Below are 60948 nucleotides of genomic sequence, written 5' to 3'. Positions count from 1 at the left end.
TTCCATTCCTGACCCGGTCGAATGACTGGAATAGGCTGTGGATTTTCATTTTCACTAGATCAACAATGGTCTTCTTTCTTTCAAAAACGTCTGAACATTCATTGATACCTTTTCTGAACTTTCAAAAATCTGTCAGCATTTCTATTTCTACTGAACATGTGTTTTCTTAAAGACAACCATGTTTTTATGTAGACCTTTTCCATGACTGTGAAATAATTCTTTATACATGCTCAAAGGAAAGTATTTGTTTTTACAAGTTGTTTTACGTCGCACCGACACAGATAGGCCTTATGGCGACGATGGGTCAGGAAAGGGCTAGGAGTAGGAAAGAAGCAGCCATGGCCTTAATTCTCAATGGAAAGGAAGTGTTTGTTGACAAAGTCGGTGAAAGGAATGCGTCTGGAAAAATTTAACTTCAAGGATTATGTTATGTAAGGAGTTTTACAACTACTGCAAGAAAGCAATAATTCAACAATTCAATAATTTCTAAAGTAGGTTCTGTTGACAAATACAGTTTCAAAGAAAAGAGTTGCAGCAATGGTTGAAAATTGTAAACAAGTTTCGTATTACATATAATCTTTGATTTTAATATAGATTTAAATTGTTAGGCCTTTTTTAAGGTCCTGCTTTTTGCAAAGCAATGTCCAACATTTGAAAATTTCAGTTGGCAACCCTGTACTTACTGACAGAGAATATTAATGTCAGAGAACATATAGACTACAAATTAGGAGAGGGTTGACAAGAGGGCTCCTGGTTATCTGTATATATGAATAAACATGTATACGAGTAATAAGCTAACCGTTTCTCAATTTTTTCCTTTTTTGCTATTTGTTTTAAGTTGCATCAACACAGATAGGTATTAAGGTGATGATGGGATAGGAAAAGGATAGGATTGGGAATGAAGCAACTGTAGCCTTAATATTAAGGTACAGCCTGGTGTGAAAATGTGAAACCACAGACAACCATCTTCAAGGATGCCAACATTGGAGTTCAAACCTACCATTGCCCGAATGCAAGCTCACAACTACGTGATGCAAACCGTGTAGCCAACTCCATTATATGTATCCATATGACTCAGGGAATACAAATGTAAACTGTTTCAGGGTTTTATATGTTTAGACAATTTGAAAATTGTTTTTTCATTTTTATGGTTGTACACATCTCCCAGTTATTTTGCTTCCTTTTCTTTGTATATTTCTGGGTGTACTTTACGTCTAAGTGTATAATCTCTGCAGTTGCTACAAAAATAGACTTTACGTCTAAGTGTATAATCTCTGCAGTTGCTACAAAAATAAAAATACACTTGTCAGGCTGAGTAGCTCAGATGTTATACTGCTGGCCTTCTGAGCCCCAGTTGGCAGGTTCGATCCCAGCTTAGTCTGGTGGTATTTGAAGGTAGTCAAATATGTCTGCCTCATGTCAGTAGATTCACTGGTACACAAAAGAACTCCTACAGGGCAAATTCCAGCACTTCAGCTTCTCCAAAAATTGTAAAAGTGGTTAGTGGTATGTAAAATCAATAACATTATTATACAAGTCCACTTTAAAAAAAGGTAGCTATGTTCAGTCACATAACATTTTAAATTAGAGGAATAAGTACTCCAAATTAGTCTATTACTGTGGCAGTAACAGCAAACTGTTGAACTATTTGTAGGCTACTCTGGCAGCTTGCATTTGAATGAAAATCCACAGCCTATTTCCAGTCATTCAACTGGGTCAGGAATAGAAGGAACGAATGAAGCCCCCATCTAGCGGCAATGATACTAATTGAGCTAGCTGCCGACGCCTATCGCACTTCCGTTTCCCGTGTATAAATGTTACTCAAGAGTTCAACATGTATGGTCGTTTGCAATTACATGTCCAGTGAATGTCCGTGTCCATGTTTTGAGTAACATGTACTCTTCGGATATATGAAAAGTGTTACGTCAGACCTTGCCATTTGCCGGCAGTTCCATCTGCTGGACACTTAAGAAAAAAAAAACAATTGAATGTAGTAATGGTTGCTATGTTTTGTAAAGTATGAAGCGAAGGTATGAAGTTATGTTAGCTGTATAAAGAGGTGTTTTTACATTAAATTCAGAGCAGACCAATTGTAAGACTTCCTTAAAATATGTCCCTGCATGCAATGGTATTACATAACAGATAGCATGTACCTGTGAACCCAAAAAGCAGTTCACACCCTGAGCCCTTGTTGACAAGCTAAGAGCAACTCTTTCAGTATGTCACATTCAATTCTGTTTCTCCAGAATGTATAGAAGTCATCCTACTGACATTCAGTTTTAACAACAATAGTAATATAAACCTAATACTCAAAGAATGCTACAGTATTAAAAATCAACCTGTTTCTTCATATGGGCACAGACAAACTGAGCAGCTACTAGTGACTTTCTCCTTTGATATGATATAGTCTTACTTGTATGATCTTAACAACCAGATGTTTACTTGAAATCAAAACATTTTGATGAAACATTCACATATGAAAGAAATAAAATACAAGCTCATTGCCTAATCCTGAGAGTACCCTCTGAAGTTCATTAGTAGCTCATAGGAAGTAAAACTATGAGGCAAATATGTAGAACACCACAGAATGTTTCAACAAAAGAGAAAATACTCTCTTTCACATGGAATAATTTTATTATCATTATACTTTGAATACAAACCACAAATATTCCAATCATTTTATTGCTAGATTTCTTACAAATGACATCTTTCTATACTTGGAAGATATATTTTTATGAGCACATGTTTACAATTATTTATGTAGGGAACTCTTTTGGAGCAATACATATAGCTTCTAATTCTGCCTATAAAGCAAGAGAAAAGAGAAAGTATTTAGTATGAAACAAAAACAGTAATAATAGCAATATATTACACATGCAATAAACATTCACTTCTTGAAGAAATCAATCAATCAATCAATCAATCAATCAATCAATCAATCAATCAATCAATCAATCAATTCAAAGGCTACTGTAAAATGCAAGCAGTGCTTAAAGTGGGCCGGTATGAGCCAGGTACCCATACAAAAGTTAGGTAAACTAGCTGGTATGCTATGAAAATCCACAGCCCGTTTCCAGTCATTTGACTGGGTCAGGAATGGAATGAATGAAGCCCCCTTCTAACGGCAAGGATGGGAATTGTGCCAGCTGCCGAAGCCTGTCGCACTCCTCTGGGGCAATGATTAATGAAATAAAAATGAAATGATATTGGAGACTGCTGCTGGAATGAAAGATGACAGGGAAAACCAGAGTACCCAAAGAAAAACCTGTCCCGGCTTTGCTTTGTCCAGCACAAATCTCACATAGAGTGACTGAGATTTGAACCACGGAACCCAATGGTGAGAGGCCGGCGCGCTGCCACCTGAGCCACGGAGGCTCTACCTGGTATGCTATACCAGTTAATTATAAAACATTTAAATGGTTAATATTAATATTGCATTCTATAATTTACCAGCATCATCACTTTCTTCCAGATTCTTCAGGATAGTGCACTAATGTCACTTCAATCAGTCCTTCCACCATTCCTCTTTGAACACTCTGTCACCATTGATTCCTCTGTACTTAATGCATTCCTTCACTGTATCCTTGCATTTAGTCCTGGGCTGGCCTTTAGCCCCCATCCCTGTCATCATTTCCCTGAATACCTGCTCTGGTATTCTCATCATATGGCCAAATAATTTTCAGTTTCTCTGAATAAATCCTGTCCTGCAATCTCCCAACACCAGCTCTGTCTAGTCACTCCTTTGCATACCTTGCTTCATCTCGTTTCTCCAGTGATCCTTCTCAGGAACCTCATTTCAGTTTCATGGATCCTATGTGATCATATTTTTGGAGATATATACTGACCCGCAGCACATACAGTACATTATGGAGAGCGAGAATGCCTTGACCATAATCACATATTCACCTTAGATGACAGAACCTTACCGGTCAAAGTTCTAAGCTAAAATATTTCACATAGGAGGTTTTGTCCTGGCAGCAACGATATGTCAGTATCAGTATAGAATATGTCTTGGAGAGAACCTCCTTGCATTTCACCAGCACATCCTTGTCTCACATTCTGGTAGAACTTTGTGGCTTGTTAATTTAATGTGATTACCTAATTTTCTATCAATATACTACCTAAATATTTAAAGCTGTCAAGAATGTCCAAGAGTTTATTCCTGATCCTTATGTCACCTCTTCTCAATCTATTTTCCATTGTCACTACCATTGTCTTAGTTTTAGCTATGCTTATCTTCATTCCAATTTCCTGACTCAACAGCTTAACTTCCTCTTCCGTATCAACCCATGTAATGATGTCATCTGCATACAGCATTATTTTCATTTGACCTGTCATAACCTTATCCACTCCACTCAGGGTTCTTTCCATAATTAAATTATGATAAATAGGCAATGATACATTTTTTTGTCTCGAACCTGTCTTCACTTTCAACCACCTTGTTTGACCTAACTTAGTTCCCACACAACTTCCACAATTTTGGAACATAGCTCTGATTATTTAGTCAAAGTACTGGGATTGGTGAGAAGAGAGCAAATCTGTCTGTAGATGGCAGTTTATGAAGATTGTCCTAGTCCTTCTGTGTTTTCTTTCTATTTCTCCCTCTTCTTACACTGACATGTCATTGTGTTTTTCCTGTTATGGGTTCCTTTCATTGTTTCTGTCTTTCTGTAATGACTTGAATTGCACTTGCTTGTCCCTTTCCATTGCCTGCTACTAACTTTGATCATCTGCATTATTACCTCATTAATCTGCTGTTCTTCCACACCAGTTATCTTGGATCACTGTCTCAAACTGCTGTTCTTCAAAACTGTCTTCTTTTTTTTTTTCCCCCCTACTTCTTTTGTCAAAGATTCTCTCAAATATTTTAGCTGTATATGGGAGAAGGGTGATACCTCTGTAATTCTCACATTTCTTCCCATGTCCCTTTTTGAAATAGGCATTATGATCCCTTTTCCCAAATCTTTTGGGACACTTCAAAGTACTCTCTCCATCTTTGGATGATACTATTTTGGTCTGTCAGCACTCCATCCTTTTAATTTTTAATAAAGTTACCTTTTTATGCTGGTTTTTTCTTGGTCTTTATCTATTGGTATAACACTTTTTGTGTCCTTGAATACTTTCTTGTAGCATGTCTGTAAAGTCGAGCCAATACTTCTTTTTCTCTTCATGTACCACTCTCCTGCAGTACTTTTTCATGATCTTTGACTCATTCTCAGCTGTCCTAATTTTTCTAAACTTTTTCCATCCACCTTCTTAGCTTCTAATGCAGCTTTAACCTTATCATTCTGCCATGACATTTCTTTGACTTTCTTCCACACAGATGTTCTTCCATACATTTCGCTGTAGCTGTTTTGAAACATGTCCATTTTTCTTCTACACTCCTTTCTGCCTCATTTGGCATTCTTTGTTTCAACCTATTCTAAGAATTCTTCCTCTCACTTCTGCATGGTTTCCATGTCCTTAGCAGTACACTCTGTTGATCTGTCAGCACTTCATTCTTTTCATTTTTAATGTAGTGTTTATGCTGGGGTTTCTCTTGCTCTTTATTCATCGGTATAAAACCTTCTTCTTTCTTGCGCATCTTCTTGTAGCATATAGCTACCAACCATCCTTTAATCTTCAGGATTTAGTTTATGTGTAAAAAAGTCTTTTCCTTTCTCAACAATGGGTACTATTATTACATCTAACACAGAGATTTGTTTTTTGTAAGTGTAACAAGCCACTTCCATTCCTCTTCTCGAGAATGCATGCTATGTCCTCGTCTCTTTCCAGCTTAATTACTTGCTAACGTGCAATAATGCTGTCTTTCTTATTTTGTCACCCTTTTCCAGCAAACTTCTGGGTCAGGCAGTGGCTCCACTTCTCGCACCTCCCTGGAGATTTATAACGGTTAGGTTCTTTAGTCTGCCGAAACCAGGAAACGCAAGAGATGTGTTCGAATCTGGGGTACTCCTTAACTCTTGTCCTGATCCACTTTCATGGTTCACATAGGTGGAATTACTACCCCCAAAGGTATTTTATATCTAACTGCCAGGTTTCAACGAGACCACCCTAACCTGGAGACCAACGCCTTTATCAGCCGCTGCTATCCTGGAGAACAGACGCTGCTTGCTGGATTTCAGTGGCATTTCCTCCACTGGGGGACCAGCATCCAACTAAAGGGGCTCCTCTGCTCAAAGCTGTTGGCCCCCCTCGAGAGTTGGCACTGAGTCACTGGCCGAATGGTGTACTTCATCCCACAACAGGTAACCCTGACTAGTTAATCAATAATTCATTCACTCGAGAATAAGCAGGAAATCAGATCTAAGCTGATAGAGTACCAAAACTGTTTCTGTGATGGCCATGGCAAGCATGTTCTCGATGGTCTTCTTCCAATTCAATCTATTTTGGACTGCTTTTTCATTGCTGACTTCAGATGTTTGACCTCTGCTTCTACTTGGCTGATCCAGTTTTCTTCGGAGCACTGCATACAATTTTCCAACCAGGAGGATGACAGCGATCCAATAGTTATTTTGGAAGTTGGGTTTCTTCCATGCTGCTGATGTGTCTAAACCAACAAAGTCACAACTCTCTAATGTTATCCTTGGTGACTGGTTGATTACAACATGCTTTTCTAATCTACAAGTTCCACCAACCATCTAAAAGCAAGATACCAGGAACTCTACATAAACATCACATTTGTAAAACCTCCAGCTTATGCAGGTATGCAGCTAACAAGGCCCAAATTTTGGAACCATACAGAATTGGTAGAACAGAACCAATACAGACTCTCATTTTGATCTTCAGGCTGATGATTTTCCTTTTCCGCAAGTACGACTTTAACCTGGTAAATGGTCACTACCAACCCTGGCACTGATAATACTCAAGACTGCTACCTTTGGGGCTAAGATCAGGAACCCACATGCTCAAAACCCTGGACAATAGTGTCTAGAATACATTAATAATATTAGTCATTTTATAGTTAATACTAAAATCAAACTCTGATTTGAAGTGGGTTTTTTTTGTGTGCATATAAATAGGTTTTTTTCCAAGTTGTAACATTATATCTACTAGTGTTTTTGTAAAATTCAGGATTATTTTGGTCACACACAGTAACTCCTTAACTCTTCTGCTGCAGCAATGAACAATTGATATTTGTAATTCAGTGTGTATACTTAAATCAATTTTCAAAGTTTTGCAAACTACTTAGAACTTTAAAATTTCAGATAACATGAACACACAGTATTGTTTTAATGCTTCTGGCACATATTTCCCATACCTAGCACTGACAAGGAACTTTGAAGTCTCGCTTAGTATGGTCTGTATCAAAACATCAGACAGGACATACTGCAGACTTTTCTGGACAGTGAACACATATCAAAAACACTATCATCTTCACTTTCATTAATATTGACAGACATATCCGAGACAGAATCCACCACAAAAAGCCGATATATGTGATTTTCATCCTTAGTAACGTCGCTGCATACAGCCATGTTTGATTACTACCTGTCAAGCCTGAGAGTATACACTTACTCTCATCATGGACGAATAATATTCTCTGCTACATACTCTTTGATTTTTTGACCTTACCCAGCTTCAAAATATACTCAACAGAAGGCAGAATGTTCCTAATAAATTTAATGCTGTTACAAGAAAAATATCGACGCACACAGCAGCAAGAAAGTATCAAGTCAACTTTAGTCGACTTCCGTAGTGAACGACAAATTGCTGTGACTCGACTTAAAAGTCGACTGCCGTGGCAAAAGAGTTAATAGAATGTCTCATTTGATAATCAAATCTGATTTCTATTTATTTAGCATATGGATTTTAGTGCCAGAAGTATCTAGGATAAATTTGGGTAGCCTGGTCTAGGTCTTTCTATTTGAAGCCCTTGGGAAACCTGCACATCTCTGTATGAGATGATTATGATGGTGATGGTAATGAGGCTAGGAGAAGGTGAAACCTGGTGTCGCCACAAAGCCTATTTCTGTTGAATAATACCAAGGAGTCTGCTAAAGGCTTAACATCCCCATCCAATGGATGAATCACCATCAGGAGTGTCATATATCCTTGCTTCATACGAACACCATCGAGATGTTTGGAATTGAACCCAGGCTTTAGATTCGCAATCTAGATAATTAGAAGTTGTACACTACCACCTCTCTTACCCTTCTGTCCAACATTCTGATGGTAAATTTTTTTTCCACCAACAGGACTCGAACTGGCCAGTCCCAGTGTCAGACCATAGAGACTTGACACCCGATCATGGCCACCAGGCAGGCTTCTGATTTCTATTAAAATTGTTTAAAGAAAAATGTAACAATGACATACAAAACCATAATACCCGGTGCTGATTGCAGGCCAGTTCAGATGAGGTAGTTCAGTAGAATGAAAAGAATGTTTGAGATTAGGCTGTCGTCTCTCTGTATTATGAAGAATTTTCTGTTAGTACAATCTGTAAAGTTGTATATTAAATTGTTAACTGTAGTTATTTTAAAATATGCTACATTCTATTGTGTTTTGAAATTTAAAAGAATGACAACCATTCTTGAAATTGTTGCATACATTTACAGTAGTTCAAATTTTAGTTCCATACTGTCACCACCTTTAAATCCTTTAAGCACTGGATGCACATACCTCATCATTAGAGACAAGACTTTCATACAAATGCATGTTCTTATAGGAATTTTGGACATAACTCAAACTGAGTAATTACCCATTTCATTACTTTTCCAGATAAGTGTTCTGTTTCCATGCATGGTTGCATGTTTTGGCCTTTTTGGGAGAAAAATAATGTATAATGCATATTTAAGGAATTTTTAGCTTAATTACACATATAAAAAACACTGTAGGTATTCAGTTTAATGAATGTTTCAATGTTTTCTTAAAAATTGAATATCTTGGCATAATTTCCCCATCACTGATTTTCACTTTCCATTTTTATGCATTGAGCTTCTCTTTCACTAGTCCCATAATTCACTGTAATTAAACCAGTATGAAATGAAATTGATAATTAGTTAACATACGTAATTGTAATGATTAAAACTGATACTGTATTTCTCTTATTTCATTCTAAAGTAAATACTTTTTTTGTTTTAGAAGCCACATGTCTGCCACTGGTAGACTCATTGTCACTTGTTGAGGAATTCCATAGATCCTTCAATTATGCCTGTGGGGAAGTAGGTGTAGTGGTGAAGCACAAAGTGGATAGGGTCATAAATCCAAACCCAGACTACGGATTCCTTTGTTCAGTGAAGAAGGGTCTTTGTGGCAAAAACATGAATGAAGAATTTGACCTGACACTGTCACAAATATGTTCATCTAAGTTTGCACCCAGTCTGGCCCCGTGGTGTAGGGGGCAATGCGTCCACCTGTCACCCAGCGGCCCTGGGTTCGATTCCCGGCTGGGTCAGGGTTTTTAAATTGTAAACGATTAATATCCAATTTCCAATTTCTTTGAAATCATTTAGGAAAAGGCTAGGAAACCAACAAATAGGGAATCTGCCACCTGGGCGACTGCCCTAAATGCAGATCAGTATTGATTGATTGATTGATTGACTGATTGGGTGTTTGTGTAATCCTTAACGTTCCTTTCCTCACATTAAACACTTTACACTTCCTCCATTCCAATTAAACGCAGGTTCATATCACACGGTGCACATCTCTGTAGGTCGACACCCCGAACAAATAGCATTAAAAAAAAAAAAGTTTGCACCCATGATTTCTTGTGATGTACAGACATTATTCTATGCCTACAAAATCATATTTACTGACCTCACCAAAATCAGTTTAGAATTTACAAATAATGTTGGTTGTTAACTGTGCCAAATAAAGTGAAGTGAAATAAGGAATTTGCAAGAAAAATTAAAATGCATATTTTAGTGTATTTTTTTGCTTGATTGTGCATGTTTCATAGTTTGATAGTGCATGAAAGTCTCATCTTTATACATCAGAGTAAATAAAAAATATATAGGAATATTTAAAAATTACCAATAAGAGACATGAAATATTTACCCTGAGTAATTTTAGCCTCTCAGTTTTTGCACTCAAAATGGCAGCTCTACTCTCTATCTTCTCAAGTGTCTGCATGATCCTCTCGTTACGTTCATGTCTCCGTTTGTCATCCTCTAGGAACTTCTCATATCTTTCTCTCAAAGCACGAATCCTCGCTTCTTCACTAAAACATTATAATGAGTCATCTGTGAGTGTAAAACTAAGCACAATATACTGTCAGTGAAAGCAGCAACTTAAAAGGTTCTATTATAGCCAACAGCGTTGCGAACTTAATACTTCAGAGACAAGATCTGACAACAAAGACGTGTTCACCTATGTTTTCAAATATATGCTTTCAAATTACTTAACACCAAATAATTCTTCATTTGGAAATAATACCTAGAAGTACTGTAGTATTAAATAAATGTAAGATGAGGATTCAGCATATACTGATGGTAGGAACAGAGTCAATGGGCCAACCATAGAATATAAAACATTCTGGAAGAATTTTGCAGACAGATTGTGAAGTTTATATATTAGATTGACGCAAATTTTAAAATACTGATTTGAAACACTGATTATTCAAACATACCATAATAATCAATGAAGCAAGTATTTGAAACCAGTGCTCACTGAAAGTGTCATTTGTTTCATCCACTACATTGTTTTGATTTGCACATCTGGTTCATTTATTGGGTTAAATAATAAATTAATTAGCAATTCTTATACGTAAGTGGTATGTTCCGAGCTGTCAGTGGAGAGATGGCGTGGAATGACATTAGAAGATGAATAATTACAGAACTGACCTGGGTGAGATAAACTGTAGTAGGGCCATTCAAAAAAACCTGAGACTCAAATAAACATCAGTAGTTCAAACTGTGAGCAGATAAAACAATCTTAATACCTAGTGACAACCAAAGAATAGATGAGAAAGTTTTTCAAAATATAGGACTGTTAGTATAGGACCAACTAAAACAAGGAATTGATTGAAGTGTACCTACTCACATGAAATGTGGATGTGGAGAAGAATGACCATAACAAGCTGGGTACAAAGAAAAAATGAAACCGAAGGGGTCAAAAGAGTCCCTCAATGTAGTCCCCAGCACAGTGCAGAAATTATGATGAGGATGATATAAGATGTTCAGTCAGTAGACAACAACGTGTTGTACATCTTTGAGTAGCTACCTGCGTAATGAAAACCGAAGCATAAATCCAATACACAGAGCTGGCTTACCCAGACTGAGAACTCATAGAAAGACGAGGGAGATGCTAGATAAGGCGATGGAAATCATGCCAGCCAAAATCTCTCAGAATGACAACCTTCAAGTGTAGCTACTCACATCTAGTTGTGACTAATGATCTCCTTGCCCCGCATTATTATCCTAAATAACTTTGATTCGACAACCTTGTTATCTGGTGTAGGTCACTAAACCTAGCAGTCTGAACTTACTACACAGAGTGTGCAGTACTGCATTCTCTAGGTTTGCTTTTTTTTTTTTTTTTTTTTTTTTTTTTTTTTTTTTTTTTTTAATGTGGGGACATTACATCACGTTCCCTCTCCTTCAGGGTATTCAGTGTATAAACCTGTATGCAGTTCGCTAATGAGTGTTGTATTGCTTTTGACGCACTGGTGATAGTGACATGAGATCGGGCTGTAGGCTCGAGTGGACAGTCAATAAACCTATGGGTAGGTATGTTTTTTTAACAATAGATAAGTGAGACCTAGGCCTTAAAGTAATTTTCCTGATAGGGAAATGTTAATTCAAAGGCTGTTTTCTACTATGTACCTTGTTATTTCAAAGCTTTGTGCTTCATGAGGTTCATTGCATTTTGGTGACATTTCAAGAGAACTTCTCTCAAAATCCTCTTTTTATTCTTTAACTGTAACTTTTCAGAATTCCTTTTTCCTCCTGATTTTATCTTTCTCACCTATTCTCTGCCACTATGTAGTAAGGGTTTTTCCCCCCCTTTGTTTGGGCAGTTGTGCACCATCAGAATGTTTCTCATGTAGAGTTGTTTTGAGAGATTTTCTATGCTTTCACTAGGAATTCATTACTTTTTGATTGATCAAGACATTTTCTAAATTTATTGGGTTTAGACATTCACTTTCTGCTTGATCAGAGTTTGCACAGGATTAGTCCTTGAATTACAGGACGGCTAAGCTACCTTAGGTTTTGTTGGACTGTTTACCTATGAGGACTGTTTCTTCATTAGCGGCAATTCCTAATTACTATCGATAGAAATGAGATACCTCTATGAAACATCAGAAGAGTCCCTCAATGTAGTCTGCAGATGAAGCATATAAATCAGCCATCAGTTGTATGACATGCGACCGTGCACTGTTCTGTGAAATGATAGATGTCTGCAGAAACTGTCATTGCTTCTTGTACAATGCTGGTCGCAGGAGATGTTCCAAAAATGAACAGGACTGGTCTATCCTTGGGGTACGGTATGTATTAAGGTAATGCCATCACAGTTGTACACCAGAATCACCATTTCACACTACTGGGGTTCTCACACACTTTTGACTTTTGTGGAGAGCGGTAATGATGCCATTTGTTTGACTATTGTTTCAGTTTTAGCTCGTACAATTGGGCTCATGTCTCATCCATCATTATAGTACAGCGTAGGAAAATCTCCTCTTCACACTCGTGTTCCAAGTGCCATTTCTGCATTTCTTCAATTCCATCAAATGATGTGGAACCCATTCTGATGCAGTTTTTCCTACTGCCAAAGTGGTGCTTCAGGATATGAAAAAAAGCTGTAAGATCTATGCCTGTCTCTTGGGCTAAATCATGAACCATCTGGGTTCTATCTGTTCCCAGCAACTCACCAACAAGTTGCATGTTCTCATCACTGACATCAGGAAAACCTGGTCAAGGCATGTCAGCCACATGCTGTCATCTGTCACTGAAGGCTTTGACCCACCATACCACAGTTCTGTAAGGCAACCAAAATCCCCACACACCTCATGAAGACCTTCAAGACACTTTCATGCTGTATGACCATGGGCACGTTCAGTTTCAATCCAGCAGTGTTGTTCCTGTTTTGAGAACATCTTGGATAGATACTAACCATTTGACCAGTCTCTCTGAAAAGATGCTATTCATTGCAGCAAAGCACATGTGTGGAGCATTGGACAGATGACTCCATGTACTGTGAAGTAGGTTGGGTACCACCCTAACCTGTGTATATGTGAAAAACACTAGTTCCATTTCCTGGTGTACATACTGTACAACAATGTTGCCACCAATGAAGAAACGGACCTCATAGTTTAAGTTTAAGATTTCAGTGTGCTTCACTCTCAAAATAATCTTCCTTTGGAAAATATGAAAATTATGATGCTGTGAAGGATTAGTGACAGTTGCTATGGTTATCATAAACAAGTCTTTTATATTCTTTGAAGATTGAAGTTTCCTTATATGGTGAATATTTTAAAATTATGATATTTTATACACTTTATATGTAGTTTATCTACACCATGAAGAACTTGGCATATTAACCTATTTGTTATTGTTCTGTATATTATCCAAAATGAACTTTATGTGGAATACATAACGTCTCCTGGCAATGAAAAGGACAGTGAAATGGACAAAGATTGGAAGAAGAAAAATACTTCTAGATGTGCTACCTGGAATGTACAAGGTATCTCACACAAAGATGACCAGCTGGACGACATTCTCGCAAAAAAAAGACATTTTAATTGCAGCAATTTCAGAAACAAGAAGAAAGCTTCAGGGATCAAAAGGGACAGTAAATTATTTACAGTTTTACAGTGGGGTTGAAAGAGATACTAGAGCACAAGCGGGTGTACTGCTCATGGTACACAAAAGATTAAGATCAACAATTGATAGCTACACTTTTTGGAATGAAAGGATTATCCAATTAAGACTAAAACTATTCAGGGGTTATCTTACAGTTATAGGGGTATACGCTCCAGTGGAGGACAATTCAAATGAAAGTGATGGGTTCTATAATGATCTGCAAAAGATAGTCAATAAAATTAACAAACAAGATATGCTATTATTACTGGGAGACTTCAATGCCAGAGTTGGTAATGAAAAAATTCAGAATCACATCGGAATCCATGGAGAAACAACCCGTAATAACAATGGAACGAAATTAATAGATTTCACTGTCTTCAATCAGTTAAAGATTATGAATACAATGTTCCCACACAAGGACACCCACAAGTATATGTGGTCTGCATGAAATCAGAAATCGATTATAGATTATATAATTTGTAATGGTAAATTGGCAGATTTAGTCTTGGATACAAGAGTCTATCGAGGCCCTGAATTGGAAACTGATCACTATCTATTAGTAGCACCTATTCGTCTGAGGCCTAGATGGTATAAAAGAAACAAACAAACAACACAAGAAATTAAAACTTCTTACAAGGTTAACCTATTAAGAGACCCCAGTATAAAATGGCTGTACCAGAACAGACTTAACAAACTTACACAGATGACACCAGTTAGTGACAACGTGGAAATGGAGTGGTCTAATTTGTGTTCAATTTTAAAGCAGTCTGCTTCTGAGAGTTTGGGAGTTAAGAAAAAATGGCAGAGGAAAAAGGGTTTAAGAATCTGGGATGAAGAGATTGAAAAAGTAATTTCAGACAAAAGAAATGCTTATAAAAATTTTTGTCAACTGGCAAATAAGATAAAATAGAGTATCACCACAAGAGAGCAATAGCAAAAAGGAAAGTGCGGAGAAAGCACAGAAAGAGTTGGGAAAACTTTGTTTCACAACTGGAGACTGATATAACAAGACCACAACCACAGACCTATAAAATACTCAAGAAACTAAATAATGATGTAAAAGAAGACATACGCATTAATGCAATACCTCTAACGGAGTGGCTCATTTATTTTTGGAACCTTTGGAGAGGTTCAAATATTGAGCCATTTCTTCTGCCAACATCTCTTAACAAGTCTTCGGAAACCATTACACTTGAAGAACTGGAGCTAATACTCAGAAAACTTAGAAATGGAAAAGCATCTGGAGAAGATTCAATAAATGCAGAATTATTCAGGTATTCCAGTGACATCTTCAAGCAAAGATTTCTCAAATTCATCAATTTAATTTGGAATGGCAACAGACCACCACAGAATTGGCAAAAAGCTATAGTTATTCCTCTTCATAACAAGGGCAGTGTGAGATTGTGGAAATTACAGAGAGATAAGTATACTCAACTCAGGTTACAAAATTTACTCTAATATTGTTAGAGAAAAATTATTCAGGTATTATGAAAATGTGATTGGAAATGAACAACATGGATTTCGAAAGGGGCGCTCATGTGCTGATGCTTACTTTACCTTGAAAATCTTAGTCGAAAAACGCAGGGAATTTAACTTGGAAACTCACATAGCATTTGTTGATTTTAGGAAAGCCTTTGACCTAGTTAACAGGAACAGACTTCTTAATATCTTAGCAGAAGATAATGTCCCACAACAGTTAATAGATAACATATACAACATGTACAGTGACAACCTTATTGCAATAAAGTTAGGTAATCATCAGACTGAATGGAAACCGGTCAGCAGAGGTGTGAGATAAGGTTGTGGACTTTCTCCTTTGTTGTTCATAATCTATATGAACAACATAATACAGGAATGGAGGCATGAAAGGCATGGATCAATCCCAGTCAGCAGATATCTCACACATCTTGATGCCATACTCTTTGCTGATGATGTTGCATTGGTAGCATCATCAGAAGATGATCTTCAGTGGTCAGTATTTAATCTCCAGAAAGTCTCTTCAAAATTCGACATGATAATTTCATCACAAAAGAGCAAAAGAATGGCCTTTAAGGGGAAGGACCCTATCCCGAGTAAAATCTGTTTAGATAATAAAATTTTGGAAAGAGTCAACGAATTCAATTATCTGGGATACAATTTATCTTACCAACGGGAAATTGATCTCTCTGCAAAAATAACCAAATTTACCAGAACAACAGGAATCATAAATCATATCATGAAGCCATCTCTTGTCCAAAAACACACTCGCTTACGTCTTTATAACACTTTAGCCAGACCAACCCTTTGCTACGGCAGTGAGGCATGGACAATAAGAACTCAAGACATTTCCAGAATTACAGCACGTGAAATGGCGTTCATGCGCAGAACAGCAGGCTATACGAAATGGGATCGTATAAGAAATGAAGATGTGCTTAAAGGACTGAATGTGAAATCAGTAATCAATTACATCTATGATTACCAAGAAAACTGGAAACGTCATGTTCAAAGGATGGAATCTGGAAGACTACCAAAGGGAGATCCTACGCTATCAACCAAAAGGACAGAGATCTATAGGACGTCCAATGAAGCGATGGAAAGAAAATGCAAGACCGTAACGGGCCACATGGCCCAGTACTTGGAAGGATGATGATGATGATGATGATTATGACATAACCTCTCCTGCCCAAAGGCCAACCTCACCTTCCTGAGATGAAGAAACCTGTTCCCACAGATGAGGGTTCTCTGTTCATGATTCTGAGCACAGTGTAGGAGCAGAGGCTATCAGTGGGAATGAGGATTCCAAATGAATGAAATGATTTTCAAGGATGTATCTATCCAAGGAAATGTCAGCGTGATTAAAGTTTGACCCATGGTGAAAATAGGTGTTCTGAATAAGGCGTTGTGGAACTTCTACCTATTTTTTCTTTCACAATTTGTTTTACGTTGCACCGACACAGATAGGTCTTATGGCAATGATGGGACAGGAAAGGCCTAGGAGTGGGAAGGAAACAGACGTGGCTTTAATTAAGGTACAACCCCAGCATTTGCCTGGTGTGAAAATGGGAAACTACAGAAAACCATCTTCAGGGCTGCTTACAGTGCGGCTCGAACCCACTATCTCCCGGATGTAAACAGTAAATAGAAAAGAGAACATGCAATAGCATGTGGGAAAATACACTGAACATATCAACACAAGTAACTTACTGTGGTATAATTGCCCAATTTCACATGGGCAAGCCCCATACTACCACGTCACAGAAAACCTAGAATTTTTAGCAAAACAGAATTACAGCATGTCACTATCAGTCCATCATCATCATCATCTTCCTTCCAAGTATTGGTCCATGTGACCCATTACAGTCTTGCATTTTACTTTTTGCAAGACTTGAAAGCAATTCAAATGGGAGAGAAGATTTGAAGCAAAGACAGACAAGCTGCAGGTAGAAACTGGGCAGCTTATATAGCTTAGAACAGGGGATCCAAGTGGAAGAACTGTACGAAGATGTGAAGAGATTCTGAAAAAATGTCAGTGAAATCCTTGAGATTAAAGCAGAAGTTCTCTGCATATGCATACTGAATATGGAGATACAGAGAAAGTCACCAGAGGCGTTGAGAGAACAGCACATATGAAACAAACCAGAGGCACTTCTACACAGGACTGAACAACAGTACGCCAACAATTCTGACACCTCTCAGTCACTGACACCTGGCACAGGGAATAGTTTCTGGAATGGACTCTGGTCCATTCAACTGGACCACGTGTGAGAGCTGCATGGATTAAGCAGAAAAGAAGAGAATGAGCCAGCTGCCTAATATGGTAGGTCATGAAGTGATGTGGAAGACATCCAACAAGCTGTAAATAAGACCAACAGCTGAGTTGTATGTGCCACAACTTTTTATTTACAAGGTATGATGAAGAGAGTTCCTAGCGATCACTTTAAGCCATTCTGCTTTCTCTCTTTTCTTTACTGAACAATCAAAGCTCTGAAACCATGAAGAGAATTATGAATAACTATATATTTAACACAACCTGATAGCTGTGATACTCCCACAAACTTCTTTCACTCTCTAACAAGGGCACATCTTTCTTTGAAGAAATATAATAATGTGTTCACGTTTTCCCATAATAATCCCATCCACAAAGTAAGCCTAAATCTAGGAAGTGACAGGGGAGTTCCAAGATGTAGCTTTTTGTTAACTTATTCAGGATAAAGAATGGACCTCTTAATGGCTCACATAGTGACATATCCACATTGAAATTTGGGAGTAAATACTGATGACTGCATATGAAGTTTGTGCTGGAAAAGCACAGACAGAGTAGATTTTGTCTGGGATCTCCACTTAATTTAAATTTAAATCCAGCCCAGTCCATTGGTATTGTTCCATAGGTGTGCAATATGTCTTGTCAGCCAGTATGCTCCTATAATACAGAGAAAATTTAAACATCATCCCTCTGACTAAAAATGTTGTTAGAATAATGTTTATTAGATTTAGGCTCATAAATCTTGCTCCATCTGATGAAAACTATCCAGACAACCCTCTGTACATGTAAACTAGAGACTAGATGTAACTATGATCGCTGCTGCTGCCATAAAAGGTGACTGACATCTTTATGTTCAGTGTGACGAGATACCTGCAGGTAGGAGGAGAAAGGGAGCTAAGTGACTTTGAATGGTTATTGCCGTATCAGTGAGCAATCAAAGCCATTTCTGCTCTTCTCAAGCTACCCAAATTGATCTTCAGGGATGTGATGGTGAAGTGGAAATGGGAAGACACACCCAGAAAAGAACACGGCCAGATAGGCCACATGTGTTGATGAACAGGGATCACTGGGCATTGAAGGAGGAGGTATGGGAAAATAGCAAGACATTTTGTGATATTCTCACTGTAAAAAAAAAACAGACACACACCAAGAAGGAACTGTTGGTTTGCTGCAAACTTTGGTAAACAGGCAGACAGTCAAATGATTAATGGAATAGCATGATTAGTTGAACCAGAGTGATGTGACATTCAGAGTCAACTGCAAGACCTACAAAATCCAAATACCATCTTCAAGAGATTCAAATAATATGACAAATGGTGGGGCACGTGGCACTATATCTTAACACATCGATGACACGTGGAAGTGTTTCCAGCTACCTTTCGAGGACCTTCAGAAAATAATTATGATAGCTCTCTGAGGTTCCATTAGGCTCCTGAGGCATCACATATTCAGTGCATAATTTGTTACTGTCAAAACATTATAGTATCCTATTTCAATGTATGATACACTTTCAAAATTATGCAATTTCTTTGTTTATTCCTCTGTAACATCACCATTGTGATCTTGTCCTTTACGGCAGGAGTTTTTTAAAAAATAAACCTGTTATATATGGATGCATGCAAGAATTGAAAACAGAACTGAAGGATATGAAAAGGAAATGGGAAAATGTGGCAAATATATGAAAGCTGATAAGAATAGAAAACATTTAAATAGACCTCTGTGCTAATATGAGACAACCAGATGCCAATTCATTCTTCAGATATAAGGCAATTCACTGCTACATACAAGAGCATATAACAACTTATTTGAAATCAGGAAATATGTTGGGAATGGGTATTGCATGGCTTTTCAGTGATAGAGACCATTATTTGAAATGGTGAAATACAGTGGGAAGACAGTGATAAAATACACTGGCAGAAAAAATATCCAAACACCAAGAAAGGGTTGTACTAGATGAACGAATGTTGGTAGGGTTGTTTATACATCTGAAAGATGACGTTGATTCAAATTTCCTGCAAATCACATTAGTGTGGCGCTAGTAGCGACCCCATGACGTTGCACAACAGGTTTGCTTTAAATACAGGCTGTACTGTGCGAGAGCATTAGTTACCTGTGAGATTGGACGGAGTGACTGTGAGTGGGTCAAGAATGCCTTTATGACGATGAAGAGGGCACAATCAACAGCTCACTGCGATTGAATAAGGCCGTATAATAGGGTTATGTGAAGGTGGATTTTCCTTCCACGCTATTGCAGAATGACTTGGCAGGAATGACTCCACTGTGCATGCATGCTGGCAACAGTGGTCACAAGAAAGTATGCTCGTAAGAAGACTGGGCTCCAGATGCCCCCGTGGCACCACCGAGAGGGAGGACCATCATGGCGCAGTGGACTGCGTCTGTAACAGCAATTCGAGCAGCAGTTGGCACCACAGTGATGCAATGAACTGTTCGAAATCAGTTACCTGAAGGATAGATCCGAGCCAGATGCCCTGCGGCATGCATTCCGCTTACCCCAAACCACCGCAGTCTGCGACTACAGTGGTGTCAAGCGAGAGCATATTGGAGGAAGGAGTCTGTCTGTGGCGTCAACACACTGGACCTACACCGGGAGTTCTGGTCTGGGGAGCAATTTCCTATGACAGCAGGAGCACTCTCGTGGTTATCCCATACACCCTGACTGCAGATGTGTACGTCCGTCTGGTGACTTGACCTGTTCTGCTGCCATTCATGAATAGAATTATGTATGGCCTCGCGCTGCTGTTACAATCCAATGTGCTCTACGAGTGTCGGCATGTTGCCTTGGCCTGCTCAATCTCCTGATCTGTCCCCAATCGAGCACGTATGGGACATCATTGGACGACAACTCCAGCATTATCCACAACCGGCATTAACCGTCCCTGTATTGACAGACCAAGTGCAACAGGCATGGAACTCCATCCCACAAGCTGACATCCAGCACCTGAACAACACAGTGCATGCGCATTTGCATGCCTGAATTCAACAGTCAGGCAATTACACTGGTTATTAATGGACCAGCATGGCACATTTGCAATGGCTTTTCTCGTGTGGATATTAACCTGTAGTATTGTACCTTTAATCAATTAATTATGTTACCTTGACAAATATATTGCCAAAATTTCCGTCTTCTACATTCCTTTTGGCGATGATGGGATAGGAAAGGCCTAGGAATAGGATGGAATTAGAGAATGGTGTCTTCTGATTCAGCAAAAGCAGTAACTTCACCAAAGAACAAGGAAGGTAACAGAAAGGATTGGAACTACTATCAAGGTATTTCTTTGATCACTACACCAGGCAAAATGTTCATAGGAATTCCAGAAAAGAGGGTGAGATCAATGATGAAGAATTATAAGACGAAAACAAGTGCAGTTGTACACAGCAGAGGGGTTGCCCGACCAGATATTCAGCATGTGCCAAGTAGTTAAAAAATTCATCAAGAGGACTACACAGTTATGCTTGTTTAGCAGATCTAGTGAAGGTATGACAGTACCAAGAGAATAGATGTTAGCCACACTGAAGGATTATGGGATCAAGGACAGGTTATTAAAGACATTCATGATAAGCTGCTATGGTAAAAATAAATAGCAAACTGTCTGGGAATTTCAAGATCCAGAAAGATGTCTGGCAAAGCTGTATACTTTCGCCAGTGCTCTTCAATATCTATGGCGAGTACATCATGAGAGCTGCACTTGAGGAATGGGATGGTGGATTTTCTGTTGGCAGTAAGGAAATATTCAATCTATGTTATTCAGATGATACTACACGCATTGCCATTGATGTGATAAAAATGGTTGAGTTCATTTCTCGTGTCAAGAAAGTCAGTGCTCGAATGGGTCAACAAATTAACAGGAACACGACCAAAATAATTATTGTTGATAGAGCCGAGAAATTATCCAGCACAGACATCTTCAATGAATTGGAGAACTCTCAGAAATTCTATACCTTGGTTCAGTAATTTTCAGTTCAGGAAGCTGTGCTCCTGAGATTAAGAGAAGAATGGTTATGGCCAAAAGTGTAATGATGAATTTGTCCCATTTATGGAAGGATTACTCTATCTTGTTATCACAGAAAATGAGAGTAGTATCCAGTCTGGTATGTTCAGTTTTCATCTAAGGAGCCAAGACGTGGACTTTTTGATTCTTTTGAAATATGGTGCTGGCAAAGAATGTTACGCACACCTTGGGCAACATTTCGCACCAATGATTCCATTATTAGCCAGTTCAACTTTAGAATCAGATTATCGTCAATATGTTGCAAAGAGTTTTACAATTGTTTGGACACACTATGCGAGGTGGGAATGACAGCAAAGAAAACGTATCATTCTTGGAAATGTTTCTGACAAGAGAGATCGTGGATAAGTTCCAAATCAATTATTGAATATTATCAAGAATATAACTGGGTTGATCCTCTTTGGTGCAGCACGCCAGACCGAGGACCGCAAGAGATGGAGACAACTGAACAACAGCATCCTCAGAGATGGTGATCCTCGGAATCGAGGGAATGATACGAGAGAGCTGATAAGCTGCAGTGATATATGATAGTAAAATACGTTCTTGGTTGAAAAGTGTTACAGGAGTTAGTCTACTCTTACTGTTCATCTTTTACATGGTTCATTTTCCACAAGAAATGAATTTCACAGTTATTCCGTATTGCTGTCTGTACCGGAGGTACACCCGCCCCATACATTTAAATTAAGCACCTTGCAGAATGCCCTCTGAAATATAAAGTTTACAAAAACTAGTGCAAGAAGTTTGAACATTTCTCAACAAATGTCGCTACTATAAACTTATGTAGTGTCCTCTGGTGTGGAGATAAACTATTAAAATTCTAGAGTAATTTTCTATGTTAAGGTTTCCTAAACAGAAATGTTTATTTGTTTTCGGTGTGCTAACGTTTTCAACACTTCTGTCTCTTCCCGCCAACTTAAGATGTTGGCCAATGAAAAATTTTGTACATTTATTTATTCACCAATGACAAAATTGTGATATTTATTTGATTATCCAATGAGAATTGGGGGTGTGTCGAGCCTTAGCCCAGAGTTTTCTGGAACTTTCCCCTCGGCTATAAAAGCTGACACATTTTTGGACCAGATTGTCTTTGTGATCACTCCAGTCTACATCTAGTGTGTGTTCATAAGGGAGCGCCTCATCCATCTTTGGGAGGTTCACCAGCTCAAGGTAATGGCAGACCCAGTGTAAAATCCGATAGTCTTTCAAAGCTAGATCAAGGGGAATGTTTCAAATCTTTGGTAACGTAACTTCATTTTCTAAAATGTATATTTCGAACAAACCGAAAGAACGTATCCAAAATCAGGGAATAGAGAGTGATGTACCCTCTTGTGTTCCCTCTCAACTTGATTGTGAGGTGACTATGATATTGTAACGTTTTCTGTCTTGTAATTTCTGTAACTTTATTTTTCTCCATCTAGTCACCTCAGTAGTATAGGCTTAAGCCTCTGTAACGTCGGGCCATAAGCCCAAATAGGGTTTCATGCACTTATGTAAATTTTAAGGAGCGCAAGTGTGCACCTCCTCACCATTTTGGTTTTTGGGCTAGTAATTGTAACCTTTTGTTTTTACCAAAGGCCTTGTAGTATGGGTACTTGTTAACCCTGTCAAATTCCATTTCATTCATTTAATCTTTAATGTATCAGACTGTTGAGCATTTGTGAATACTGTTTAATTCTGTTACATGTAGGTTGTGCCTAGATAGGCATGGAACGTATGAATATTTAAAAACTGATTCTTACGTGTAAATTCATAGAGCAAGGGCGCTCTTCCTATTAATGTAAAGGTTGAATGGTGCCTTTGGAAGGCTGGAATGGTATAATGTTTGGAGAGTAGCGTACTCGATAATTTTGTGGACCAAAGGTGCTCTTGTAATATTGCATATTTTGGATACTCTGTCTCCTAGGGGGTGTAAAAGAAACTGGGAGATCTGTCTCCTTGACTGTTGGTTAAAAGTGAGTAGTAGTGCTCATGTGAAGTCTGTAAATTGGGAGCTTGAAGCTCATGTTGTAAATAATTGTTGTTTATTTATTTTGTCACACAAGATTTTAATGGTTGGGTAATTTCTACCTTTACAATACTATACAATTTTTATTCCTTTTTTCTATTTAAAAAAGGACATTTTTTGTCTATTTTATATGAGACAGCATCACCCTTGAAACAATTATAGTAAAAAAAAACACACAATATTCCTGATAACAATCCAAAACAATGACTTATCCAATATGATTCAGTCAAATCATGCATAAAAATACCTGAAAGCAATTCATATTGTTAAAATATCTTGTGATGAAAATATTATGTCATGAAATAGAAAATAGCAGAGAATTAGTGTAGGTGAAGCTTTATCTCTCCCTGTAATCATTAAGAGGGGAATCCTCAAGGCAGTATTATTGGACCTTTATGTTTTCTTATATATATACATGATATGAGTAAAGAGATGGAATCAGAGATAAGGCTTTTTGCAGATGATGTTATTCTGTACAGAGTAATAAATAAGTTACAAGATTGTGAGCAACTGCAAAATGACCTCGATAATGTTGTGAGATTGACAGTACGCAATGGCACGATGATAAACAGAGTTAAAAGTCAGGTTATTTCACAAACAAGAAAAGTCCTCTCAGTTTTAATTACTGCGTTGATGGGGTGAAAGTTTTTTTTTACAACATGCTTTACGTCACGTCGACACAGATAGTTCTTATGGCAACGATGGGATAGGAAAGGGCTAGGAGTGGGAAGGAATCGGCTGTGGCCTTAATTAAGGTACAGCCTTATGTACAGCGGTATGTTCCGAGCTGTCAGTGGAGAGATGGCGTGGAATGACATTAGTAAATGAATACATTTGAGTGGTGTCTTTAAAATGTTGCCTGATGTGAAAATGGAAACCACGGAAAACCATCTTCAGGGCTGTCGACAGTGGGGCTCGAACCCACTATCTCCCGGATGCAAACTCACAGCTGCGCGACCCTAACCGCACGGCCAACTCGCCAGGTGAAAGGTCCTTATGGGAATGATTGTAAGTACCTACGTGTTAATACAAGGAAAGATCTTCACTGGGGTAATAACATAAATGGGATTGTAAATAAAGGGTACAGATCTCTGCACATGGTTATGAGGCTGTTTAGGGGTTGAAGTAAGGATGTAAAGGAGAGGGCATATAAGTCTCTGGTAAGATCTCAACTAGAGTATGGTTCCAGTGTATGGGACCCTCACCAGGATTACTTGATTCGAGAACTGGAAAAAATCCAAAGAAAAGCAGCTTGATTTGTTCTGGGTGATTTCCGACAAAAGAGTAGCGTTACAAAAATGTAGCAAAGTTTGGGCTGGGAAGACTCAGGAGAAAGGAGACGAGCTGCTCGACTAAGCGGTATGTACATTGAATTAATAACAGCAAATTTCCACCTTTTTAATATTTATATTTGCCTAAAGCAAATAAGATTTGATATGGGAAATGAAGCTGATTTCTTGCAATAAGCAGTATGTCTCGAGCTGTCAGTGCAGAGATGGCGTGGAATGACATTAGTAGACGAATAAGTTTGAGTGGTGTCATTAAAAGTAGTAAGGATCACAATATGAAGATAAAGTTGAATTCAAGAGGACAAATTGGGGCAATATTTGTTTATAGGAAGGGGAGTTAGGGATTAGCATAACTTACCAAGGGAGATGTTCAATAACTTCTTTGCAATAATTTAAGAAAAGGCTAGGAAAACAACAGATAGGGAATCTGCCACCTGGGTGACTGCCCTAAATGCAGATCAGCAGTGACTGATTGACTGATTGAAGTAGACTGAAGTAGATTGAAGTAGATTGATTTATTATTCGGAAACTAAAAAGTTCAATATTAGAGTAACAATAATCTGAATACAAAAATACTGTAGTATTATGCGACTAATCAAATTCATCACAGGCTTACTGATGTTCTGTAGTACATATGTTTGTAGTGGAATGGGGCTTATTTCATCCAGGTGGAATTTCCTCAATGTATTAGTTGTGTTGCTAGACAAACCGTGTGATTCCATATATTTACTGCAAAGTATAAAGTGGCAGAGAGGGACTGAGTTGGGTAGACATTTAGTAAAGGTTTTGACTGATGCCAATGACTTTTCTTAACGCAAACTGTGCTGAAAGCCAGCAATGTAATATTTTGGAGCTTGTGAAAGAGATGCAGTAAGTATGATTTATGAAAATTAGCATTTCAAGAAAAATGTTATGTTATTTGGGAAAACCATGAGATCTAGTGGAATATAGTGAAGGAAATGCAGTGAGCTGGCAGTTGTGAACATGTTATTTAAGCAAAAACCTTTGGCTACATCTGTTTACTGATGCAAGTGTTATAGACTAATATAACTTGGAAACAATTCTCTAACCCATGGGTAAAGAATGAAAATATCAAGCTTGATTATTATTATGGTTTATTGTTATTATTATTTATGTAGTTATGTATGAACTTAATTTGGTATAAATCGTTGTTGTAACATAACATGTGAGGTTATGTCACGACACATCTGCTGTATGTATTTTAATATGTGTTTATTTAATGTCAGAATACGTAATTAATAGTATATAATTTATTACTACCTGTAAATATGATGTATAAATCCAGTGTAATGTTGTGCAACACACGGTAATAGTCCAGAACAATGCATCTTGCCACTAGAAAGTTACAGAACATTCGATCTATTTGTAAATAGGTTATTGGAAACTTTAGAAATTACGAGAAAACATGTTGTGTCATACTCTTCTAGAAGCCTGGCCAGGCACAGTATATAAAGAGGCAGTCTTGGGAGTTGGAGCTTTAGTTGTTAGTGACACTTGCTAGTAAAGTCGTCAGTCAAGTATGTGAACTTGCATTGTGATCTTGTTGTGTTGGTAGTTGGATGACATGCGGATGTTGCAGTCGTCTTCTTCGTCGTCGTTGTAGCAGTGTTTTATCAAGATGGCAGTTTATTAGTGTGTATAATGTGTATATAGTTTGTAAATAAAATAGTGTACACAACTGACAGCATTTCATGTGTGTGTCTTTGTGGTAACAACAATACTCACAAGCTAACATTGTTGAACAGGAGTGAAAGCTCGACTGAAAAGATATGTTATTCATAAACTAGAAGAAACAGATATGAAAGTACAGATATATTTAGCACAAGTAGGGGAACAACTGTAGGAAGGCACTTGCAATGGCTACATTGGAAATAAACAGGATGGATGAAGCTCCTTGTATGAACCAGGTTCAGTGGGGTGGGGATAGGGTCTTGATAGGTGGATGGAGGAGGATACGTTACTTAAGGGAATAATGGACTTTGTTACAGAGGGTAAGAGAAATAGAGGCAAACTAAGGAAACAATGGTTAGACTCAGCAATTAATGATTTCAAGCTAAGTGGTGGACAGTGTTTGTTGCAAACTGAGGACTGGGGAGGTGCTGTATTCATTCACAGATACTTGCAGGCTGAACGTTAAACGGTAATAAGTCTACAATTAGGATAATGTATGCATACAGTTAAAAACTGGTCAACACCTAGCCTATTTGGAAGCCATTCTGTAGTCCCTGAAAACCAAACTCCAAAATCCAGCTAAATCTTATACTCAAAACTGATAAAAGAGTTTCCAAAGTCTGAATTCAAGTGACCATACTTCCTACCGGTTTTTAGACGGAGCGTGAAAATACAAAGCTTGCTGATATTCTGGGAAGACTTATTTCACAACTGCAAACTCTTGTCTCAATAAATAAATCCTGTAACAGAGAGATTTATTTATCTATCATATGGCATATACTGTATATACAGAAACAGGCCTACACGTGACCCCTGGGTGGTGCTAAGGAAGCAACAACATTGGCTGCTGGACTATCTTCTAAAGATCTCCCACAAATATGATGAAGCAAATGGATGATGGATGAAAACCAACACAAATTCATGCCAAAGGATGCTTTAAAATGTTTACAATCAAACAAGTGTGTCACTGATTAAAACAATCATCACTTAGAGTAAGTGACGACAGTATTGTAAAACCTTCCAAGAAATGCAGCGTAAGTAATGCAATTTAGTAAAATTATTGTACTGAGTTCAGAATCAACCACTGTTTCCAAGATTTCAGGATCTGATTGTTTGATAACATTTTATTCAATAATCACTCACCGTGTAATTCTTAATCTCAGCCCAATTATTTGTAATTCATTAAACATTTGTGAAATTTACTATGATTCATTGTCAACAATCAGTGGAAGTGAATTTTGAAGAATGATACTACCAGAATGGTACCCATTGCAGTAAAAGTGGACACGCATCTATTTTTTCACAAGCACCTTGATCTGCAAGATTGTATTTTCTTTACTGAAGAATGGAAAATCTAAGATTAGCAACAGACTTTCTGAACTGTGCTATCACCTATTCTTTGACTAGCTATCTACAAATTTTATTCCACCGATTGCCCCATTCTTGCACTACTGGGAAGCTTGTTGAGGGCTGACAGTAAATGGATGTTGAATACGGTAATTGGGACTGATGAGGAGAGAGCCTATCTCTTTCAAGATTTCAGTGTATAAAGACGTGGAGATTGTTCTTGTCTGCATTTTCATGTTTGTTCTTATATCCTTTCCTATTGCTCGCTCTTACAATACTGACTTGTCATTGTGTTTATCCTGTATGTGTTCCTCTTCTATATCAGAATTATTCAACTGACTAGGTGATGGAAAGAATAAACAAGTGCAATTCAAGTCATGTCATTAAACAGAGTGTGTACCATATGGTTTAGAATGATTTAAAAGAATTATATAAACTCTGTTTCACATAATTCCTTCTGTAAGACTGTGGTTATGGATTTGAGTAATGATGAATTCTCTGATAACTAGTGCTTGTTAATATATTTGTTCATAATTTTATGAGCAGATATCCATTAATAAAAAGTTGTAAATAAATAAATGTACCAATAGCTGACACCCTTGCCTGGCAACACCAATAGGTGACATTCAGTCTAAACATTGTAACACTAAGGAATTTCTGCATCCCCAGGGGTTAGTGCAAGTACTGGCAACATTGGTGGCCTTTACTTGACTACCTGAACTGATCCCTAGGATCACAGAGCTCGATAGCTGCAGTTGCTTAAGTGCGGCCAGTATCCAGTAATCGGGAGATAGTGTGTTCGAACCCCACTGTTAGCAGCCCTGAAGATGGTTTTCTGTGGTTTCCCATTTTTACACCAGGCAAATGCTGGGGCTGTACCTTAATTAAGGCCACAGCCACTTCCTTCCCATTCCTAGGCCTCTCCTTTCCCATCGTCGCCATAAGACATATCTGTGTCGGGGCGACGTAAAACAAATAGCAATGATCCGTTGGATCAATGGTGTGTGTGTTTTCATGTGAAACAGATCTTTGAAAGACTTGTGAATGAATGACTCAAAACTTTCCTTCTTCTAGACACATTCCTTAAGAGGTAAATTGGAAGTTTACTGTATTGTCTTAAATAAACAACTTGTTTTATGTAGAAAAGTGAAGTTTCTTACTGTATCATGGGTTGCAGGGTTCTAGGCTCTATTTATTTGCTTTAGTTGAAAACATTAATCTTAAATTACATATGTTATTATGGGTGCCATCTATTGGTCTTACTGAACCCCATTGGCCCAATGGTTGACAGGGATGTCAGGCATTGGGATTTTGTTCTACAAGGGAGTTGGCTATGTTAAAAGACTTATTTTTTAACATACATGGTAAACCATGTTAATTTCATTATAATTTCACTTCCAGAACCAGTAGTTGACAGGGGGTGTCAGCCAATTTCTTTCCTCCTTTTTTATACCTTGATTCAAAATGTAAAAAATAAAAATAAAAATTAAATTATTCACAAAAGACCATGGCTGATGTCATAGAGGAAGTGATAATGAGTTTTGTATGTTGGCAGCAACCAAGGGAGTTCCAGATGATGTTTATTGTTTAAAGGGGCCTAACAGCTAGGTCACTGGCCCAGGGATTTCCTAGGGTGACACTAATGTATAAAGTCGTTAAAAATATGGCATCTATTGGGCCAAAACGTATGTCATCTACTGGGAATCTTAACTTGAGCGGTGTCACCTATAGGGACTGATGCTTACGTGAAGTAGTCGAATGAAGAAAATGGAAAACTAAACCCATATCATTAGATATAAACTTCATGGTTTTGATCCGTATTGATTTGTGATCACAATAACAATTAAACTTATGTCATAATGGTCCACCTTTTCAATACAACTGTTAGTACAAGGCACACAACAACAGGCCACGCACCACATGCCGCAACAAAAGGTTCATTTCATGGACACCGCATTGAATTGAGAATGTATACCAGCTACAAATTAAGAACACCAAGCTCGATAGCTGCAGTCGCTTAAGTGTGGCCAGTATCCAGTATTCAGGAGATAGTGGGTTCGAACCCCACTGTCGGCAGCCCTGAAGATGGTTTTCCGTGGTTTCCCATTTTCACACCAAGCAAATGCTGGGGCTGTACCTTAATTAAGGCCATGGACGCTTCCTTCACATTCCTAGCCCTTTCCTGTCCCATTGTCGCCATAAGACCTATCTGTGTCGGTGTGACATAATGCAACTTGCAAAAAAAAAAAAAAAAAAAAAAAAAAAAGAATGTGTCACTTATTTAACCATAACTTCGTGTGCCATCCTTGATTCAACCACTGACAATGTCCAACAAGGGAACTTTTCAGCATTTTCATGATATTTAAACAACAAGCATTAATGGAACATTTTAACATGATGCAACACATCTAAGAATTTTAGAGCCTGATTTTAATTTTGTCACATTTTACATGTTGTGCACATACAGTAGTTCATGACATTTTTGTGTATCTGTACATTTGTTTTAGTTATTGGATGTGTTTATACAGTTTTGCACTAAGGCTGATAATGGCCAGCCAAGGCCGAAACTAGTTCCTAGATTAGAGATGTAATGTAAAAATTGCATAATATAGTACTGAAAAAGTATTATAGTGTAGTAGCGGCCTATATTAATTAACTTAATTGTCGTGTGATCTTTGTGAACTATCCTAGATAATATATCTTTCCTTTCATTTTTATATTGCACAGAATAAATTATCTTATTTTTCCTTTTTCCTTTTCTTTTCAATATTCAGTAAAGAATGGCTGAGGAGTGAAAGTGTATTAACTGCGGGTGTGGCCAGGCATTAAGGAGTATGAAGGAGGAGTTGGAGAGCTTGACGGAGATAATCACGATTCTTTCAGAGGACAGGAAGGAAAGTAGGCCTCCCTCAAACAATGTACAGGATACAGTAGGTGTAAAAGGGATGGGAAGGAAAGGAGGGAATTGTAGAAGACAGGTGGACTAATATTTTAAGGGGAAGGAGATTGCAGGCTAAGGGCTCCATTCAGGATCAGGTGTCTGTGAGAAATCAGTACGAGTCACTGCAGGTAGAACAACCGAGGGAAGATGAGGAACAGGGAACTGTTGCTGAGAAGTGTGGAAGTAGGAGAAAGGAAAAGGTAGGAAAGGGAAATGTAAAGTAGTGGATAGGAAAAGACAGGTGGAACAGGGTCATGGGATGGAGAAAAGGGAGGAGGAAGTGTCAGGAAAAATAGGACAGACCAGGAGGGGATGGGATCAAATGAGGTGGGTAGGTTTGAGGCTCTGGTCATGGGGGATTCAATCGTTAGACATGTCAGGAAAGTGTGTGGAGGAAAGGGTACCAGGGTAGAATGTTATCCAGGAATTAGGTTAAGGCAGATGTTGAGGAAAGTAGCAGAGAAGGAGGAGGGAAAGGAGAAGGTGGTAGTGTTCCACATTGGTACTGACAATGTTAGACAAGCAGGTATAAGTACCAACATAGTTGGGGATGTGTGGGATCTGATAAATGCAGCAGGGTAAAGTTTAACAAAGCGGAGATTGTTATCAGTGGAATACTGTATAGGAGGAATACTGACTGGAAGGTGATTGAGGATTTAAATGAGACTATGGAGTGGGTATGTGGGAAACTGGGAGTGAGATTTCTAGATCCTAATGGGTGGGTAGGAGATAGGGATCTGTGCTCAGATGGCCTTCACTTAAACCACAATGGTACGTATAAGTTAGGAAATGTGTTTAGAAGGGTTATAGGGAGGTACATTCAGGGAAACGGCGTGGCCTAGGAAGCGGTGTTAAGGGAACAGGGAACTGGAAATCAAGTAGGGATGACATAAAAATGTTAGTGCTCAACTGTACAAGTATTGTAAAGAAAGGAATAGAATTAATTTAATAGATTCAGTATATATACTTTCCAGATATTGTAATAGGAGTTGAATCATGGCTGAGAAATGATATAATGGATGCAGAAATTTTCTCACAGAACTGGATAGTGTATCATAGAGACAGGTTAGGAATGGTAGGAGGGGGAGTATTCATTCTGGTGAAATAAGAATTTGTAAGCTACGAAAAAGTTAAAGATGACAAACATGAAATTCTAGGCGTAAGGCTCATCTCTAAAGATAATAGGCAACTTGATGTCTTTGGAGTGTACAGACAAGGAAAGGGTAGCGCAGACGCTGATTCACAATTATTTGGTAAGATAATCAGCTATGTGGGAAACATTAAGGAAAGGAACGTGATTGTAGCGGGTGATCTCAATTTACCAAATGTAAATTGGGAAGGTAATGCGAACGACAGGAAGCATGACCAACAAATGGCAAGTAAGTTAATATGGGAAGGGCATCTGATTCAGAAAGTGATGGAACCAACTAGAGGGAAGAATATTCTGGATGTGGTGCTGGTAAAACCCGATGAGCTTTATAGAGAAATCGAAGTAATAGATGGTATTATTGATCATGAAGCTGTTTTTCTGGTAGCTAAAAATAAATGTACGAGAAAGGAAGATATTAAAATTAGGACTATTAGGCAGTACCATATGGCTGATAAAACAGGCATGAGGGAGTTTAAAAAAAGGAAAATATGATCGGTGGAAAACAGTAAATAAAAATGTAAACAGACTCTGCGATGGGTTTAAAGCAATTGTTGAGGAATGTGAAAATAGGTTTCTACCTTTAAAGGTGGTAAGGAATGGTAAAGATCCACTATATTATAACAGAGAAGTAAAGAGACTAAGAAGGAGGTGCAAGCTGGAAAGAAATAGTTAGAAATGATTGTTGAGGTAAGGAGGAATTGAAGGAACTTACTAGGAAATTGAATCTAGCAAAGAAGTCAGCTAAGGATAACATGATGGCAAGCATAATTGACTGCCATACAAATTTTAGTGAAAAATGGAAGAGTATGTATAGGTACTTTAAGGCAGAAACAGGTTCCAAGAAGAATATTCCAGGAATCATTAATGAACAAGGGGAGTGTGTATCTTAGGATCATCAAAAGGCAGAAGTATTCAGTCAGCAGTAAGTAAAGATTGCTGGTTACAAGGATAATGTCGAGATAGAGGAGGTGACTAATACTCAATTTACCTATGACAACAATGACATTTACAGTAAGATACAAAAGTTGAAAACTAGAATGCAGCTGGAATTGATAAGGTTTCAGGGGATATACTAAAGACAATGGGTTGGGATATAGTACCATATCTGAAGTAGGGTACTTACTTGATTATTGTTTGCATGAAGAAGTATACCAAATGAATATATATATATAGTATAGTATCCTCTGTGTATAAAGGAAAGGGTGAAAGACATAAAGTTGAAAATTACAGGCCAGTAAGTTTGACATGCATTGCATGTAAGGTTTGAGAAAGCATTCTTTCTGATTATATAAGACACATTTTAAAAATTAATAACTGGTTTGATAGAATGCAGTTTGGATTTAGGAAAAGTTATTCCACTGAAGCTCAACTTGTAGGATTCCAATAGGATATAGCAGATATCCTGAATTCAGGAGGTCAATTGGACTGTATCGCGATTGACCTGTCCAAGGCATTTGATAGGGTAGATCATGGGAGACTACTGGCAAAAATGAGTGCAATTGGACTTGACAAAAGAGTGACTGAATGGGTGGCTCTGTTTCTAGAAAACAGAACTCAGAGAATTAGAGTAGACGAAGCTTTATCTGTCTCTGTGTCCAACTTGTTGGCTGAATGGTCAGTGTTCGGTTCAGAGAGTCCCAGGTTTGATTCCCGGCCAGGTCAGGGATTTTAACCTTCATTGGTTAATTCCAAAGGCCTGGGGGCTGGGTGTTTGTGCTGTCCCCAACATCCCTGCAACTCAAGCAACACACATAACACTATCCTCCACCAGAATAACACGCAGTTACCTACACATGGCAGATGCCACCCACCCTCATCGGAGAGTCTGCCTTACAAGGGCTGCACTCGGCTGCTAATAGCCACACGAAATTATTATGATCTGTCTCTGTAATAATTCAGACGGGAATTCCTTGAGGCAGTATTATTGGACCTTTCTGTTTTCTTATATATATATATATATCAATGATATGTGTAAAGAAGTGGAATCAGAGATAAGACTCTTTGCAGATGATGTTATTCTGTTTTTTTTTTTTTTTCTAGTGGCTTTACGTCGCACCGACATGGATAGGTCTTATGGTGACGATGGGAGAGGAAAGGCCTAGGAGTTGGAAGGAAGCGGTCGTGACCTTAATTAACACGTTGAGTGCCGAGCCGATTGTAGTACACTATTCCACTGGTGGCAGGCATGTTTTTGAATTGCATTCCGCTGGTGCCAAAGCAATTGTACACGTTGTAGACTGTTTATATAATCTTGGGATGTATTTATATGATGTACTAAGTAAATTTTATCTCACCATACCATGGTCATGCGTGACGCCATATGGTGTCACATCAATTTTTAGGAAAGATAAAATATAGCGTGACACCATATGTTGTCACAGAATTTTTGACATGAAATGTTCAATACGAATTTCCAATACGGGATATTTATTTCCTAATTCAAATTAACGCAATATTTATGAAGACCTAGTAAAATGCAAAACAAGTACTTATATTACATTACATATTGTTGTGAACAGTTTTCTGATAACTCTAAACAATGAAAATATGCGTCACGACATGCCCGAGTTCTTGTTACTCGTTGTAATTTTTCAAACCTTATTGGCATCGTTGTTCAAACATCGTCCTTTGTACACTTGTTTCATATGCTGTTTTCATATTTACGTTTTGCACATCTGATCGGGAAGTTAAGGGGAACGCGCTAACTATACGCTACCTGGCTGCTGGCGCAGCTCGACGCAGCCCGGTTGGTTCACGTCCGCTGCTTCGCTCCTCCCTACCTCTCCGCCACACCCCGATACTCCCGCGGCACTTCTAATTTTATGACTACTTATTTGCTCAATTTTGGCGTTTAAACTTGCGCTGGGTACATGCAGTTTTCACCTTGGCATTCTACTGACTCCCACGAATATTGCTACCAAATTTCAACCGAATCCAAGTGTAACACATGTATATGTTCCCTCATAAGATTATTACCAATATCTTCCATTTTTTTAAATATTTTTGCACAACTATATAAACTGAGTGATAATACGTACGTAAACGAGGAATAAACAAAGCCTGGCGCGCTTTCACCTGTGACAATGACCACTGGCCAGTCAGTCGCTTCGGAAGAATACTGTGGCGCCACATGGTGGCATACAGTAAAAATACATAGCTGGAATAGACCATGAAGTTCGCCCTTCACGTAGTACCAATTTTACGTGCATAGATGTCACAGCTGATTATCTACGGCGCATCGCCTGAAACTCAACTGTGCCGCCATATGGCATCACGCCAACTCTGATTTCAAGAACAGTGTGGCGCCATATGGCGTCACGCCATCTCAAATTTGAAGACCACCGTGACGCCATATGGTGGCACGTGGCACCCAACGTGTTAAGGTAGAGCCAAGGCCAACTAGATAGACAGGCCATAAGGCTCCCCCTCCACTTCGGGGGGTAAGTCACACAAGTCGCCAGCCGCTTCACTTCTCGCCAGTGACTTGTAGGCTGATCTGAACCTCGCAGCAGTGAGGCTATCGATGGTGTTGAATTATTTAAACATGTGTGAACATTGTGAATTATGGCCACGTCGTGTTGTATACCTGGTTGTAGAACCGACTACAGTTCAAAACAGCCTAATATTTCTGTGTTTAAATTTCCTACTGACTCGTTTCGGAAACAAAAGTGGATCATAGCCATCCATCGAACCGAATTCGTCCCTTCAGCAAGCTCAGTTGTGTGCATAAAACACTTCGACGAAGTTTCTTAATTAGGGACGATTCTGTTAAAAGACCTGATGAGTATATTTTAACTGTAAAACCTAACCATTTAAAACTCTCAAACGACGCTATTCCTAAGTTTGAAAATGTGCCTGCCTATCTGTCTAAAAATCTTCCAACACCGAGCAAAAATCCTATTCAAAGACAAGAAGAAATTGAAAAATGGGAAGAGGAAGGAAAGAAAGAAAGCTGAGGAAGAATATGACAGGATCAAGGACTTCGATGACGTTCAGGGTAATTTCAGTATTAAACGCAAATTAGATTTGGACAAAGTTTTCGTCAATTTTAACAGCCAAAGTCTCTGCATTTTCAAAATGTATATGGCTGAGGAAAATATTCCGAAAATTGGTACTTCATCAACATTAAACGAGGCTCTTGATTTGAAAGCCATTAAACATTATATTTTCATGAGTGATAACCCTGATATGCGTGCATTAGGTGACGGGGGCAAGGTATTAAAATGTTCAAATTAGAAAAGTATTTGTAACTTCCTGTTTAGACCTGCTTGTAACCCAAAAGTGACTGTCCATGACAAAATAGAATCTGTGCACAAAATAATCGATGAAATTGAAAGTGAAGTTGATGAGTGTATCATTACTGATAAATTATAATTTGTAAGGAACAGTTAGAGATAGCTTTTGCAAATAAATTATCTTACTCCTGTATACTAATAACATGGTCCACTTCAATATTTTTCGCATTTCCTGGGGCATAAAAGAAGATAAGACAGTTAACGTTTCTTACAATGCCTCACCCGGTTATTCACAGTCTTTTACTGCAAAACAAGGCACGGAAAATTCAGGTATTGATGATTCACATTGGAATTACTAGAAAAAATTGTTAAAGGAGCATGAAAGATTTTGTAACTTGTTGGATGGAGTCTACGTAAAACGTGAGCTGAACTATAAAGGAGGAAAGGTTTTATTTTTGTTCTTGCTAGTGGCTTTACGTCGCACCGACACAGATACGTCTTATGGCGACGATGGGATAGGAAAGGCCTAACAGCTGGAAGGAAGCGGCCGTGGCCTTAATTAAGGTACAGCCCCAGCATTTGCCTGGTGTGAAAATGGGAAACTACGGAAAACCATCTTCAGGGCTGCCGACAGTGGGATTTGAACCCACTATCTCCCGATGCAAGTTCACAGCCGTACGCCCCTAACCGCACGGTCAAATCGCCCGGTAGGAGGAAAGGTAGAGGGAGTTGCTTTTAGTAGTAAAAGTGGAGAAAATAACACTACATTAGCTACAACTGCACAAACTTTTATGTTGTCATCCAGTTTTTTTTTTAAAAAAAAGACGTTGTTGATTTGTTTCCATGTAAGAACCTAACGTGACATTTCTGAGAAGAACTAACTCTGCAAGTCTTTAAAGTATTAACAGATAGGCCTATAGCTTATAAGGTAGCATGTATTTTTTATTTTTTTTATTTTTTTGCAAGTTGCTTTACGTCTCACCGACACAGGTAGGTCTTATGGCGACGATGGGACAGGAAAGGACACTAGGAGTGGGAAGGAAGCGTCTGTGGCCTTAATTAAGGTACAGCCCCAGCATTTGCCTGGTGTGAAAATGGAAAACCACGGAAAACCATCTTCAGGGCTGCCGAGAGTGGGGTTCGAACCCACTATCTCCCGAATACTGGGCATAATTTCTAATAATAACAGTGTTAGTGGGAAAATGTTTGAAAAGCTGTGCAAGAGGAATTTACAAACCATTTTTCAAAACCCATTTGACGAAACACAAAAAATAAATAATTGTTTGATACTGGTCATTTATTTGATATCTTAATAAATAACTGGCTTAATCAAGCTGACAAATTATCCTGACTTTGACAACGCTGAGTCAGACAAAAAAATGTCTATCTGAGTCTATCTAGTGCGGCCTTGGCTTGCTCCTGCCCTGGACCAAAAGGTGTTGTACCAGACTCTTTTAGAGCTACAAAATGTAAACCTGTATGCTAATTTTTTACATGAGGATTCTCAGAGAAATATTCTGATTTCGCTTGTCAACAATGTTCTGGAAAACGAAAACGTCATGTTTAAAACATGCATTGAATAAATAAATATTTTTAAACATTTTGTTGACAAATGAATATACATCTTTTGTAATATATTATTGAATAACAATAGAAAAGTTACCGTAGACAAACTCAGGGCTAAGAAGAAGAAATCCTCAGGAAAATAAAAATGTATAAACTGAAACCTTAGGAATTAAGTTGCAACTTCATTTCTAAAAGGTTTCAGACTATTGTTGTGAATTGCCATCATGTATTTTCCTAGTAACATTACAACTATTTGTATAGGTATTGCGTTCTAATCTTTTACATGATACCATGTTCAGTTACAAGTGACAGATGTCAGCATAATTTTAAGTACAGAAATGTACATATACTGCCCAGCCAGTTTTCTCCCCGCATAAAACTCGTGTAGTATACAAGCCTAAGTAAAGCCACAATTGAAGAAGTGTTCAATTATATCGTTAAGGTTGAATAAATGAACAATATCATGGTGAAAGGGAGAGCGGGCCCTACACTGCCATGCTGAACGCCAGCCACTCTCGTGACATCACGGTCCAAGCCTTGTGGCCTGTCTATCTAGTGCAGCCTTGGTAGAGCCCCATCATTTGCCTGGTGTGAAAATGGGAAAACACAGAAAACCATCTTCAGGGCTGCCGACAGTGGAATTCGAACCCACTATCTCCCAGATGTGCACCTCATACCGCACGGCGAACTCGCCCAGTGATGTTATTCTGTACAGAGTAATAAATAAGTTACAAGATTGTGAGCAACTGCAAAATGACCTTGATAATGTTGTGAGATGGACAGTAGGCAATGCTATGATGATAAGTGGGGTTAAAAGTCAGGTTGTGAGTTTCACAAATAGGAAAAGTCCTCTCAGTTTTAATTATTGCGTTGATGGGGTGAAAGTTCCCTTTGGGGATCATTGTAAATATTTGGGTGTTAATGTAAGGAAGGATCTTCATTGGGGTAATCACATAAAAATGATTGTAAATAAAGAGTACACATCTCTGCACATGGTTATGAGGGTATTTAAGGGTTGTAGTAAGGATGTAAAGGAGAGAAAGCATGTAAGTCTCTGGTAAGACCCCAACTAGAGAATGGTTCCAGTGTATGGGACCCTCACCAGGATTGATTCAAGAACTGGAAAAAATCCAAGGAAAAGTAGGTTGATTTGTTCTGGGCGATTTCCGACAAAAGATTAACGTTACAAAATTGTTGCAAAGTTTGGGCTGGGAAGACTTGGCTGAAACGAGACAAGCTGCTCGACTAAGTGGTATGTTCTCAACTGTTAGTGGAGAGATGGCGTAGGAGGACATTAGTAGACGAATAAGTTTGAGTGGTGTCTTTAAAAGTAGGAAAGATCACAATATGAAGATAAAGTTGGAATTCAAGAGGACAAATTGGGGCAAATATTCACTTATAGGAAGGGGAGTTAGGGATTGGAGTAATTTACCAAGGCAGATGTTCAATAAATTTCCAATATCTTTGCAATCATTTAAGGAAAGGCTAGGAAAACAACAGATAGGGAATCTGCCACCTGGGCGACTGCCCTAAATGCAGATCGGTAGTGACCGACTGATTATGGCATAAGTTGAATTTAACTAAACCCATATTCCAGCAGGGGATAATCCAGGGCATTTAAGCTAGTTTCTTGTCCAATAAAATAGCGTTATGTGTAAGCACAGTTCTCATTTTGCCATTTTTCTTTCTTAACAGTGTCATCTATAGGTACCTTCACCTATTCAATAATTCAGCATGGGTAAAATAATATGATCTGGCCTGAGATATATTTCCCTAAACTGAATCTGCCTTGGGAGATATATAAGATTCGTTAACACTACAAGGCTTTCAGAGCAAACAAAAATTAGATGGAGATTATTTTGATATTTTCAGAAACATCTCAAATTTATTCATTTTCAAACACATTTTTAATTTGAATATTCTCCTCACTCAGCGCCCTTTTTTTTCTTTCTAGGCTTACCGCACTGTTATTGTATTAGAATAGTCAGATGGCTACAACTAAGAATTCTTAATTTCATCTGACATCACCTCTTGGAGAGACACAGGCGGGTCATTATTCTCGTACAACACCAAGAGCTTGCTACACACTGTCTTCCTTTTTCCCTTACGGGCAGCTGTCAACATCTTCAGAACCCATCCAGAGCAAATTTTTACAACTCTGCTGTTTTATTATTCTCAGTATTCTGTAAACATTTGCTCCCAAACTCCAAGTATATATATATATATTTCTCCCTTTCTATATCAGAATAATTAAACTGTCAGGCTACAAGCTTATTGTCCATAACCATGTTGATAATATTCTGCACGTTGTCAGGTGTCCATGTGGTGTGCCGTCTGCCATGGTCAGGAGAATCTTAAATCTTGCCATGTCTATTGTATCCTAATAATCTCTGTATCCAGTGCCTTACTATGCAGCGATTGACATCATCATCTCTACATACTTGTTCAAAATCTGTAATCACTGTAGCACTGGAGACAAGTAACTTGCTCGTCTACAACAGACAGCCACGAAGCTTTGTCGCATTAAATTTGAATTTAAACATCTACATTGTTAGCCAAGAATAGTTTTAGTCTAATACTTGGCAATATCAATCGTATTTACTCACCTAATTTTCCTGCTGTTTTGGCAATATTTTTAACATCAGAAAACAATCTGTTGACAGTCCAAGCCACAGACATGTCCTCCTTGAAGAGAAAGGTTGTTTCTCTTTATGAATCCACACAACCACCTTGTGTTTGCTTTAAAGAGTGAGATTCGAAGAAACATGCTGAAAGCTCTCTCTTCAATATAAATTACTTTAAAACTGAAAAAATGGAAAGCAGAAATGCTCGAAAGAGGATCCATAGGCCTACCTCTTTCTGTATTAGGAAAACCTACAACTACTAGTGCACTTTTTGTTTCAGTTAAATAAATTACCAAGAACTTTTTTTGTAGAGCCCATTGTATTTTTTCATGCAACAGGTTTTATTTGAGAGCTTTGCTGCTATCGAAGTCAGTCGGAACCCTTGACAATGCCGAACGCAGTCTTCGGTGAAATGTCGGGACATTCACTCGCTCCTGGACCACGGTCTACAAACCGGAAAAATGCTGACATGATTTGTAATGCCGGCCGTGAAAGCCTCAATTGCTACACAAGTTCTATTGTTCGTTATAAATAAAAGAGCATTTTTCTCAAATCTTAGAAAAAATAAAGACCTGTTTTTAGCCCAAGTTAAATAGGTTTTAAGTTCAAATATTTCAACAATTATTAGGAAGTTATAGGCCTACACAGAACTTTAACATAAATGTTTTTTACATTTGTTCATAATATTGATCAATTCTTAACCTCTTTCATGCATAATCTGTCATTACTGAATGTTTTCCTTTTAGGTATTTACTAATTTTATTTATCTTTAAGCCTTTGTACACTGAAAATAAAACAGCTGATGTTCATTAAGATGCTTTGAACATCAAGGTCATTAGCCCCTTACAGTTGATATGAATATAAAACATCAACTGCAATGGCTATAGAAATACCGTATGCCTATCTATTATGTGGGGTTACTATTAAGCTAGTAGTAACAAATATTACTTTAAGGTGCAAAGTAACAGAATTATTAGCATCTCTTCGCAACAATTGTATGAGAAATAGGAAGAGTTCTGACACTTCAAAGAATGGAAGTACCTAGTTGCTAAAGAAAGAGCTTGGAAAGTAGATCAGACTCACTAGGCCTCATAAATCTCAAAGTCAGAAGAGAACATAAGTTGACCAATGGAGGTTAGACATCATGAAAGAGAGGAACCAGGTACAAAGGGTTCTGTAGTTTTCATACCATGTCTCAACCATTGCAAGAACCTCAGGAGAACATACTGTTGAGATGTTATCTAACGATTTGTGAAAACAAGTTATAATGCTGGTATACCTATATGATATAAAATTTAATTAGATGGCTGTATCGTCTGGCTCCTTGGTTGGTCAGCGTATTGGCCTTTGGTTCATAGGGGTCTGGTTTGATTCTCAGCTGGGATGGGCCAGGGAGTTTGGCCACATTTGGTTCATTCCTCTAGCTCAGGGGCTAGGTATTTGCGATCATTTTAATACACATCTTCGTTAACATAAAACACATCATACTACTAACCACCACAGAATCATGCAAAAGAGAATACATCCTTCCTCATAGGAATGGCGGGGGATACGGAAAGAGCCTCCCTGAATAGTGTATGATTTACATTCGGGCATTCCCTGGGCAACGGTGAGGTATTAACACCGGCTGATCTTTCCAATCCAGAAGTAACATCAATTATTATATAATGACATTCATAAGTTGGGAAAGGTTCTTTCCAGAACCAAAAATGACCATCATATCTGTAAACATAGAAGGTATGTCAACTTGTAAACAACAGCTCTTAAGGCCAGTCTCCACTGATTAACATTTAACACCAACATGTTAAATTTAACATGTTACAACTGACATGTATATTGTGATTGTATCTTCCAATTGACTTTGCATGTTAACTCAGAAGGTTGAGGTTAATAGTTTTAACATGTTGGCGAGTTTTCCGCTCCAAGTGAAAAAATGTCAAGAAAATTCGTTGTTCATGAGATGTTGGCCAGCTTCGGCAACTTCCTTGCCGTTTCCATGTTAACAGATAGTCAAACGACGTGCTTCTCGTGAAGTAGGATTATAGTTACAACACTCCGCAACACTCATTCTCTTTGTTATAAGCTACAAATACAGTACCGGTACGCGCACGTGTGTCGTTCTCTCTGCACTAAACTAATATTTATAGTCGGAAATGGAGTAGAGCAAGATTACTTTGGACTTAATTAATGATATAATAGAAAGACCTTGTTTGTGGGACGTCTCATCAAAGGAATGCAGATGTAAAGCGAAGAAGGCCGACAGTTTCCAGGAACTCTAAATTATCTATAACTGTTCCCGCGAGTGCAATGAAAAAACCTAGCGTCCCTCCGCTCCCAGTACAATCGAGTATTGAAAAAAAAATAATCAGAAGTCGGGTGCGGGAGCGGACGAAGTTTATACCGTACTTCAAAGTGGTTTGCTTTTGAAGCAATGAGCAGGATGAGGGGAGGAAATGTGTCTAGTAAAACTGCATTTCTAAGTCATAACAAGAAGCAACAGTGGCAATAACAAAGGGCCAAATCTTCTTCATCTGAGTCCATTGTCCTTATTTGAAAATACTAGACACCACCTAAATGTATTACCACAAATTGATATGATGAACTACTTAGGGCCTATATATAAACAAAGAAAGTCAAGTTTAAATGTTTATTAAGTGTGGACACAATGTTAAATGAAACTGTATTCAACATTTAACATGTTGATGGTGTCACCAGTTAACATTTAACACTTTTAACATTTAACATGTTGTTGTTAAAATGTTAATCAGTGGAGACCTGCCTTTGCAAGAACTTTGCCAAACAACAAACTGTGATGTAATATGTGTACAGGAAACTCACAGGGATGTACACCAACCACGTCCTAGAATACCAGGTATGAAATTGGCAGCAGAGAGACCGCATGAACGATATGGTAGTGCAGTCTTCGTCAAGCCAGATCTCCAGATACTCTCCACATCAATTACAGAAGAAAATGATATAGAATTGATCACAGTGGAATTGAGCAATTCGGTTATAGTTTCCATCTATAAACCTCCTAATGTAACATTCTCATTCATGCCACCTAACAATCTCGATGATTGGAAAGTATCTTTCATTGGCGACTTCAACAGCCATAGCAGTATTTGGGACTATGAACAAGACAACGAGAGTGGTGAGAATGTTTTAGAATGGGCTGAGGAACACCATCTGTCTCTTATCCATGATAGCAAGCTCCCTTCTTCTTTTAACAGTGGCAGATGGAAGCGGGGCTATAATCCAGACTTAATATTTGTGAGCGAGAAGATAGCACATCAGTGTGTTAAATCTGTATGTGCTCCTATTCCGAATACACAGCATCGCCCAATCATGTGTCAACTGGTAGCTGCCATTAGACCTCAAGAGGTCTACTTTAAAAGGAGATATAATTTTAAGAAAGCTAACTGGGAAAGATTCACCAACTTACTGGACAAGAAGATCAAACCACTCAATCCAATTCCAGAAGCATATGAACAGTTTAATAATATCATCAGGGAGTGTTCAAGAGCTACAATCCCTAGAGGATGTAGAACAAACTACATACAAGGCCTAACTCAAGAAACCTCTGCCCTCCTAACAGAGTATCATAAACTATTCGAAGAAAACCCTTTCAGCAATGACACCATCACAATGGGACAACAAGTAATTTCTTCTATTTCTGAAGTAAAACGAGCACATTGGTTAAGGTTGATGGAAGAGATTGACATGGGTAGAAGTAGTCAAAAAGCTTGGCAATTACTTAGACGACTCAGTAGTGATCCTAATAAAACTTCAACACATTCCAATGTCACAGCAAACCAAATAGCACATCAACTTCTACAAAATGGACAACCATCAAATCCATGTCGGCTTCAGAATAAAGGAATTGAGAGGGATTATGAACAGGAGACAGATACACTCACTAAACCTTTTACTTTATGTAAGAATGGTAAGGCTGCCAGACTAGATGAAATATGTGTTGAGCAAATTAAGCAATTTGAACCTGTTTCTAAACAATGGTTACTAGAACTGTACAACAACTGTATAAACACCTGCAAGTTACCACGTGTGTGGAGGAAAGCCACAGTAATCGCAATTCTCAAACCAGGAAAAGACCCAAATGATCCAAAAAATTACAGACCCATCTCACTGTTGTGTCGTATCTGTACAAGATCCTAGAACGGATGATCCTAGAAAGACTTACTGTGATCAATGAACCACTTCTTATCCCAGAGCAAGCAGGATTCCGTAAAGGGAAAAGTTGTACTTCACATCCATCACTTCCATCTGACACAGTATATCGAAGATGGATATGAAAATCATAAAATCACAGGGGTGACTTTTATTGACTTATCATCGTATACTGTTGCACAAATTATACAACATGACAAAAGATAACAAGATGACTCAAGTCATTTGCAATCTTCTCCAAAATCGTAGGTTCTTCGTTGAATTTCAGGATCAGAATAGTTGATGGAGGAAACAAAAGAATGGTTTGCCACAAGGCAATGTTCTCGCCCCTATGCTCTTCAATATCTATACGATTGACCAACCTCTTCCAGTTGGCACCAGAAGCTTCATATATGCGGATGATCGAGCTATTGCTACTCAAGCAAACTGCTTTGAGGTTCTAGAAGAAAAGTTATCACAGGCTCTTTCTGAACTATCCTACTACTACAGAGGAAACCAATTGAAGCCTAACCCATCTAAAACTCAGGTATGTGCCTTCCATTTAAAGAACAGACAGGCTTCAAGGAAATTGCAGGTAGTATGGGAAGATACACAACTAGATCACTGCCCAACACCTAAATATCTAGGTGTAACATTGGATCGTGCTCTCACCTACAAACAACACTGCATGAACATCAAGCAGAAAGTGTCGGCTAGAAACAATATCCTTCGCAAGTTGTCTGGAACCAATGGGGGTACACATCCAAAGACGTTGAGAACTACAGCCCTAGCTCTGTGTTACTCCGCTGCAGAGTACGCCTGCCCTGTTTGGTACAGATCAAGTCATGCTAAACAAGTTGACATTTCTCTAAATGAAACATGTCGACTCATTACTGGCTGCTTCAGACCAACTCCACGAGATGGAATCTACTGTTTGGCTGGAATCGCCCCACCAGATATAAGTAGAGAAGTTGCATCCATGAATGAGAGAACTAAAGCACTTGCCTCATGTGCACACCCACTGTATGGATATGAATCTGCCCACCGAAGATTGAGGTCTAGGAGGAGTTTCCTGAATACAACCGAAGATTTAAACGAATCTGCTCAATCCACAAGGTTGAGATTATGGAGAACTAGAAATCCTCAACTTGCTGGTTGGATGCTACCAATTGAACATCTCCCTCCAGGACACGAGGAACATTGGTCTACGTGGAAATCGTTGAACAGGCTTTGCACTGGGGTTGGTAGATCAAGAATCAATATGGTAAAGTGGGGCTTTCCTGGCACATCCAGGCAATGTGAATGTGGTGAAGACCAAACCACAGCCCATTTCATGAACTGTAGTAAGTGTCCTTTAAGTTGCACAATAGAGGACTTGATGGCTGCGACACCTAATGCCCGTGATTTGGAAAAATTCTGGACAGACACTATTTGATATGTATGTCATTAAGTACCATTATGCTATGTAAAATGTATGCTTCTGATACGAATAAATAAATAAATAGGACTGGCACTGGGAAAGACATTCAACTTTAAAACTGGGCTTAATCCACATTAGTTCCAACCCCAGATAATTGGGAAAAGGGTCAGGAAAAAAGAAGATGGTTGTGTAAACCAGACAAGAACAAAACTTAGAAACGATCAAGTGATGTGATCAACAGCCATCATGTCTGTACTTTTTTTGCTTCCTTTATCTGGCAAGAAGGCCTATATTTGCCATAGCCATAACCAGAAAGTAATCCTGTTATAGATTTGTACATCTGATATGCATGATTGACCACAGAATCAAATTAAATGGTATTCCTCTACATTTGAGAGCCTCTGAACAGCAGTGAACAACTCAAATCAGCTGATAAAACAACATATTCTTGGGCAAACGAATTACTCTCTATTTCCGTATTAGATCTTCCTCATTTGTCTGCTCTCTGAGCCAACCACAGTTGACACGAACCTCCTAAGCCATTCTAGACAACAGCCTATATCATAATTGGATAAAGGCATGATACTACAGCACCTAATATGATCGATTCGTTACATATAAAGCAATTAGAGCAAGACTGGACCAATATAAGGTAATCTTGCATTACACATTTGGAAATGTCAGTTTACTACATCCAGTCCTAAGTGTAATTCAAAAGTGTGCTTAACCTACAATGGAAAAATAATACTTTAGTTTTGTATTAAACTGAAAGCTCTTTATCAATAACCATAAAACATTAAACAATATTTCCTTATGAATAAATTGCATGAATGTCTATCACACCACCCCTTCATGAGAAAAAAACTTGTCATTATTATGGCATTAGTTAATTTACATTTACCTGTTATCCTACAAAATAGAATAATATGTTATAGAAGCTTTTAGACATTAATACAAGAACCACAGAGGACTTACTCTTCTCTACAAGATTTCATCATCATGGTAAACTTCTCCTCTAATTTTAGCCTCTCTTCTTCGCTGTAAAAGGGGGAAAAAAAATCATGGTATTATACGTGAAAAACACAAGTTAACAAACTAACACAGACAAATGCCAATGATAAGACTGAAACTTATAGGCCTACGGTAACCTACCTTCGTCTTAGTTTTTCCTGAAGTTCTGCCATTTTTTTATAAAATCCAGCGTTTTCTTCTATTTTAGCCATTGCTGCTCTTCGCTGTTGTATTGACATCCACAGCAAAAGGGCACAAACACTACTAAACAAAACACTTGCTTTTCAAACACCCGCTTTCCACTTCAAACACAAACACAACAAACTGACAGATGACAGCTGATAGTTGCCAATCGCAAACAGTGAAGAAGAACGCGTTCGAAAATGTGGCTTTACACATTGAGCATCAGACAGGCAGTGTGTTGACGTACGATCCAGAAATCATCACTCACCACATCAAGGCCAACTGTAAAACCGAATTTAATGCTTCACACAAATTCACATTCGTGCTCGAATAATTACACGGTGTAATTAACTATGATCACGTTAAGTCTGATGGAAAATACTGTCGGAAGTTTCTAATTAATTAATTCACACCGTACAATGCAATCAAAGTGTGCGTGTTTCGGGGTAGTAACAGAAGAGCGCACAATGAGTGGCCCAAGTGCTTAACGAGCACGTGCGGCCATACATTGCCGTTCTGTAATGTTACAGATCACATTTCTTCATCACTAAAAGAAGAATATTAGAGTGAAGTACACGTTCATGCTTGGGGGAATATTAGGCCGTTCCCTTTGCACATGCCCGCCATTTGGATGACAGAGTAGAAATATACAACATGTCAGTAGGAATGCCTTCCATGTACTGAATAAAAATCAATATCGCTGTCTCCCCCTTCGAGAAAAGAAAAACACAAATGTTGTAGGAAACTATGGCTGTGCACGCGACCTCGCAGGGGCTGGTACCATGCAAGAAAACAGTGGTGGAATTTTGACGTATGGTACCGTCTCTCGTAACGATGCCCTACATTCTGTTCCACCCACAGTGGGAGAGACAACATAAAGAATAAACCATTTTGGAAGAGCAGGACGGTAACCTGCGTAATAGCATGGTCTTAAGAAGCGTATATCTCAGAGTCACGGAATCGCGAATGCTTTTAGTGATTTTTGTTAGACTGCGATGTTTCATTAGCATTATTAGTGGAAATTACTGCCTAATGATTACAAAATCGCTCTATTACAGAAAAGAGGAATGAACGTAAATGGAGATAAATTACTCTGATGCACATAAGGCTCAGAATTGTAAAGTTTATTGGGTGCAAAACTGCTTAACAGACTACCATGTTTTATTTGCACGTAGAACGAATACCATACCGTACAAGCAGGTGAATGGACAATTTCTAGTATGTGTATACTTGCGGTTTTATTTAGCGTGTGGCATTGCTTACCGGTATCACAAACATGAAGAAAGAAAATGAATATTATATTATACACAATTTACACTTCCGGTATTTACAGTTTGACTTTTAAGTTATTAATAAAGTCTATCACAGCTGGACCTGCTTCCATAAAATCACCAAGTTCACCTTTGTTGGAGTTCGAAGGACTGCTGTATAGCGAATGGTCTGCTTGGGAGCTCCACAACTGCATTCTGGGAACAAGCTTGTCTCCACTCGAAGAGGAGATCAACACATCTGTCGTGGTTTGTCCTAATCCAGTTTAGAGCTGACCACGTTTTGTGAGGCACTTGGTTTTGTTAAGATGTTTGCGATACTTTGGAATACTTTGTATACTTTGTTTTGACTGGTGGATTTCGGGATCGGAATCTATTGGTTTCGCCAGCGGTGATGTCCTGATGAATTGGAAGCTGGTCATTGGTAGTTATCTCTTATACTCTCGAATCAAGGCATATTCACATCTGAGCTCAGCTGGTGGGATGTGACTCAATGCTGGTAGCCAAAATGTAGGTGATGATTTGAATGTACCGGTACCAGTTAACATCCCTATTTCTTGATTCGGCTAGACATAGCCAAGTTTTGTGTAACTACTGTTGAGCCCCATTGGAGAGCAATACTCAGCTGTCGAGAAAGCCAGGCTGAAAGCTGTGCTACGTACAGTGTCAGCCGAAGAACCCCAGGAAGTGCCACACAGCTTCTGAAGGATGCTATTTCTAGACTTTAATTTTTCTGCAGTCTTCTTTAGATGCTCCTTGAAGGACGGAGTTCTGTCTAAAGTGGTTTCCAGATAGTTAGGTTGTTTATTGTGGTTCAAATGGTTGTTACCTAAATGCACTTATTGCATAGAAGGAAACACGTTGCTGTAGTCTTGCTGAGTCTTGGCTTTAACCTTCCTTTACAAAAGTACTGATTGAGAGTTTCTAGATCATTAGTTAAGGCCTTCTCTGTATTTTCAATCACACTGTGCCGTGTAGCAATTGCCCAGTCATCTGTATAGTCGAACTATTTGTCAATCAATCAATATCAATCAATCAATCAATCAATCAATCAATACTGATCTGCATTTAGGGCAGTCGCCCAGGTGGCAGATTCCCTATCTATTGCTTTCCTAGCCTTTTCCTAAATGATTTCAAAGAAATTGGAAATTTATTGAACGTCTCCCTTGGTAAGTTATTCCAATCCCTAACTCCCCTTCCTATAAATGAATATTTGCCCCAGTTTGTCTTCTTGAATTCCAACTTTATCTTCATATTGTGATCTTTCCTACTTTTATAAACGCCATTCAAACTTATTCGTCTACTAATGTCATTCCACGCCATCTCTCCGCTGACAGCTCGGAACATACCACTTAGTCGAGCAACTCTTCTTCTTTCTCTCAATTCTTCCCAACCCAAACTTTGCAACATTTTTGTAACGCTACTCTTTTGTCGGAAATCACCCAGAACAAATCGAGCTGCTTTTCTTTGGATTTTTTCCAGTTCTTGAATCAGGTAATCCTGGTGAGGGTCCCATACACTGGAACCATACTCTAGTTGGGACCAGGTTACAGGCATATCAGGTATATAAAGACTGAATAGGAGTGGGGCTAAAAGAGCCCTGAGGTAAACAATTATAAAGTTTCTTCTGACAGCTGATGGCATTGCCCTAAGTTACTTGGAATGTCCAACTCTTTAACATGCTATCCACAAGCATAATGGTTCTTTTGCACGATATAATGCGCAGCAGTTTGTAGATCATACCATGTCTCCAGGCAGTATCATATGCAGCAGTTAAATCAATGAAAGCAACTGATGACTTAAGATGCCTCTGGAAGCCAGCTTCTATTTGTGTATTCAGAGATAATACTTGATCTACACAGTTACGGTTTAGTTGGCATCCAGCTTGTTCCAGGGACACATGCTCAAAAATTGTAGAGCTTATCTTGTCATATAGTAATCTTTCTAACAATCTGTACATCGTACTCAGTTGGGCGATAGCTTTGCGGAACCTTAATTGGTTAATTCTTCTGGCTAGGGGGCTGTGTGTGTGTGTGTGTCGTATTCATCATTAGAAATCATCTTAGGTAGCTCCCCATCCTTGCAGAAATACAGGTCGTATATAGACCATCTACTAGAAAAAACTTGCAACAGGCGATTCTGGAGGCCATACACCACTATTTATTAGTAGACGAATAAGCTCGAGTGGAGATTTAAAAGTAGGAAAGATCATACGAGGATGAAGTTGGAATTCAAGAGGATAATTGAGCGGAAATATCCGTTTATAGAAAGAGGAATTAGGGATTGGAATAATTTATAGTGGAAAATGTTGGATTAATTTGGAAGTCCTTTGTCATTTAAGAAGGGATTAGGTAAAAAAACTGACAGGGAATCTATCAACTGGGCGACAGGCCTAAATGCAGATCAACGGTGATTTGATTGATTGATTGGTTGATTGATTGATTGATTGATTGATTGATTGATTGATTGATTGATTGATTGATTGATTGATTGATTGATTGATTGATTGATTGATTGATTGATTGATTGATTGATTGATTGATTGTCACTGGGTTTGCCTGGTTTCAGGATAGTAATAATCTTTGTTCTTTTAAGCGCCTTAAGTATAGGGTGAGTGTCCCAAATATCGCCGCTTTCCTAATACCGCCTACCCGTGTTTGCAAACTACTATGCGCGCCATCTATGAGATTACGTATTTAACTAGATGTTCTGTGGTATTGCCACACGTAGCGCGGGCGGCAAGCTTCCTATGAGTGATAACAACAGCAGTATGGCGTCTGATGTGTTTGAGCCTGTGATGAACGTATTTTTTGTCTCCAATCAATCCAGGGAATGACCAGGTAACTGTTTCCAAATCATAATTTTCTTTATATCACTTGAAAATGTATTAAATGAGGATTCCAAGGATGTCATTATTACTTTTAAAAGCTGTTTTTAACCTCCGTCATGTGTATGTTTGTGTTGACTGAGTTGTGTTCCTAATATCACCTACCAACCAGATCCTAATATTGCCCCTAGGCGATATTTGGAGCACTGACTTTCATTCACTTATCAACTTCACTTAATCAGTCTACTCTAGACTTTAACCCAATTCTTTGTTTTGTTGTTGTTGTTGTTGGGCTCGTACATACGATGCCAAGAGAAGAGAAGAAAAGGCAGATGTGGAGCACGTCGAGTCTTAAGGCTGCATGTCGGGCTGTTCAGCACAAAGAAATGGGAACGCTGAGAGCATCAATAGCATTTGGAGTACCAAGATCAACGATTTGAGACTACATTAAAAAAGTGCAAAAGGGAAAAACTAAGAAGAATTTGCTGTGGTAAGAAGGAAACTTGGAAGGAAACCTGTGCGGACGCCCGATTTAGAAAAGGAACTGGTTGAGTACTGCATGGAAATGGAAAGACTTTTTTTTGACTCAAAATGACGTGAAGCAGATAGCCTTCCAACTTGCCTTAAGGAACAATCTTCCTCATCCCTTCTCTAAAAGAACCAACATCGCAGGTCGAATGTGGTTGAACTTAGGGCTTCCCAGCTGATAATAAGAACTCCACAGTCATTGTCAAGAGCCAGAATATTAGGGTTCACTGAGAAAATGTGATTTTTTCCAATATCCTTAGAACAGAACTTGCCAAAATCAAGTTCAACCCTGCCAGAACTTTTAATGCAGACGAAACTGGTATCACAACTGTTCAAAGCAAAAATGTACAAGTGATTTGCACGAAAGGGAAACCGGCAGTCTACAAAATGTCATCGGCAGAACGGGGAAAGCTGAACACCATTGTGACCTGTATGTCTGCTGTCGGCCAGTACGTTCCTCCCATGATAGTTTTTCCCAGAAGAAGCAGGACTTGAAGCTAATGAACGGAGCTCCTCCTGGAGCTATTTCAGGATTTCACCCATCAGGCTGGATTCACTGTGATTTGTTCTGTAAATGGATGAAACATTTTGCTTCTTTTGTCAAATCTACAGCAGAAGGTCCGGTTGTATTAATCGTGGATGGCCACTACTCCCACACAAGGAACACAACTTTTCTCGAGAAAATCACATCATAATGGTCTGTCTGCCACCTCACAGCTAGCATAGGATGCAGCCATTAGATGTTGCTTTCATGAAGCCATTCAAGACTTTCTACAATCAAGAAATTGAGAAATGGATTTCCACCAATGTGGGCAGAGGTGTGACACAGTGTGAAGTTGCCGAACTCATAGACAAAGTATACATCAGGGCAGCAACCATGAGTAATGCTATGAGTGGTTTTCGTGTCGCTGGTATCTATCCTTTTAATGACTCTATATTTACCGAAACAGATTTCCTTGGAGAAGTGAACGATAGCGGCCCAGAAACCTATTCCTGATGTTCTGTGCGCGACTCAACTATTTGTGTACGCGGCAGTAATTGATCAAACAACTCCTTCACCTAGGACTACTGACGGTCAACTTCAGATAGTTGGTCAAGATGAACCCTCATCCGGCTCCACCCTCTCCATGTTGCAGGCCTAATATCACCCAAGGACATAAGAGCCGTACCAAAAGTGCAACCACCGTCTCGTAAACGAAAGGGTGGAGAGAGCATGGTGTTGATCAACTCTCCTTATAAGAAAAAGCTAGAAAACTTCTATACCGCTAAAGGCCAGAAACATTCAAATCAGGCCTCGACTAGTGCAGCAGCACAAAAGAAGAATCCTTCCACCAACAAGAAGAACAAAGTTGTAGGAAGGAAGCCTAAAGTCTCAAGCTCTTACGACAGTGAAGATTAAGAGATGATCGTTCTCTAGTTGCACTTCCCCTTATCTTCATTAGACAAGTTCCTAAAATTTAAACGGCAATGAGAAAAATTAGTGATGGGAAAAGTACACGAAATAAATAATTGAGCTCGATTAAAGTTACTTGAGAAATGTTTATTAATGTACGATTACAAATTACTTTTACAAAAATTAATCGGTAAAATTACAATTACTTTACAGAATGTTGTTAGTCTTAAGGAAATCACTCATTTCTTTCCGCTTGGGGCTGGAATAGTAAAAAAGTAAGAGGAAAAGGAATATATTACTTCATTTTCTGTGTTTTTTTAGTATGGAGGAATTTTCGATATCATCTTTTCCCGTAGTTTTATGTTAGTTATTAACTTTTAGCATTTGAAATGATTTTCCATTTACTTTGCAAATAAATTAATTGGTTATTAAAATTCTCATCGCTAATCCTCAACGTCTTAAGGGGGGGGGGGGAAGTGCATCTTTTCATTTACTGTAAAGACGCCCTACTAGGGCCTGTGTTTAATTTTATGAACATAGTAGGAATGTCTTTGAAAAACTGGAGAGGCAAGAAAGTAGCTCACCATAACTGGTGAAGCTAGTAGTTCTGCTGTAGCAGAAGTGAAAAAGTTATCTTCATCATATTTTTTATATATTTCTTCTTCCGTGCGATGTATATCGATTACTAGAATGCAACGATTACAATTTAATTTCAAGAAGTAAATTACAAGTAAAAATATGGGGTCGATGCATACATTCGTGCGGTTCTTCTCTTTTATTTTATTTTACAGCCACTGTCACGCACTGTAACTCACAATCACAGTAGACGAATAAGTTTGAGTGGCGTTTATAAAAGTAGGAAAGATCACAATATGAAGATAAAGTTGGAATTCAAGAGGACAAACTGGGGCAAATATCCATTTATAGGAAGGGGAGTTGGGGATTGGAATAACTTACTTTTCAATTTCTTTGAAATCATTTAGGAAACGGCTAGGAAAACAACAGATAGGGAATCTGCCTCCTGGGCGCCTGCCCTAAATGCAGTTCAGTATTGATTGATTGATTGATTGATTGATTGATTGATTGATTGATTGATTGATTGATTGATTGATTCACCTCCACTCTCTATGACCTGCCACCGTTCAGGTAGCAGTTGAATGCCTCGCCTATAGAACTGTTTTGGTTTTGACTGGAAGAAATCTGTTAGCTATTGGTCAAGAGTAACTTCGTCAGGAAACACTTGCCCCTGAATGTGGTTAGAAACAGAGCGGAAAAGATGGAAATTTGAGAGGGCAAGGTCAGGAAAATACGGAAGATGAGAAAGAGGTTCCCAGCCAAGTTCAGCAATCACACCTTTGGTCAATTGTGCTATATGCGGACGAATGTTATCATGGAGCAATAAGACTGGTTGTTGTCTTTGTCCTTTGTTGTCACCGGTGACAACGTTCGAAAGGAATGCTTCGTGCCTATCACAAGCCAACTGGTGTCGGTTAAGCAATGGCGAACAGATGTTTACTCGTTGATTTTTGTTACTGTCACTTAGCACATTTGGTACCCATATACCCAATTTCTGTACCTTACCCATCGAATGCAAATGACGTACAATACTTGACTGATCACATTCAAAAACTTGCGCCATTTCCCGCGTTGTTTGACGAGGATTCTCATGAAGCAACTCATTCAAGCGATTTTCGTCAAAATCTTAAGTTCTTCCAGAATGTAAATCATCAGACAAGTCAAACTGTCCTGCTCGAAAGCGGGAAAACCATTTTTGTGATGTTCTTTCAGCAATTGCTTCATTCCCGTACACTTCACGAATTGTTCTCGCAGCTCCTGCTGCACCCTCTCCTCGGTTAAACTCGAAGAGTAAAATGTATCGGAAATGCTCACTTTTCTTAACTTGACATTCCATATGCGTTTGTCTAAAACTTACACGTTCACAATCAAGAAAACCTGTGTTTCACAACACCAAACCCAAACCCCAGGGCACTAGAGCCCTTGAAGGGCCTTGGCCTACCAAGCGACCGCTGCTCAACCCGAAGGCCTGCAGATTACGAAGTGTCGTGTGGTCAGCACGACGAATCCTCTCGGCCGTTATTCTTGGCTTTCTAGACCGGAGCCGCTATCTCACCGTCAGATAGCTCCTCAATTCTAATCACTTAGGCTGAGTGGACCTCGAACCAGCCCTCAGGTCCAAGTAAAAATCCCTGACCTGGCCGGGAATCGAACCCGGGGCCTCGGGGTAAGAGTCAGGGACGCTACCCCTACACACGGGGCCGGCTGTTTCACAACACACAAACTCGAAAGTCAGTTAAAACAACGGAATAAGGATAAGCAACCCCTTCATACCGCATTGTCGCCAAGCCAAAAGAATACCGTACGAACTTATGCATCGACCCATTACATTTTGTAAAAAATAACGATGTTCGCCTCTGTGGTGTAGTGGTCAGTGTGATTATCTGCCACCCTTGGAGGCCCGGGTTCGATTCCCGGCTCTGCCACGAAATTTGAAAAGTGGTACGAGGGCTGGAACGGGGTCCGCTCAGCCTCGGGAGGTCAAATAAGTAGTAAGGTGTTCGATTCCCACCTCAGCCATTCTCGAAGTGGTTTTCCGCGGTTTCCCACTTCTCCTCCAGGCAAATGTCGGGATGATACCTAACTTAAGGCCACGGCCGCTTCCTTCCCTCTTCCTTATCTATCCCTTCCGATCTTCCCATCCCCCTACAAGGCTCCTGTTCAGCATAGCAGATGAGGCTTCCTGGACGAGGTACTGGTCCTCCTTCTCAGTTGTGTACCCTGACCCAAGGTCTCATACTCACGCTCCGGAAAATCCAACCCCGGACGGTAAACGGATCAGAAAGAAAACAGTAACGATTACAAGTAAAAATTACTAAAAATGTAATCGTTACAAGTAATTCGATTACTTTTCCTCAATTACTTCCCAACTCTGGCAATAATCTGTTAAACCAAACAAAGTTAGATTATGTGGGATAGAATAATGCAGTGTGCAAGTGGAGTTGTTCGCGAAATAGGACTGGCACCTCACAGTTATGAGAATACAACATAAGCTCGCGATTCATTTAGTGCACTTTGCATGTCTATTAACAATCTGTCAAAGGAACTATGGAAACTAGCGAGATAAGGGAATAATAGAGCGGGCAAAAGCATGAATCTCGTCTCTAAGAGTTCCGTGCAGAGAAAATTCTGCAGTCACGTACTTTCTCTCACCCTTATGACTGTTTTTTATAAGAACTTCAGAAGGAAGCAAGTATCCATGAGCTTCTTCCTAACAGCATGACATGAATAAAAATTCCTTATTGCAATATAATCTTGAGAACAATTATGATGGATGGTAAGGATGTACAGGTCTTTTATGCGGAACAGTCAATAGTGGGTGAGGCCGGTAAAATATATTCACGGTATCCCTCGCCCCTGATTCGGTAGCGGAAGTCATACGATTATTATTATTATTATTATTATTATTATGATTATTATTATTATTATTATTATTATTATTATTATTATTATTATTATTATTATTATTATTATTATTATTATTATTATTATTATTATTATTTCCGTGTTTTGGTGGTAGTTATGCATGAAAGAAGGTGCTGGGTGGTGAATGGGTCTCAAGCTACTAAAGTGAAATTAATTTTAAAATTTAACAAGGTTATATTTTCTTTTCAAAATTAGGTAACAACAAATAGAACAGGTACTTAGTAGCCGAAACACGATTGACAAATACATTTACATAGGTACCCCATTTGGGGTTTCAAAAGTCAGAAACATAATTCTTGAGCAATGAGCCCAACCTTACAATGAACACCATACAACAAAGGGGCCGAAAACCCCCAAACATGCCAGAAACATCTGCTTCCAATTACATCCAAAAGCCTCCTTGAGGCAGAAACACAATTTTCAAAAAAGGGCAACTTCCCCCTAAAATACAAGCCTATCATAGGCCACTCCGAACTCCACCTTTAAGCCGTCCTCAAAGGACATATACACAGGGGCAAAATACCCAACCTACTGAGGTCTGTTAAATAACAAGAAGATTAATACATGACCTCTAAAATACAATTTGAGAGGAGGCGAACTTGCACTCCTAATACACTTTGCTTAAGACCTACTTGGCACTAGGCCGTTAATACAAGGGCTAATCCCATACTACAGAGGTGACTTAATAGCAATTTACATTACATTACGGAAGAATTGGTTGAGAAAAATAAGTTCACCTCAGGACGATGTGAGTGGGAGCTCGAGAGGGTTAAGCACTCTCTATCCCGATATGTCGTTTTAAAAGAGAATATCTGAAAAGAGTAGTTACATTTTAGGAAAAGGTTACATGGTTGAACGCTTAGAACCCGCCCCGAAAGTTAAACTGCTGAGCTAGCAAAGAAAGAAGATATTAATCGGCCATTACCTTGTGTTGAACGGCTGGAGAAGAAAGAGGCGCTTCCCGCCCCCTGCTATGTACTTAACACACTGAAAGATGGAACAGAAGTGGCCCGGAGACCCGAAAATCAGCAGTTTATATCCTCTCGCGGAAGGTTCTAGGCGTTAGGGGAAAGAAAACACCCTCCCACAAACTCTTTATTGGGTAGGACCCCGCAACAGATTCAAGTTGGGGGAAGATACACCAGATTGGTCAGAAATTAATAGAAGAAATTCGGGATTGGATACATTCATAACAAGGGGAAGAAAGGGGTAAATATTGCCAACTTAAACAATGACAGAAAGAAATTTAACAAAGAACAAACTCTTGAAATTAAATTTTCTCCAAAAAAATAGTTCTTTGACTCCGCACTAGGTTGCACTATTGTAGATCTTCAGTAGTGTCCTCTAGGAGAGAAAGTTCACACTTCTTACTTCAAGCGAAACAAAAACACATCAAAAGTGACACAGTTCTAAAACTCCAAAATTTACAGGTAGTGACATCTTCTGAGAAGGTAGAAAATTAATAATGTCAAGAAAGTTCAGACTTCCTCCAGCAGAGGAGTTTTAACTGTTGCGCATTTAAATTAGCGGCGTGGAGGTGTACCACCCGGTACAGACCTCCCCCCCCAAAAGTTCCTCCAAGGGGTAACACAGAAGAACATAAACTTTTGTTTGAAAATAAGGTCCAAGTTTTGATGTTGATATTAAAATAAATTGCAGAAGTATTTGAGAAATTTCTTAATTCAGTTCCAAAATTTTTGTTGTAATTGGTAACGTAAGGTTTTTTTGTTTGTAGAAGGCGAATTTCTGAAGATAATCTTTTAAAAGGTGATGAAAAATTTTGCAATGTCCACCAAATTTGTTGTTGAATTCCCAAGTGTAGTCATCTCTTATAGTGACTGTCCATGTAGTTGATGTAGGCTAAGTTGGATGGCCAGACCGGCCGTTGCAGCTTGCGTCCAAAGGAAGCCGCTCGGACCCCTCAAGTACCCAGAGATACCGCTCGCCCGCACAATGAGGGGAGCAGAGGTGTTGAAGCACGCCGCGCCCGCGGTGAACATATACAGGCTGCGGGCAAGTAGCAGGTTGTGCGCCGCACATCAGCCTTGGCCGGGAGGAGAGCTCCGGCTCGCCGTGCACACGTCGTCCTCGCTGGGGCCGAGGGGGCCCGTCCTCAGCTCCAGTTGCTGCACGGCGCCGCGCGGCTGCGGGGGCACTGAAACATTAAAGTTTGGCGGCAGAATTGTGTTGGACCATCATCTTCTTTGAGGGTACAGGCTTGTGGAGAGGTTGAGGGGCCAGCGGCGTGCAAATATCCATGGCATAAGTCAAGCCACTGTGTAAGGTGGAGCAGGAGACGGGAGCGTGGTAATGGCCGAGGCAAGGACAGAATGGCAGTTTAACAATCGGGGAGGTTTACAAGAAATGCTTACATATAAAATAAAATAGAAGGAGCAGAATGCCTTAAGAGTGGAACTCAAAAAAATATATAACCTTCATATTCCTATCAAATTATATGAAGCAAGTTGACACAAAATTTACACCGGTTTCACCTGGGACAGGTGAACCCTAAATATCCTCTCGGTGGCTGGATTGCTTACTAACAATGTAACCGGTGTGAGAAAATCGAGAATGATGCATGGCCCATGAAATCTGGGGGCAAGCTTGCCCGCGGGAACAAAATTTTTGACCATCACCTGGTCACCTACCTTCAAAGTGGTGGGTCTCCGTCCACGATCATACTTTTCCCTAACCTTTTCATGAGATACTTTAAGATTTGCTTTAGCCTTCTTCCAAAGATCTTTAATGTTATCCGGATCTATTGTCTCGGGTAGAATGTCACTCAGAGACCAGAGGTTAGAGAGCGGCGTGCTGGGAACAAACTTAAACATCAAAGAAGCTGGAGTACACTTGTGAGATTCATGAACCGCTGAATTCAAAGCAAAAGCTAACCAATGCAGGGACGTGTCCCACCTGGAATGATCTTCATGATGATAGGCAATAAGTGCGGACCTGAGATTACGGTTAACCCGTTCAGCCAGAGATGGTTGAGGGTAATAAGCAGAAGTAGTTACATGAGAGATTGATAAGTCAAAACAGAATTTACGAAATAAATTAGATGTAAAAGCCTTAGCATTATCAGATACAATATATTGACACGGACCAAAAGAAGCAAAAATAGAATTTAAGCAGGTAATGGTAGACTGAGCGGTAGCCAGCTTAGTCGGAAATAACCAAGAAAATCTGGTAAAACCATCTACGCACACAAAGATGAACTTGTTAGCATTACCCTTTGACTGGGGGAAAGGTCCTACATAATCGATATACAGACGTTCCATGGGGCGCGACGCTTGATGCGAAGACAAAAGGCCAACCTTGGTGGACATGGTGGGTTTACTGAGCAAACAAGATTTACAAGCTTTTACAAGTTCACGGATTTCACCGTCCATACCTTTCCAGATGAACATTTCACGAATCTTTTCACGAGTTTTAAAGATACCCAGATGCCCTCCTAATGGGGTCTCATGATAATACTTGAAGATCATAGGTACAAGAACCGCTGGAACAACAACTTTCATCAACTTATCATGCCTCGAAGGGCAACATAGAACACCATTCCTCAGAACATAAGGGACAGCATGTTCCCCAGAAGAAAGGGTTTCCATTATCGGAGCCAGCGTCGGATCTTCACGTTGGTATTTCTCAATATCCCTAAAAAGCATGGGAGCATCTGTTAAGATGGCATTAACACCAGATAGTATGGACTCGGAAGGTGATGAACTATCGACCGATTCGTGGGTCTCGACGTCGTTATGAAACATACGGCTGAGTCCATCAGCAACAACCTCGGTACCTCTGATATGTCTAACATCAAACTGGAAGGCGGAAATACGAATAGCCCAGCGGGCTATACGACCAGTACGACGCGGCCTACCTAAGACCCAGCTTAGGGCTTGATTATCTGTTTCCAGGTCGAATTTGACATGTTCCAGATAGAGACGGAACTTTTCTAAGGCAAATAAGACTGCCAACCCTTCGAGCTCATAGATGGAATACTTGGATTCTTGAGCCGATAGAGTCCTAGATGCATAGGCGATGGGTCGCCTCCCTAGTTCCAGATGTTGAAGAAGGACTGCAGCTACAGCTGACGATGACGCGTCCGTTTGGACGATGAATTTCTTCGAGAAATCAGGCATAGCAAGGACAGGGGCATTACAAAGCGCTAATTTAAGATCTTCAAAAGCGGCTTGTTGAGAAGGTCCCCACTCGAATTTGATGCCTTTCCTACGAAGAAGGTTTAAGGGCGCCGCTCTATTAGCAAAGTTAGGAATGAACTTTCTGAAGAAATTCAC

At 39.0% G+C, this 60948-nt stretch overlaps 1 protein-coding gene across 1 annotated transcript; it reads right to left on the bottom strand.

Annotated features, from left to right (window-relative positions):
* Positions 1-2686: 2686 nt before the first annotated feature.
* On the bottom strand, positions 2687-47263 carry LOC136861255 (centrosomal protein kizuna). Its single transcript, XM_067138810.1, has 4 exons — positions 47098-47263; positions 46921-46983; positions 10000-10162; positions 2687-2804 (listed from the first exon to the last, which is right to left on the bottom strand). The coding sequence occupies exons 1-4, from the start codon at positions 47193-47195 to the stop codon at positions 2757-2759; spliced, it is 372 nt and encodes a 123-aa protein (XP_066994911.1). The 5' UTR covers positions 47196-47263; the 3' UTR covers positions 2687-2756.
* Between the last annotated feature and the right edge of the window lie 13685 nt (positions 47264-60948).

Source organism: Anabrus simplex, chromosome 1, assembly GCF_040414725.1.
Source record: "Anabrus simplex isolate iqAnaSimp1 chromosome 1, ASM4041472v1, whole genome shotgun sequence".
NCBI lineage: Eukaryota > Metazoa > Arthropoda > Insecta > Orthoptera > Tettigoniidae > Anabrus > Anabrus simplex.
This window is presented reverse-complemented; position numbering and strand designations above follow the sequence as displayed.

What these genes read in the sequence shown, in the direction of transcription:
- LOC136861255 (XM_067138810.1), bottom strand. Translation starts at nt 47,195, where the DNA reads ATGTCAATACAACAGCGAAGAGCAGCAATGGCTAAAATAGAAGAAAAC. An exon ending in CAGGAAAAACTAAGACGAAG is followed by an intron (nt 46,984 to 47,097) that starts GTAGGTTACCGT and finishes CCCCTTTTACAG; the next exon opens with CGAAGAAGAGAGGCTAAAAT. An exon ending in AGAGGCTAAAATTACTCAGG is followed by an intron (nt 2,805 to 9,999) that starts GTAAATATTTCA and finishes CTTGCTTTATAG; the next exon opens with GCAGAATTAGAAGCTATATG.